The sequence below is a fragment of the Lithobates pipiens genome, unplaced genomic scaffold (genome assembly GCF_037356315.1).
Source record: "Lithobates pipiens isolate NorthernLeopardFrog02 unplaced genomic scaffold, aLitPip1_a1.2 Scaffold_28, whole genome shotgun sequence".
Taxonomy (NCBI): domain Eukaryota; kingdom Metazoa; phylum Chordata; class Amphibia; order Anura; family Ranidae; genus Lithobates; species Lithobates pipiens.
The window spans coordinates 81,782,606-81,843,553 of NW_027507789.1; the positions used below are offsets into that span (position 1 = coordinate 81,782,606).

Here is a 60,948-nt window from a genome sequence, read left to right on the forward strand (position 1 = left end):
ACCCGCGCCTTCTCCTGCTCTAGCTTGACCCATAGCTTCAGTTCCCCATGCCGGTGTCTTATCACATATGGTCCCCCATCGGATAGTGTCCGCTGTGTACTGCGCATGCGCAGTACACAGCAACACAGATTCCGAAAATTGCCGAGCATGAACGGCGCCTGCGCACTGAGTCCAGGTTCTATCCCCACTATCCAAGTGGACATAGAGTAAGAATATAAAAGAGCCGAGCGCAGCGAGGCCGAGCCCGAAGCGTGGCGAGCGAAGCTCGCCTGCGAGGGGCCCTCTAATATTCACAACCCTATGTCCGCTTGGATGGTGGGGCTACCACCTCCACTCACCGCGCAGGCGCCGTTCAGCTTCGGAGATTTTCCGAAGCTTCGTCTGCTCCGGACACTATATCATGGCCGGACAGTATATGGCAGAACACCGGCACCAGTCAACCACCGGTGTCATGTGCGTTGCTGTGTAATATAGAGCAGGGTCCGGGCAGCCAATACCTCCCCGCAATTTCGGTCGCAATAGCATTGCCCTACCAATACGCATATGTTTCCCGCGCCAGAGGAACTTGATAAAGATTGAGCGAACCGCATGAAAGAAAGTCTGGGGTATTTTGATAGGTAAGGCTTGTAGTAGATAGAGAAGTCGTGGCATCGCGTTCATCTTCAACACATTACAGCGTCCGAACCATGACAGAGCTAGTGGGTCCCATCTTTTAAGGTCCGCTGTAAGCCCATAGGCTTCTTTTTATGTTGTTGGCTTTGACCTGTTTTTTTTGCTTGTTTCTCAAGGCGACCATCTTGGCGTTTGTCAAGAGGGTTGGGCGTGTCTTGAAGAGAACGCTTACGGCCACATCAACCTGAAAGCACCCAATGTCGTCTGATTTCAGAGGCTAAGCAGCGTCAGGCCTGGTTAGTACCTGGATGGGAGACTCCCTGGGAAGACCAGGTGCCATAGAAGGATCTGGTCTGGTTAGTGTCTTTTTTTTTTTTTTATTCTTTATTTACGGATTGCAGGTAATACAGAGACAAACTGTAAAAGACATAGATCCCTCAGTTTTCCAGGTTAACAAAAATACATAGTTAATACTTCGTGGGGGACTGGGGGAAACCTAACAACTTATGTCAGCAGCAGCCCCAGCCGTGGCTAGGCCACCACATTATCCCACTCTAATGATCTGGCACCCTAGTGTCTACTTATAAACCAGGGCAGTCCGCGGGGCGATCCCCCTCAAGGCCCAGACTGAGGGGCCTCTAACATCGGTCACCTTCATTCTATTGGTCAAAGAGCTCAGCCGGGACCACCCCGAGGGCCGCCAACCCCTGGCTGGGAAATCGAGGGAACAAAACGAAAAGATCCTTGCGATCACCATGTATTTTAATTATACTTGGGAGTTAGGGGGTAGGGAAAGAGGGGGGAGCAAATGGGCAGGAGAAGGGGATGGGGTAGAAAGAATGAAAGTTATAGGGGGCTAACAGTGCTACGAGGCAGACGGGGGAGAGAGTGAACCAGGGTGGTATACGAGAAGGGAGAGAAAGAAAGAGGACTCCGATGGGTTCCCACGGCCGGACCCTTCCCTCTATACACGTGCCAGAGCCTACAGATAGGATCTGTATGCGTTGGAAAACCTGAACAGGCTCCAAGACAACCAACAAGCAGTGTGCTCTTCCTCCCGGTCGCCTAACGCTGATGTGAGCTGTTCCATACGGTAGATGTCGCAAACTCTTGCAAACCAGTGAGACACCAGTGGAGCGGCCTGCTGTTTCCACATGCTAGGTATACATGCCCTGGCCCCACTCAGAAGATGTTTTAAGAGAGATTTATGGTACTTCTTGCTCGAGAGTGGGGTCAGATTGAGGAAGATCGTAGCTGGGTTGTTCTGGAGATCAATAGCCGTGAGGTCATAAATGATATTGAGAACCTGTCTCCAGAAATGGGCCAGTTGAGGGCATTCCCAGAAGATACGTAGTAACGTGCCGGCTTGTTCACCGCATCGCCAGCACAAAGGGCTGTGACCGGGAAACATAGCCGCCAGGACAGTGGGGGTCCTGTACCATCGGGTCAAAATTTTATAAGCTATTTCCTGGTATTTACTACATAGGGATGACTTGTGCGCAAAAAGAAGCGCGCGGTCCTTCTGGTCTGGCGAGAGCCGGACATGCAGGTCTCGCTCCCATTTTTCCACGAACACCAGGTTACCCTGGGAGAGTTGGTCCAGTAGGATGCGATATGACAGGGAAAGAGACCTTCGGGTCGGTCCCTCTCCTGAGAATACCTCCTCAAACGATGTTAGGGGTCTGCGGAATTCGCCACTGTTTGGCAAAGATTTTAAGAAGTGGGAGAGTTGGGAAAGCTTCCACTGTCCCAGGGCCGTGGTTGCTAACGCCTCGTACATAGTGGAGACCGCTGTCCACGTCCTAGGGCCAAGAAAAGAAGAGGCCCGCACAAGGTCCCAGTCAGGGTCGAGGCGGAAAGACTTTTCCGTCATGCCGGGTTCAAAGCGTGGGTGTCCAATAATAGGAGTCATGGGCGAAGGGAAACTGGGCACGCCCGTCAGGGTAAAATATCTGTCTAGCTCTTGTAACGTTGGCTCAATGTGTGGGTGTGCCCGCGTCGCTCCCGACCAGCCCGGTCCACTCCAGGGCAAACCCTCAAGTGGAAATGGTACGGATTCATGCTCCAGACGAACCCACAGCTTATCCTTCAGGTGTCTGCACCAGTCAACTACTCTGTTCATGTGCACCGCCGTATAGTACCATGCCGGATCTGGGAGGCCAATCCCTCCCTTGTCTTTTGGTCTGAGCAGTAATGTTCGGCTGAGTCTTGGAGGCCTGCCCTGCCATACGTATCGAATAAAGATGGAGCGCATGGCTTTAAAAAATGATTGGGGGATTTTTATCGGTAAGGCTTGTAATAGGTACAAGAGTCTGGGCATTACATTCATTTTGAGCACATTGCATCTCCCAAACCAAGAGGTCGCCAACTTTGACCACCTCTCTAGATCTACGGCAAATTTTTTTAGAAGCGGCTGGAAATTCAATTGGAAAATCAGATGTGGGTCCGGGGGAACCTTGGTACCCAGATATTGTATAGCCCCAGTTGCCCAACGAAAGGGAAAATTAGTGCTTAGACTCGTCTGGGCATTGGTAGACAGGGAGACGTTGAGTGCTTCCGATTTCTGTAAGTTAATTTTAAAATTTGACAGGGTGCCATATCGTCTTATTTCCGCTAACAGATTCGGCAATGTAATGTGAGGCTCTGAGACATAGAACAAGAGGTCATCTGCAAAGGCTGCGACCTTATGGTGGTGTGAGGGGGTGTCCAGTCCCTTGATGTCTATGTTCTGCCTGATGTGGTGCAGCAAGGGTTCAAGCGATAGGACAAACAAAAGGGGGGACAACGGGCATCCCTGCCTCGTTCCATTGCCAATAGTGAAACGCGACGAGGCAAACCCATTGACCCTAACCATCGCCGTCGGTGACGAGTAAAGAGCTGTAACCCATGAAAGCATGGGGGGGGTACACCCAGGCTTCGCAGGGTGGCTAGCAAAAAAGGCCAGCTCACCCTGTCAAACGCTTTTTCTGTGTCCACAGAGAGCAACATAATCGGTAGTTTAAGGCGTCTGGCGCGTTCTATAACATTGATTGTCCTGGTAGTGTTGTCTCGGGCTTCCCTGTTACGAATAAACCCCACCTGATCCAGAGGTATCAGGCGTTGGAGAATGGGCACCAACCGCTCCGCCAGTATCTTAGTGAAGAGCTTAAGGTCGCTGTTTAATAAGGAGATGGGCCTGTAGTTCGCACAGAGAAGCGGATCCTTCTCCGGCTTGGGTATGACCGAGATGCTTGCCTGCAACAGCTCCGGTGGAAAGGTCTGGCCCTCCAATAGGGCGTTAAAAGCTGACACAAACGGCGTGGACAACAGGGAGAGGAAGGCCTTATAATAAGGGACCGTAAACCCATCTGGGCCTGGTGCCTTGCCCTTGGGTGAGTCTCTTAACGCTGCCGACAATTCCTCCGGGGAGATAGGTTGCGAGAGAAGCTCTATCTCTTCCTGTGTAAGCGACGGGAGGTTTGCCGAAGCTAGGTACTCATCAATGGCTGCTGTGCCGGCCTGGAGGGCATCTCCTGAGTCCCGGGGGTGCAAGTTATAAAGGGCTTCATAGAAAGATCGGAAACACTCCGCTATCTCCCGTGAATCATGAAGCTTGGCACCCGAAGGGGAGGTTATGGTTGGAATGAAGGACGCGTTGCGTTGGGCACGCAGGGAGTTCGCTAGGGACCTACTACACTTGTCTCCATATTCATAATACGTCCTGCGGACCCACATGAGTCTGGTTCTAGCCTGAAAGAGAGAGAAATCTCTGATTTGTTCTCTAAGATCTCTCACCTCCAGCGCAGCAGTCGGCTGGGATTTGTGTCGTTGTTCACACGCATGCAACTTGGCAATACGTTTGGAGAGAGCCTCAGTTTTGGCCACTTTGAGTCTATGACCATGTTTAATAAGAATGCCCCTAATGTAGCATTTATGAGCCGCCCATAACATGAGGGGGTTGGAAACAGAATCACGGTTATGATCAAAGTAACTTTCTAATTCCCTAAGCAGGTCTGCGTGGGTCTCAGGGTCCTTCAGGAGAGACTCGTTTAGTCTCCACCAGGACTGACCACGCGACTCCTGTTGTAGCTTCAGCATAAAAGAAATCGGGGCATGGTCAGACAGGGCTATGTGGCCTATCTGAGTGTCTGTGACCGCCGGGATAGCATTGTGGGTCGACTAAAAACATATCTATATGTGAGTAAGAACCATGAGCGGTGGAAAAGAACGTATAGTCCCTATCCTGTGGGTGAAGCGTACGCCACACATCGATCAGTCGGTGGGAGTGTAGCAGGTCTCTTATGTGTGAACGCGTTCTCGCAGAAATCGCAGAGGTGCCCGATGATGAGTCTCTGCGGGGGTCCAAGGTGAGGTTAAAGTCCCCCCCAACGATCAAAGTACCCTCCGAGAATGCAGCCAGGGCATCCAAGCATGCTTCTAAGGCCGGCAGCTGGTCCACATTCGGCATGTATAGGTTGGCAAGAGTAAAAGTTTGCGAGTGGAGAGTTCCCTTAATGAAGAGATATCTCCCTTCACTATCGGCTTGGACAGCTAACAGGCGCCACGGCAAGTTTTTAGCAAGAAGAACACACACTCCTCTCGATTTGGAAGTAGGGGACGTGCTGTGGTGGGCCAGGGGGAAGTGCTTACTATAAAGCCGTGGTATTTGGTCTGTCCTGAAATGGGTCTCCTGGAGGAAAACTATTTGGGGCTTCATCCGCCACAATTCTGTTAGGCAGCTGGACCTTTTTTCAGGTACATTCAGCCCTTTCACATTCCAGGAAACCAGCTTCAGGGCCATGACGGCAGTGGTACCCGGCCGGCGGTCCCCACCAGAGTCAGTAGTAGATATAGAGTTCAAGCACAGAGGAAGAGGAGGAGAAAAAGGAAAAGCAGTAACGAAGCGGAGAAGGTCCGGAGTTAGTAGGGAGGAGGAGGGTAGGAGGGGTGGGGATAGATCGGGGAATTGCTAAAGCTCCTATCGGAGAGAACCTGCCGGTTAGGGCAGAGGGGCCTAGTGGGGGAAGAGGTAAGGCACTGCAGAGGGAGGAACTCGTCGGTGCAGTACCCCTCCAGCATCCCATGGTCCATGCAGTCGCAATCGGGCGTGCACGGAGCTTCTTTGGCATCTTAACTACGACATCAAACGCATTATAGAACATCACTGCAGCAGGTATCGGGCAGTTAACAACAGTAGAACAGTGCATAATTAGACCAACATATTAAACTTTTCAACACAGAGTATAGATAAATTTATACCACCCAGGCACCCGCCCCTCCCCCCCCCCCCAAAAAAATGGAAAAAGGGGGGGGGGGAGAGGGGGAGGGAGCGGGAACGCCGCCCAGGGGCACCCGGGGGGCACCACCAGGCAGTCCAAAAACACAAAGAGCGCCGAGACTAGGGCACCTGTAGATAAACAGTAACGAGAATGGTGAACAGTACCGCCAATGACTCAGGGCTTCGTCCAGGAAGCGCAGTGTCCAACTCTGTTCTTCCAATGTCCTTCCTCTCCCCTAGCGGGGGCACTGGGAACAATGGCCCGTGGCATGGTAAACAACACAAAGCTGGATACTCCAGCCGTCTATGTTGGTAGAGAAAAAGAAAACAAAAAAAAAAGGGTATAACACAGGAATAACGGAAAATTACTGTACTCTCTCAGGGTTCACGATCTTGGGGGGCCTGCGATCTCTGACGTTGGGATCGACGGTGGCGTCTCACTCTCTGTGGCCTGGTTGAGGGGTTGTTCGTCGGGGCCACTGCTCCCTGGGGGACAACAGGAGCCAACCAGTCGGGGACCTGAACCGAGGGCAGGCCCAAAGCCTCCAGAAAGGACGGGACCTCCGAAGGGTGTCGTAGCGCAAGGGGCCTCCCATTTTTGCGCACTATAAGGTGAAACGGATGGCCCCACTTGTATGGAATCCTCCGTTCAGTTAGGTGTTCCAGAAGGGGTCGCAGACAGCGTCTCATCTGGAAGGTCTTGCGGGATACATCTGGCAGAAGGGTGACTTGGGCCCCGTCAAAATCAATGCTGCCTTTGCGCCACGATGCTTGCAGGACATCCTCCCTAACTGAGTAATTGTGGAGACAGCATAAAACGTCACGTGGCCGGTTCTCTGTGGGGCTCCTGGGGCCCAGGGTCCTGTGGACTCTATCAATGGCTATTACTGTGTCAGCAGCGCAGTCCAGACAGGCGTTAAATATAGCTGTAACTGTGGCTTTGAGGTCTGCCTGGCCAGTGGCTTCGGGCAAGTCTCTGATCCTGATGTTGCATCTGCGGTTGCGATTCTCAAGGTCATCCACTAGGAGTTGCAACTGTGCCACTCTGTCAGCAAGGGTATCATGTGCGGCTTGCAGGCCAGAAACATCAGTGGTCAGGGAGGTCACATCCGATGCCAGGGTGGTCACCCGCTCGTTCGTAGCCGACACGTCACGTTTGACCCCTGCGATTTCATGTCGCAAGGTCGTTTCAATCCTGGCTGCCATACAGCTAAAGTCTGCTTTAGTGGGAAGGTTTTGGAGTAAAGCTAGGATGGCCTTGTCCCCCAATAATGCTGGTGCTGGTGGCAGCGGTGGGTCCCCCTGTGTGTCTGAGGCGAGAGCAGCCTGGCCATTCGGTCCTGGGATGAGGCTTCCACTGCGGGAGGGTCTCTGGGACAGTTGGGAGTTGTGAGGGAACCAGGGTGGCAGGCCGCTATGGTCCGGGCTGTCAAGCGAGGCCATGGACAGTGAGCGGGGGAGACACGGGGACAAGTCACTAGGCGGGGAGAACGGGGGCATGTCGTGTCCCTGCATAGCAGTCTGCTCACCTTCTCTCTGTGCCGCGTGTCCTGGAGCGCCGGAGGCCGCGGGCGCCATCTTGGCTGGATCCGGCGTGGAGGCCGGAGGCTGCAGCGGGACCAAGTACCTGTCCATGGCAGCAGCGGCGGACCCCGCTCGGCTTGCTGTGTTCCGCCGAAGCGCGGAGATGTCGGCGATGCCGAAATATGCGACCAAACTGTGGTAAAGGGGTGCGGAGGGGTCACGGACCGGGAGCTCCGGAAAAGAGCGTCCTCACTCCTTCATGCCTAGGCCACGCCCCCCCTGGTTAGTGTCTTGATTGGGAGATCGCCTGGGAATACTGGATGCCGTAGGCTTCTTTTTATGTTGTTGGCTTTGACCTGTTTTTTTTAGCTTGTTTCCCAAGGTGACCATCTTGGCCTTTGTCAAGAGGCTTCAGAGTGCCCAAAGAGAGTGCCTACGGCCAAATCCCCTATATAGTATCTTATATATAATAACTAAAAATATTATTTATTATTATAGATATAGATATATAGTATAGTGATTTGGCCGTAGGCACTCTCTTTGGGCACTCTGAAGCCTCTTGACAAAGGCCAAGATGGTCACCTTGGGAAACAAGCTAAAAAAAACAGGTCAAAGCCAACAACATAAAAAGAAGCCTACGGCATCCAGTATTCCCAGGCGATCTCCCAATCAAGACACTAACCAGACCAGATCCTTCTATGGCACCTGGTCTTCCCAAGGAGTCTCCCATCCAGGTACTAACCAGGCCTGACGCTGCTTAGCCTCTGAAATCAGACGAGATCGGGTGCTTTCAGGTTGATGTGGCCGTAAGCGTTCTCTTCAAGACACGCCCAACCCTCTTGACAAACGCCAAGATGCTCACCTTGAGAAACAAGCAAAAAAAAACAGGTCAAAGCCAACAACATAAAAAGAAGCCTATGGGCTTACAGCGGACCTTAAAAGATGGGACCCACTAGCTCTGTCATGGTTCGGACGCTGTAATGTGTTGAAGATGAACGCGATGCCACGACTTCTGTATCTACTACAAGCCTTACCTATCAAAATACCCCAGACTTTCTTTCATGCGGTTCACTCAATCTTTATCAAGTTCCTCTGGTGCGGAAAACATATGCGTATTGGTAGGGCAATGCTATTGCGACCGAAATTGCGGGGAGGTATTGGCTTCCCGGACCCTGCTCTATATTACACAGCGATGCACATGACACCGGTGGTTGACTGGTGCCGGTGTTCTGCCATATACTGTCCGGCCATGATATAGTGTCCGCGCCGTACTGCGCATGCGCAGTACGGAGCAGACGAAGCTTCGGAAAATCTCCGAAGCTGAACGGCGCCTGCGCGGTGAGTGGAGGTGGTAGCCCCACCATCCAAGCGGACATAGGGTTGTGAATATTAGAGGGCCCCTCGCAGGCGAGCTTCGCTCGCCACGCTTCGGGCTCGGCCTCGCTGCGCTCGGCTCTTTTATATTCTTACTCTGTGTCCACTTGGATAGTGGGGATAGAACCTGGACTCGACATCTACAGTATGGAACAGCTCACATCAGCGTTAGGCGACAGGGAGGAAGAGCACACTGCTCGTTGGTTGTCTTGGAGCCTGTTCAGGTTTTCCGACGCATACAGATCCTATCTGTAGGCTCTGGCACGTGTATAGAGGGAAGGGTCCGGCCGTGGGAACCCATCGGAGTCCTCTTTCTTTCTCTCCCTTCTCGTATACCACCCTGGTTCACTCTCTCCCCCGTCTGCCTCGTAGCACTGTTAGCCCCCTATAACTTTCATTCTTTCTACCCCCATCCCCTTCTCCTGCCCATTTGCTCCCCCCTCTTTCCCTACCCCCTAACTCCCAAGTATAATTAAAATACATGGTGATCGCAAGGATCTTTTCGTTTTGTTCCCTCGATTTCCCAGCCAGGGGTTGGCGGCCCTCGGGGTGGTCCCGGCTGAGCTCTTTGACCAATAGAATGAAGGTGACCGATGTTAGAGGCCCCTCAGTCTGGGCCTTGAGGGGGATCGCCCCGGGGACTGCCCTGGTTTATAAGTAGACACTGGGGTGCCAGATCATTAGAGTGGGATAATGTGGTGGCCTAGCCACGGCTGGGGCTGCTGCTGACATAGGTTGTTAGGTTTCCCCCGGTCCCCCACGAAGTATTAACTATGTATTTTTGTTAACCTGGAAAACTGAGGGATCTATGTCTTTTACAGTTTGTCTCTGTATTACCTGCAATCCATAAATAAAGAATAAAAAAAAAAAAGACACTAACCAGACCAGATCCTTCTATGGCACCTGGTCTTCCCAGGGAGTCTCCCATCCAGGTACTAACCAGGCCTGACGCTGCTTAGCCTCTGAAATCAGACGACATCGGGTGCTTTCAGGTTGATGTGGCCGTAAGCGTTCTCTTTAAGACACGCCCAACCCTCTTGACAAACGCCAAGATGGTCGCCTTGAGAAACAAGCAAAAAAAACAGGTCAAAGCCAACAACATAAAAAGAAGCCTATGGGCTTACAGCGGACCTTAAAAGATGGGACCCACTAGCTCTGTCATGGTTCGGACGCTGTAATGTGTTGAAGATGAACGCGATGCCACGACTTCTGTATCTACTACAAGCCTTACCTATCAAAATACCCCAGACTTTCTTTCATGCGGTTCGCTCAATCTTTATCAAGTTCCTCTGGTGCGGAAAACATATGCGTATTGGTAGGGCAATGCTATTGCGACCGAAATTGCGGGGAGGTATTGGCTTCCCGGACCCTGCTCTATATAACACAGCGACGCACATGACACCGGTGGTTGACTGGTGCCGGTGTTCTGCCATATACTGTCCGGCCATGATATAGTGTCCGCGCCGTACTGCGCATGCGCAGTACGGAGCAGACGAAGCTTCGGAAAATTTCCGAAGCTGAACGGCGCCTGCGCGGTGAGTGGAGGTGGTAGCCCCACCATCCAAGCGGACATAGGGTTGTGAATATTAGAGGGTCCCTCGCAGGCGAGCTTTGCTCGCCACGCTTCGGGCTCGGCCTCGCTGCGCTCGGCTCTTTTATATTCTTACTCTATGTCCACTTGGATAGTGGGGATAGAACCTGGACTCAGTGCGCAGGCGCCGTTCATGCTCGGCAATTTTCGGAATCTGTGTTGCTGTGTACTGCGCATGCGCAGTACACAGCGGACACTATCCGATGGGGAACCATATGTGATAAGACACCGGCATGGGGAACTGAAGCTATGGGTCAAGCTAGAGCAGGAGATGGCGCGGGTTCCACTGGCTGGTCTGCCTTGGGCGGGGAGGCCATTGGAGCCCTGTGTGACTACTCACCCGTTAATTGGCCCCTCGCTCGCCGAGATGGATAGTTTTTTTCACCTTTCCCACCTGACTAACTTCCCTTCTCCTATAACCCCAATTATTGGACATCCTAGATTCCCTCCGGGCCTGTCTGACCAGGCCTTTACCAGGCAAGCCCCGAAAGGGCTTCTGAGAGCAGCCCTATTTCTTGGACCCACAGGCTTGATTCCCACGGGGACCATACTGCTAGAGCAAGTACCTGTTGCATTGGATAGCTGGAGAGCTAGACAGCTAATCCATATCCTCGGACCACTACCTAACCATTCGTTCTTCTCTAGACAATTCCACCCCTTCGAGGAACTTTGCCTGGATGATGGCCCAATTCGTGGTTCCCTCTCTAGGTCCTACCAAATCCTGACAGACGCACAATCCTCCACGGATCCACCCTTCCTAGCTAAATGGAAAAGGGACTTACAAACTACATTCTCCAAACCACAGAAGGACAGAATACTCTTTTTCGCCCATAAGTCGTCACTCTGCAGTAAATATCAGGAGATCTCATATAAGCTGATCACACGCTGGTATCGTACACCGGTGGTGTTGGCCAAAATATTCCCCGGTCAATCTGACCGCTGCTGTCACTGTGGGCAACAGACTGGCACCATTCTCCACATTTTCTGGGAATGCCCTAAATTACAAACATTCTGGCAGCCTGTCCTGAGACTCATCCACAAGTTCGCAGACATTTCCTTAGCCAATGATCCCGCAGCAGTTCTTCTCAATCTAACTCCTATGTCGAGAAAGCGTTATCATAAGTCCTTACTTAAACATCTCCTCAATGCAGCTAGGGCCTGCATCCCAAGTCAGTGGAAAGAGCAATCTGCTCCAATGGTGACCCAGTGGTTCGCAAGGGTAAATGATATTGAACGAATGGAAGACCTGACTGCCACAATGAGGGATAAAACGGAGGAGCATGGGAACAGATGGTTCTACTGGACCCAGTTTCGCTTTTCGGAAGAATACCTCCGCGAGACATAGTAAGCTCATGGTGATCGTTGGAGATCGCTGTTCCAAACGTTGGACAGCTGATGAGCTGGTGAGCCGAGGGCGTCTCTTGCTCCCTGGGAGGGGACCCCATCCTATCCACTCTACCCACGACACCCCCTTACCCCTTCTTTTCCTTTTCTGCCATTTCCTTCCCCAATCTTCTCTTTCCCCTTCTCCCTCCTTTCAGTTCTACTATTTCCCTTCTTAACTCAAAAAAGGGAAAAGAAAATGATATGTTCCGACCCCATTTGACTACTACACAATACTCTTCCCCTATCTATGGATATCTAAACTCTTCGAGGGTAGCAGGGCTAGTATCAATAATATTTTAAGTGGTAGAGGATCCCAACGAGATGGAGCTTTAATCTCATCTTGATATGACCGCAAAGCTGTACACATGCTATTCTCCTCAGACTTCTTACCATTGGCTCTGATATCCATGCAATATGATCATTTGATTGTAACTATTTGTATCACACATTCTGTGAAGTTGCCTTTACATTGTATGTCGCATACTACTAAATAAAAAATAAAAAAAACAGAAGCCTATGGCACCTGGTATTCCCAGGCGGTCTCCCATCCAGGTACTAACCAGGCCCGACACTGTTTAGCATCCGAGATCAGACGAGATTGGGCGCTTTCAAGGTGATGGGGCCATAGGTGATCTCTTCGGGCACTCTCAACCCTCTTGACAAATGCCAAGATGGTCACCTTGGGAAACAAGTGAAAAAAAAAAACAGGTCAATGTCAACAACATAAAAAGAAGAATACGGCACCTGGTATTCCAACGCCATCTCCCATCCAGGTACTAACTAGGCCCAACCCTTCTTAGCCTCAGAGAAGAGAAGAGATAGGGCTCTTTCAGGGTGATGCTGCTGTAAGCGATCTCTTTGGGCACTCTCAACCCTCTTGACAAATGCCAAGATGGTCACCTTGGGAAACAAGAAAAAAAAAAAACGAATCAACGCCAACAACATAAAAAGAAGCCTACAATAACTGGTATTCCCTGGTGGTCTCCCATCCAGGTACTAACCAGGCCCGACTGTTCTTAGCCTCCAAGATCAGACGAGATTGGGTGCTTTCAGAGTGATGTGGCCATAGGCAAACTCTTCAGGCACTCTCAACCCTCTTGACAAACACCAAGATGGTCACTTTGGGAAACAAGCGAAAAAAAAACAGGTCAACGCCAACAACATAAAAAGAAGCCTACAATAACTGGTAATCCCAGGTGGTCTCCCATCCAGGTACTAACCAGGCCAGACTCTTCTTAGCCTCCAAGATCAGACGAGATTGGGTGCTTTCAGAGTGATGTGGCCATAGGCAATCTCTTCAGGCACTCTCAACCCTCTTGACAAACACCAAGATGGTCACTTTGGGAAATAAGCGGAAAAAAAAACAGGTCAACGCCAACAACATAAAAAGAAGTCTACGACACCTGGTATTCCCAGGCGGTCTCCCATCCAGGTACTAACAAGGCCCGACTCTATTAGCCTCCAACATCAAACGAGATCGGGTGCTTTCAGGGTGATGTGCCCGTAGGCAATCTTTTCAGGCACTTTCAACCCTCTTGACAAACGCCAAGATGGTCACCTTGGGAAACAAGCAAAAAAATATAAATAAGTCGGAAGCTAGAGACAATACGGCCCGAGTCCTCAATTTAATCCATGCGGCGCATTAACAGGGAAGGCCCTTGCTTATGTTGTCAACGGACGCGGAGAAGGACTTTGACAGGGTGGCCTGGCACTTTATGCAGGCCACCCTGGAACATATAGGTCTTGGCCCCAACATGATGAGCTGGGTAATGTCGCTTTACTCCACGCCGTCGGCAGCGGTACGGGTGACCGAGGGGTGCTCGGACTCTTTCCCCATCACTAATGGGACGAGGCAGGGGTGCCCTCTGTCTCCCCTAATTTTAATTCTGACACTGGAACCACTTATGTGTCACGTTCGGAATGACCCGAATATTACTGGCATATCCAAACCCTCGGCACACCACAAAATTGCGGCGTACGCTGACGATCTAATTTTTTCCGTCTCCAATCCACACATTTTGCTTCCCAAAATACTTGCGTCTCTACAGCGACACGGCAGCCTATCAAACTATAAAAACAATTGCGCCAAGTCGGCTGTATTGAATATATCGGTCCCGGATGGTGAGGCCAAGAGGCTCCGGTCCGCTTTTCCATTCTACTGGGCTGAAAAATCTATACGTTAACTGGGCGTTGACATCGCAGCGGATTTAGCGCAATTGTACCTGCTTAATTTTGTCCCTCTCCTGGATAGACTGAAATCTGATTTGGGAAACTGGCATGCTTTAACACTGACCTGGTTCGGGCGCTGTAATGCATTCAAAATGATGGCCCTCCCTCGGATCTTATACATGTTCCAGACATTACCGATCTGGTTACCCCCAATTTTTTTCAGACAACTGCAGGTGCTGCTCCGGGACTTTATTTGAGCGCGCAAACCGCCCAGAGCCCGGTTGCAATTGCTTGCCAGACCAAAGGACAAGGGGGGTCTGGGTCTCCCAGATCTCAGACAATACTACAGAGTGACTCTGCTAGCGAGAGTCGTTGATTGGCATTGTAATGGCCCACACAAGCAGTGGGTGGAGATGGAGATTGAGGATGGATCCATTCCCCTATTGACCTCCCCGTGGCTCCTGTCCTCCCTACCAAAAGACCTCAGAGGTCACCCCGTAGTGGGAGCTACATTGGCTGTTGTGCGGAGGTTGTTCCGCTGCACACACATTGCTCCCCTGCCATCACCAATGACTCCGGTTATAGGTAATCCAGACTTCCCACCGGGATTTACCAACAAGAAACTGCGACAGTTGACAGTGGTGGGGAAACAGCGTCTGGGAGAGGTGTGGCCCACGGGAGGGCTCCCGACCACGCAAACTGACGCCGAGCTTTCTGACCCTCCGCTTGACTTGTTTAGTGCTTATCAACTTCGTCCCTTTCTTCTGGCCATACAAAGGGCCCCCTAAACTCCTAGAGACCTGACACCCTATAAATCCATCTGTCACAAAAGGGAACCTGTGCGACACACCCTCTCCCTCCTGTACAACCTATTGAGTAGTCAGGAGGAGGAGTCGACCCCACCATTTATCCACAAATGGGAGAGGGACTTAGGCATCACATTTACCCCACAACAGATAGGGAAGATCCTGACCTTAGTACATAAAGCTTCCATCGCAAACCAATATCAAGATACAAGATAGTCTCACGCTGGTATAGAGTCCCATACCTTCTGAATAAAATGGATAGATCGATCCCGGATGTTTGTTGGAGGTGAAATTCAGATATGGGGACCATGGGACACCTTTTCTGGGCATGCCCGACCTTGAGGAACTTTTGGGTTCCCAGTAGCGTGCCTTCTACACTTGACCGAACAGCCTGTTCGAAAATACAAAAAAACCCTCACAATGCAACTCCTGAATGCCGCCCGGGCCTGCATTCCCGCACTGTGGAGGCAGCCTCAGCCCCCATCCAAGGTGCTGTGGTATTCCAAAGTCAATCATATTCTCCGGATGGAAGAATTGACCGCCACCCTTCACAACACTGAAGAGGCATTTAGTGTTACATGGAGGCCCTGGAGGTATTTTACTGGTACTCGAGACTACATTCGGGAGGTGAGCACTGCCCCCGTCCCAGAAAACGACTGAACATCTAACGTTTACCTACGTAGGCCATGTCTGCCCTGGGTGGCATTCCCCCCCCCTCCCTTTTTGTCTTTATTTTTCTTTTTTTCCCCGCCGATATCCCCCCACCTCCTCTCTCTCCGTCTTTGCACTCTCTTCTTCCCCCGTCCTCCCTTTTGACTATGCCTTGTCTCCTTACTAGCCTTCGGGACCCAGAAGAACCCCAGGGTTCTGGACATGACCAGCTCATATTTTACTCTAGTTCACGTAGGTCATGATAAGCTGGCTCGCTGTGGTCCCAGTTGTTCTCCATGATTACATTTGTCCGAACGGAGCTGCACTAGTTATACTGTACTACATGTCGGAGGTGGGGTTTCTCTATTTTCTGCATGAAACTGTAGGACTCCCCTCTGAGAACCCAGAAATATTTGGCTGCCTATTTTTTGTTAGCATGTAATTGTGACCCTGGGTCATGCTGTATGGTTGACTGTTATATTTATGTTGTTCTACTTAATAAAAGAATAATAAAAATAAAAAAATAAGTCAATGCCAACAACTTAAAACTAAAGCCTATGGCATCGAGAAATCCCAGGCGGTCTCCCATCCAGGTACTAACCATGTCCCAACCCTGCTTAGCCTCTGAGATCAAATGCACGCTCAACCCTCTTGACAAACGCCAAGATGGCCACTTTCGGAAACAAACAAAAAAAACAAGTCAACGCCAACAACATAAAAAGAAGCCTGCGGCATCTGGAAAACCCAGGAGGTCTCTCATCCAGGTACAAACCAGGCCCAACCCTGCTTAGCCTCTGAGACCAAACGAGATTGGGCGATTTCAGGGTGTTGTGCCCGTAGGCAATTTCTTTGTGCACTCTCAACCCTCTTGACAAATGCCAAGATGGTCACCTTGGGAAACAAGGGAAAAAAAACAGGTCAAAGCCAACAACATAAAAAGAATCCTACGGCATCCGGAATTCCCAGGCGATCTCCCAATCAAGACACTAACCAGGCCAGATCCTTCTATGTCACCTGGTCTTCCCAGGCAGTCTCCCGTCCAGGTACTAACCAGGCCTGATGCTGCTAAGCCTCTGAAATCAGACAAGATCGGGTGCTTTTAGGGTGATGTGGCCGTAAGCGTTCTCTTCAAGACACGCCCAACCCTCTTGACAAACGCCAAGATGGTCGCCTTGAGAAACAAGCGAAAAAAACAGTTCAAAGCCAACAACAAAAAAAGAAGCCTATGGCACCTGGTATTTCCAGGCAGTCTCCCATCCAGGTACTAACCAGGCCCGACACTGTTTAGCCTCTGAGATCAGATGAGATTGGGCGCTTTCAGGGTGATGGGGCCGTAGATGATCTCTTTGGGCACTCTCAACCCTCTTGTTGGGCACCTGGTATTCACAGATGGTCTCCCATACAGGTATTAACCAGGCCGTACACTGCTAGGCCTCCGAGATCAGATGAGATTGTGCGCTTTCAGGGTGATGTGGCCATAGGTGTTCTATTTAGACACTCTCAACCCTCTTGACAAATACCAAGATGGTTATCTTGGGAAACAAGTGAAAAAAAAAAGGTCAACGCCAACAACATAGACCCTGCCGGTCTCCCATCTGACCCAGACCCTGCTTAGCCTCTGAGATCGGGCGCTTTCAGGGTGATGTGACCTCAGGCGAACGCTTTGGGACATACTCAAAACTCTTGACTGATGCTAAAATGGTCACCTTGGGAAACAAGCGAAAGAAAAACAGGTCAAAGCCAACAATATAAAAAGATTCCTACGGCACCTTTAATACTATCTAGGCCGGACCCTGCTTAGCCTCTGAGATCAGATGAGATCGGGCGCTTTCAGGGGGATGTGGCCGTAGGAGATTTCTTTGGGCTCTCTCAGCCCTCTTGACAAATGCCAAGATGATCACCTTGGGAAACAAGCGGAAAAAAAACCCCATGTCAACGCCAACAACATAAAAAGAATCCTACGGCACCTGGTATTCCCAGTTGGTCTCCCATCCAGTTACTAATCAGGCCCGACAATGCTTAGCCTCCGAGATCAGACAAGATCAGGCACTTTCAAGGTGATGGGGCCATAGGCGATCTCTTCGGGAACTCTCAACCATCTTGACAAACGCCAACATGGTCATCTTGGGAAACAAGCGAAAAAAACAAGTCATTGCCAACATTGGAGGCTAAGCAGGGCTGGGCAATCAGTTTCCTTGCCTGAAATAGGCATCTCAGAACTGCCATCTGGCTACTTCCCGAGTTTCCAACTCCTTCAACTAATCCCAGGAGACAATACTTCGCCCCCATCCTGGTGGAGGTTCCAACCACCCGATCAATGGTTCCTGTCACCTCTGTCCAGTAGCGGATCAACTTCGGGCATCTCCAAAACATGTGCATCATGTCTCCCCCCATGTTCCCGCACCGGGGGCAACTTGCGTCCGGCCGTTCGGCCAAACTGAAAAAGTTTACGAGGAGCATAATAGGTTCTATATAATAAGAACAGATGTGACATCCTGTGTGAGGAGAGCCACAATTCACCACAGGCAGGATTCCTGTGGCCAATTATAGCTCAGGGGGGTTTAGTACACACCCCACACTATATAAGGCCGCCAGCACGGCGGCCTTGTATAGTGTGTTGCGGTGGTCAGGGAAAGAGGACGATAGGCAGGGACAGTGTCTTTACTGCTTGGGAACCTAGCACTGTTACAGTGGGTGTTATGTGCCTCCTGCACAGTACACACCTGAAGCTACCCTTTATTACTGGTGTTCAATTTCTGCAATACATGCATCTGCAGTGCAGAAGTTAGAGTCGGTGTTGTGTGCCTCCTGCACAGTATACACCTTATTGCTGGTGTTCTGTTTCTGTAATACAGGAACCTAGCACTGTTACAGTGCTAGGGTGTACAGAGAAGCTGGTATATATAGAAGACTACAGCATACAGAAGAAAGGCTAGTGAATACAGAATACAGGTTTCGTGTATGTAGATAGGCTTGAGTATACAGAGATGCTAGAGTAAACAGTGAGGCTGGGGTACACAGAGAGGCTAGTTTAAAGACAAATACAAAGATGTTAGTGTATATAGAGAGGTTAGTGTATAGAGAGAGTCGAGTGTATACAGAAAGGACAGTGCATATAGAGAAGCTAGTGTATACAGAAAGGGTATACATGAAAGCTGACATTCTATACAGAAGACTGGGTAGTGTATACAGAGAGTCTAGTGGGTACAGAAGACAGGCTGGTGTATTCTAGCTAGATTTTACAGTCTAGTGTATACAGAAGACAGGCTGTGGTATACAGAGAGTTTAGTGTATTCAGAGAGTCTAGTGTATACATAAGACTGGCTAGTTTACACAGTGTTTACAGAGATGCAAGGGTGTACAGAGAAGCTGGTATATATAGAAGACTACAGCATACAGAAGAAAGGCTAGTTAATACACAATACAGAAGACTCGTGTATGTAGATAGGCTTGAGTATACAGAGATGCTAGAGTAAACAGTGAGGCTGGGGTACACAGAGAGGCTAATTTAAAGAGAGATATACAAAGATGTTAGTGTATATAGAGAGGTTAATGTATAGAGAGGGTCGAGAGTATACAGTAAGGACAGTGCATATAGAGAAACTAGTGTATACAGAAGACAGGCTTGGGTATACATCAAATCTGACAGTGTATACAGAAGACTGGGTAGTGCATACAGAGAGTCTATTGGGTAAAGAAGACAGGCTGGTGTATTCTAGCTAGTTTTTACAGTCTAATGTATACAGAAGACAGGCTGTGGTATACTGAGGGTTTAGTGTATTCAGAGAGTCTAGTGTACAGAGATGCAAGGGTGTACAGAGAAGCGAGAAGCTAGTATATATAAGGCTAGTGAATACAGGCTAGTGAATACAGAATACAGACTCGTGTACGCAGATAGGCTTGAGTATACAGAGATGCTAGAGTAAACAATGAGGCTGGGGTACACAGAGAGGCTAATTTAAAGAGAGGCTAGTATATACAAAGATGTTAGTGTATATAGAGAGGTTAGTGTATAGAGAGAGTCGAGTGTATACAGATAGGACAGTGCATATAGAGAGACTAGTGTATACAGAAGACAGGCTTGGGTATACATCCAAGCTGACAGTGTATACAGAAGACTGGGTAGTGTATACAGAGATTCTAGTGGGTACAGAAGACAGGCTGGTGTATTCTAGCTAGTGTTTACAGTCTAGTGTATACAGAAGACAGGCTGTGGTATACAGAGGGTTTAGTGTATTACAGAGATGCAAGGGTGTACAGAGAAGCTAGTATATATAGAAGACTACAGCATACAGAAGAAAGGCTAGTGAATACAGAATAAAGGCTGGCTTCTACGGAGAGGCTACCACTACGGAGATGCAGAACACTATCTAGGGTATATAGAGAGGCTAGATTATACAGAGAGGCTAGTGCATAGAGTGAAGCTATTGTATATAGAAGCCTGGTTAGTGTATACAGAGAAGCTAGTGTGTACAGAAGAAAGGCTAGACAGGTTATAAAGAGAGACAAGTTTTTACAGAAGACAGTTGTAGACTAATGTATACAGAAGACGGGCTAGTGTATTCAGAACATAGGCTAGTGTATATCGAAGACAGGCTATTGTATGCAGAAGACCGGCTAGTGTAAACATGCTGGTGTATATAGAGAAGGCTAGTGAATTTAGAGGGTATGCTAAGTGATAACAGAAGACAATCTGGGCTATACAGAGACATTTCATCATTTCATCTAGCTCACATCTCTAATGGAGTTTGTCTCATTGCCATGTTATGCCTTTTCATTCTTATGCTAAATATAGATCACTACACGATTTTAATCATCCACATCAAGCATGCAATAAAACTATCATACATCAAAATAAACCATGTACTCTTTTGCTCTATTTTGCATATTTGTAACGGGACTGTGAGTATGTGACAGTCCTGACACACCATCCTGACTTATTTTTCTATATTTCTTATTAGAAATGGAGAGTACTATCTCAAAATCCGCTTAAATCTATTCACTTCGATGAGTTCTACCGCTAATTGTACCTTAATGCAAAATGTTCACAAAACCATCCATTTGCTACCAGACATGCTGCACATACTAAGAGTAATGTAAATATCGCTCTCTAACGATGTAAACAGTTTTATTGCTTTTCTGACATTGACCGAGTATCTCTGACATTAACTGAGTATCTCTCTGCACTTGGATCTTATTAATAATAATAATAATAATAATAATAATAGGATTGTGTAATGCAAACATCAACTAGTCTAATATAAGCTTTCTCATTGGTACCGGCATATCCTTTAAATTTAGACTAACGCAACTATTTCTCGGCCATTTTCAAGCTAAGCTTTCAATCTCTTACCTTTGAACAGCGATACTTCCTCCCTACAATATTAAGCCATTTAAATGTCCTATTGGTCGCCTATATTATACAACTCTCTGAAAACCCTATATGTAGAGAATAAAACTAGTCTTACATCTAAATAAAACAGTTTTATTGCTCAACCAAGTATCAGCTGTCATGACAAATAAAGTTTCCACTGTTTGACTCTATTTTCTGTATTACTTCTTTTTCTCCACCTTATCTGTCACAGTTAAAACACAGTGACAAAACATTTCTTTTTACCGCAGCAAAATGTGAGAAAAGCAGTGTAAGCCGTCTTTCTGCCATATGCAACCATCTCTCGCTACCTCTATGCAATAGGATTCTCTTTCCAGTGGAAACGGAAAACAGTCAGTGTAAGCCGTCTTCTTGAGCATCAAAATTAATGGAACGATTTACACGTTGGAATTTGCAAGCTACGTCAATTTACTGTTAAATAGAGTACCTTTGCATTTATCCCTTGACTTTGCTACTATCCCTTGATCCCTTTTGTGTATTCACTATATCTCGACTATACATACTGCCTCAAAATTTTCCTAATTTGTTTTGCTATACTTATAATTATTATTTTATAGAGATTACTATCTCTAAATCATTGTAACAAATTATAATGTCTACAGCTAATTTTACGTTAAAGCAAAAGTCACACAAAACCATCTTTTTAAAACCTTTTACACACTGCACATTAAGATTAATGCAACCATCTCTCGCTACCTCTATGCAATAGGATTCTCTTTCTGACTCTATTTTGTGTATTACTTTTTCTCCACATTAACTGTCACACTGATAACCATTTGTAACACATAACACTTGCAACACATTTTTTAACAGCGGCAAAAAGTGAGAAAAGCAGTGGGACTTGATTGAGAAGTGGTTGCAGTAGCAAAGCATAGCAATACAGTTTGATTACATTAATAACACATAATGCAACTATTTTACATTCATTTTACATTCACATCATGCATACATCCTAATGTAAGCTGTCTATCACTATTAATGTTCATGGTTACTGATACATTATGCCGATGACCAATGGAAACGGAAAACAGTCAGTGTAAGCCGTCTTCGTGCGTAACATATTTAATGGAACGATTTACACGTTGGAATTTTCAAGCTACGTCAATTTACTCTTTAATACCCTTTAGCTGCTTAGCTCACACTTTGCTGTATGTAGCCGCGTTTACATGTAAGTAACCAATGGGGATTGACATTTCATGTCCATCTCACATCTCTAATGCAATTTGTCTCTTTGCCATGTCATACTTTGCCAGTTATTATACTTTCTCATCCGATAGAAACCTAGTCGTTGCTGATATTTCATGATTACAGCAATCATCTCATCTAATTGCTATTCCGACAATTCTGCCTTGGTATTACTTTGCAACGCTCTATTGAACAATGTAAAGGTAAGCTAGATATTTTGTGTATTTCCAGTTAAACTCGACCTGTATATACTGTCTCAATATTATCTTTTCTAATTTTGCTAAATTAGATTATAGAGTTTGCTATGTCTAAATCCAGGTTACCTACTCACCTTTATTACGTATACTGCTAATTTTAGGATAATACAAAACCATCTTATTGCTTCTTTACACGCTGCACATATTAAGAGTAATGCAAAGCTACCGTGAACAGTTTAATTGCTCGTCTCACATTTAGCTGTTATCTCTCTGCTATAGGAAACTGAATTTGTACTAGAACGATCACTCATCTAATATCAGTCCACTCAGTGCTACCGGGATAACTTTTACATTTAGAGTAATGAAATGATTTCTCAGTCATTTTGGAGCTACTGCAACTAACGCTTCCGATCTCATTTCGACTGCAATACTTAATCTCTGCTATTGCAGAATATTTAGCTGCTTAGCTCACACCTTGCTGTACGTAGCCCTGGAGATTGGCATTTCAACTCTAATTCATATTCACATTTCTAATGCAGTTTGTCTTTTTGCCATGCCATCCTCTGTTAGTTATTATGCTTTCTCATCCTTGTGCTCCAATATTGGGGTATATTCACTACATGATTAAAGACACGTAATGAACTTGATTGATAAAAACCTACACACGTTGTTGCTGTTATTTCGTGTATTTCCACTTAAACCCGTTATAGTTATTTTGCTATATTTATTACTAGTAAAAACAGATTACTATCTCTAAATCCTGGTAAACCAGCTCACACTAAACCATCAAATTTCTACCTTACACGCAGCACATATTAACATATTAACATTTAGCCGGTATAGTGAAATAGTAAACGAAATGTGTAGATCACTCATCTAATATCGTCTTTTCAGTGCTGCCGGAACATATTTTAAATTTAGAGTAATGCAACGATTTCTCAGTTTTATGAAGCTACTGCAACTAACGCTTTGAATCTCTTTCCTGATAAATTACGCTCTGCAATATTAAGCCATGTAAATTGTCCTATTGGTCTGCTAACAATGCTATGTATAATAATACAAATCTTTTAAAAGCAATATCGTCTCACTGCAATACTTACACTCTGCATAATATATATGAATAATGCGAATAATGCTAATAAAAAAGTCGTCTAAAACTCGGCTATAAGTAGAGAATAAAACTATCTTACATCAAAATAAACCATGTACTGCCAAACCAATAACGGCCAATTACTTAACGTCTATCAGTCAATGACTTAACAAAATAAACTTAGCACTCTTTTGCTCTATTTTGAATAGTTGTAGTTCTCCACATTAACTGTCACATTGATATCACCACTGACAATACACCACTTTTTAACAGCACCAAAATATGAAAAAAGCACTTTATATGTTTCAAAAGTAGTTGCATTAGCAAAAAATAAAGTCCTGTCTTCTTTACACGCTAGCTTTTCTGTATACATTAATCTCTCTGTGTACACCAGCCACTCAATATAGACTAGCCTCTCTGTCTTCTGTATACAGGTGCCCGTAATCTATATACACTAGCCTGCCTTCTTTTTACAATAGTCTCGGTGTCCCAGCCTCTCTGCATACACTAGCCTCACTGAATTCCCCAGACTGTGTTCTGTATACACAAGCCTATCTTTAAAAAAAAATAGCCGTTCTTCTGCATACTCTAGCCTCTCTGTGTAACACAGTCTCTCTCTGGATTCCCTAGCCTACATCTCTGCATACCCAGGACCTTCCTCTGTATAATCTAGCCTATCTGTATACACTAGCCTGTCTTTTGTACTAATTAGCTTCTCTGTAGCCGGTCTTCTGTATACACGATCCTCAATGTCTACTCTTGGTTGTCTTTTGTATACACTAGCATCTCTTTATACATATACATATACAGCTCTCTGTATACCCAAGCCTCTCTGTATACACTAGTCCACCGGTATACACTAGCAAGTCTGCCTACACTATCCTTTCTTTGTAACTCAACTTCTCTCTCTGTATACCTTAGCTTCCATCTCTGCATACCCAGGACGTTCTTCTCTATAATCTAGCCTATGTGTATACACTAGCCGGTCTTCTGTAGACATTAGCCTCTCTGTATAAACTAACCGGTCTTCTGTATATACTAGTCCGTCTGTATACACTAGCAAGTCTGTGTAACCAAGCCTCTCTCTCTGCATACTAGTGTATACACTAGCCGGTCTTCTGTAGACATAAGCCTCCCTGTATAAACTAGCTGGTCTACTGTATACACTAGTCCGTCTGTATACACTAGCAAGCTTGCATACACTAGCCTCTCTGTGTAACCCAGCCTCCATCTCTGCATACGTTCTTCTCTATAATCTAGCCTATTTGTATACACTAGCCTGTCTTTTGTACACATTAGCCTCTCTGTATAAACTAGCCGGTCCTCTGTATACACTAGTCCATCTGTATACACTAGCAAGTATGCGTACTCTAGCCTCTCTCTCTGTATAACTTAGCCTCCATCTCTGCATACCCAGGACGTTCTTCTGTATAATCTAGCCTATCTGTATAATCTAGCCTATCTGTATACACTAGCCATCCATCTCTGCATACCCAGGACGTTCTTCTGTATAATCTAGCCTATCTGTATAAACTAGCCTGTCTTTTGTACACATTAACCTCTCTGTATAAACTAGCCGGTCCTCTGTATATACTAGTCCGTCTGTATACACTAGCAAGTCTGTGTAACCAAGCCTCTCTCTCTGCATACCCTAGCCTCCATCTCTTGCATAAACCAGGACCTTCTTCTGCATAATCTAGCCTATCTGTATACACTAGCCTGTCTTTTGTACACATTAGCCTCTATGTGTAAACTAGCCGGTCTACTGTATACACTAGTCCATCTGTATACACTAGCAAGTCTGCATACTCCTGCCTCTCTGTGTAACCCAGCCTCGCTCTCTCTCTCTGTATACCCTAGCCTCCATCTCTGCATACCAAGGACGTTCTTCTGTATAATCTAGCCTATCTGTATAAACTAGCCTGTCTTTTGTACACATTAACCTCTCTGTATAAACTAGCCGGTCCTCTGTATACACTAGTCCGTCGGTATACACTAGCATCTCTTTATACATTAGCTCTCTGTATACCCAAGCCTCTCTGTATACACTAGTGCACCGGTATACACTAGCAAGTCTGCCTACACTAGCCTCTCTTTGTAACCCAACTGCTCTCTCTGCATACCCAGGACGTTCTTCTCTATAATCTAGCCTATCTGTATAATCTAGCCTATCTGTATACACTAGCCATCCATCTCTGCATACCCAGGACGTTCTTCTCTATAATCTAGCCTATTTGTATACACTAGCCTGTCTTTTGTACACATTTGCCTCTCTGTATAAACTAACCGGTCTTCTGTATTACACTAGTCCCCCTGTATACACTAGCAAGTATGCATACTCTAGCCTCTCTCTCTGTATACCCTAGCAAGTCTGCATACTCCTGCCTCTCTGTGTAACCCAGCCTCACTCTCTCTCTGTATACCCTAGCCTCCATCTCTGCATACCCAGGACGTTCTTTTGTATAATCTAGCCTATCTGTATAAACTAGCCTGTCTTTTGTACACATTAGCCTCTCTATATAAACTAGCCGGTCTACTGTATACACTAGTCCATCTGTATACACTAGCAAGTCTGCATACTCCTGCCTCTCTGTGTAACACAGTCTCTCTCTCTGTATACCCTAGCCTCCATCTCTGCATAACCATGACGTTCTTCTGTATAATCTAGCCTGTGTTTTGTACACTTTAGCCTCTCTGTATAAACTAGCCGGTCTTCTGCATACACGAGTCTCTCTTTATACCCTTGGATGTCTTTTGTATACACTAGCTGCTCTTTATACATTAGCTCTCTGTATACCCAAGCCTCTCTATACACTAGTCCGTCTGTATACACTAGCAAGTCTGCATACACCAGCCTCTCTGTGTAACCCAGCCTCTCTCTCTGCATACCCAAGATGTTCTTCTCTATAATCTAGCCTATTTGTATACACTAGCCTGTCTTTTGCACACATTAGCCTCCCTATATAAACTAGCCGGTCTTCTGTATACACTAGTCCGTCTGTATACACTAGCAAGTATGCATACTCTAGCCTCTCTCTCTGTATACCCTAGCCTCCATCTCTGCATACCCAGGACGTTCTTCTGTATAATCTAGTTTATCTGTATACACTAGTGTATACAGACAGACTAGTGTATACAGAGGACCGACTAATGTGTACAAAAGACAGGCTAATGTATACAGATAGGCTAGATTATACAGAAGAACGTCCTGGGTATGCAGAGCGCTCAGCTTCAAGGTATGGCCAACGTGAGTAATATGAGGGACACTCCTCACCCCCGCCCCCACCTACCAGATCTGAGTTTCATCCCCTTGCCCTCTCTGCCCCGGTCATCTGGTGGCAGTTTTATGCACTCCCTGGCCCCCACCCATTCATAATCCTTACCGACCTTTCTTTCCGCTGCTCACAGGAACACACTGGATGACTTGTCTAATTAACCAACTTGTACAAGACACAGCTATCCTCCTGTCTGACACCGGTCCCCCTTGGAGGCTTTACCCCTCACTGTTTGGGTGGTCCCTGCCTCTCCCTGGATGCTCCACATATACCACAACGACATTGTCAGAGGGGCACCACTTGACAGGACACAGGGCTTTCATTCCGGTGGCATCTCCCATTGGAGGAAGGGATGATGGCCCCAACCCCTTGGCAGCAGGTTCTTTCATGTACAGACCAGGGCGGCTCATCTTCCCTTCTGGAGTCTTGACCTTAGATGGGGGAGTAGCACTTTGGGGGGTCTGAGTGATACCTAATGCGCTGTACTGGAAGGGCTTGACATTCCCGCATATGTGTCCCCTCCCCCTGGATGTGCCCCTTGTCCCCCCCTCTGGCTCCCACCTACTCTTTGCCGACATTGCCTTCTGCAGCTTTCGGGGACCCTGGATGACTTATTTATTGAGCCTATTGGTACGAGACACTGCTTCCCTCCAGGGTGACTCTGGACCCCCCTGGAGGATTTACCCCTTACTGTTTGGGCGGTCCCAGCCTCCCTCTGGATGCTCTACACAGCCCCCGATGGCGATGCAGGAGAGACACTAATTGGCGGGCCCTAGGACTGCTGCTCGGGTGAAGTCTCCCATTGGATGGAGGGATGGTGGCCCCAGCCCCTTGCCTGCCGGATTTTCCATGCACCGACCAGGGCTGCTCCTCTTTCATCTTGATGTGGTGACCATGGAGGGGAGGAGTTGAAATTTATGGGGTCCGGGTGTTTGCTGGTGGGAGTGCGCTAAAGGACTTGACATTTCTGCATGTTTGTCCCCTCTCCCCTGTTTCCCCCCTCCCTTCCCCCCCTTCCCACCCTTCCCTTCCCTCCTTTCCCTCCCCCTTTCCCCCTTCCACTCCCCCTTTCCCCCCTTCCACTCCCCCTTTCCCCCTTCCCTGCCCCTTTTCCCCCCGGGGCGTGGACAGGGGAGAGGGGGTAAGGAGAGGACAATCTGCCAAAGGGAGAAATGCATTTGTTCGGGGACTGCATGTACTTTAGGGGTATGGGATGGGGGGTGGTGGATCCCATTCTGTGATGCCTTTTCTGTTGTGACGGGCTCCCTCGTGCATGCCTATGTTTAGGGCGAGCCGAGGAGACCCCTCAGTGCTGACAGTTATATGCTCTACCTCTGTTTTGGTTATACTATTGTTTTTTGTTTCTTTGATGTTACTGATTGTCTTTTATTTGCATAGCGGTATCAGACGTGACATTTACCACTGCCGGGACTGGGGGGACTAGGATTCGGGGGCTCCCTCTCCGACCTGTCTACCCAATAACCCAAGTAGGACAGCGCTTTAAACCCAGTGTACATCTGGTAAGCGCTATAGCATAATTGTGCTGTTTTAGTATACCCTTCCTGTACTGTTGAGTGCGGACAACCCTTAATTTCCCTCTCCCCCTGGGGTTGGGGTGCCCGGCCTCTTTTTCCCTTTACCTTTCCTTCCATTTGCCCTTCCTTTCTCCCCCTTAGTTCCCGCCATGCATTACCTACCCAAAACCTACCTTGGTTCAACTTTCTTTGCTTTTCTCTGACGTCCCCCTCCCCCTCCCCGAGGAGCGATGGGAGACTCAGTCAAGGTCACCTCTCTAAACGTTAAGGGACTGAACTCCCCTGAAAAACGGTGGATCCTCCTGGGAAAACTGAACACATCCTGTACTGATGTGGCCTTTATACAAGAAACACATTTTAAAAATACTAGCCTCCCCTTTCTATGGTCGAGATCCTTCCCTAAGGTCTACCACTCTACTAACCCCTCCTCTCCATTCTGATCTCTAGCAGGCTCCCCTGGGTTCTCCAGGATTCTCTGGTGGACCCTGGGGGCCAATATCTTTTTCTTAGGGGCCACATTGGAGAGCGCCTTTTTACATTTGCCACTGTGTACGCTCCCAATGATCACCAAGACACGTTCCTCAGAACTACCCTGCACAGATTATGTGACTTTCGGGAGGGCCAATTGATATTAGGTGGGGACTTTAATGTCCCCTTTCGCCATCGGTTGACACTTCTGCCTCTTGCTCCTCGCTCCCTACCCCTCACCTAGGTCTCTATTCTGGCACCTTAATGAGAGCCTCATCCAGATACCGGAAGTTTTAGCAGATGTGACCAGGGAATTGAACCTTTATTTCCAAGAAAACTAAAGCAGGACTGTGACCCGGGGATAATTTGGGAGGCTCACAAGTCAGTACTCCGCAGGGTACTTATCAGGAACAGCTTGCTAATCTGTTTCGTGAACTTGCCTCTGTGGAAGCGAAACATAAACATACCCCCTTACGGACCTTAGAGATTGAATTGGGGACACTCCATACCCATATTGCTGTCCTTCTCCATTATAAAGCGAAAGCGGCACTCCAGTTCTGTCGTAAACTGACGTAGGAGTCAGAGGACAAATGCAGAAAAATCTTAGCCAGGTCGGTAAAGGAGTTGAAATCTTGCTCTTACATACCACAGTTGATAGATGAGAATGGCCAGAGGGCCTCTACCCCAACCCAAATAGTTGAAGTCTTTGAAAAATGTTACTCTGATCTCTACAACCTGCCCGATTCAGGGTCTGGACAGGACAATATAGACAGATATGTAACCGGTTCTGGTCTACCAACCCTCTCATCGGAATCACGGGAGTACTTGGAGGACCCGATCACACTGGAAGAAGTCCAGACGGCCGTGGGACCTCCGAAGGTGGGTAAGGCTCCGGGCCCTGCCGGATATACCGCACAATACTTTAAGACCTTCCTCCCTATTCTCGGCCCGCGCTTGGTGAATTTATTTAATACTCTGAGCTCAAATGGGGATTTTCCTGAGGATACCCTTAGAGCCCACATCTCGTTGATACCTAAGGAGGGCAAAGACCCGGGCCTATGTGGGAGCTACAGACCCATTTCCCTCCAAAATTCGGTCCTAAAACTATTCTCTAACTCCTCGCCACGTGATTGGCACATCACTTGTAGTCCCTTATACATATTGACCAGTTAGGTTTTATTCCCACCAGGGAAGATAAGGACAACACCACTAAGGTGCTTACCCTGATCCGTAAAGCAAAGTCATCTGGGACCCCTTGTCTTTTCATGAGTACTGATGTCGAGAAGGCTTTTGATCGGGTCAAATGGACATTAATGTTCTCGGTCCTTTGCCATATAGGTCTGAGTGAACGGATGCTGGCATGGATAAGTAAGATATACTCACGTACTTACATTCCACCGGACATCGCGCGTACGTTTATGTTGAACTTCCCCCCACCCCTTGTCACTAAGATCCGCAGTTTGCTTCACGGGTGGCATTCTGGCCTCCATTCCTGGTTCAGCAGATGCAATCTCATTAAAATGAACATACTCCCTAAATTTACTTATCTTTTCCAAGCTCTCCCGATCCAGATTCCAGTCCTGTTTTTTAAGCAAGCTCAATCCTTGCTCACTCAATTTAACTGGGCCCACAAAAATCCCAGACTTAAGCGGTCACAGCTGACATTGTCTAAACAACAGGGAGGGTTGGTTCTCCCTAACTTGCGACGCTACTACCTGGCCTCCCATCTGGGCCGTGTATTGGACTGGAATCGAAACAAACTTTCTAAGCTCACTCCCGAATTCCGCTAAGAAGCGCCATGTAGTGCTATAAGTATTTACCCACAGAATTTATGTCACATCCCACTATAGGGGCTTAGTTGAAAGTCAGTCACCTAATCGCTACCCAAAACACACTCACGTCTTTGACTTCCCCCCTATTCCCTATACGTGGCCATCCAACCTTTGAACTGGGGACCCACTTAGAAATTCCAACCTAGACAATGCGTCTAAATTCGTCATTGATGGAAAATGGCCTTCTTTCTCAATCCTAACAGATCCGACAGGGCTTTTCCAACTGCCTTTTTGGAGAGCGGCGCAACGACATCATTTTCTCCATTCCATCCCCAATCCTCAAACGTTCGCCCGCCCTCAGACGGAGTTTGAGACTCTATGCAGGAGCGAAGGCCCTTTGGCCCACATTCTCTCTCAAACAGATTACCCACACTTAACCTGTCTGTCCAACTGGGAAAAGGACCTTAATTGCTAATTTTCCCCAGCACAGAGACAACGCATTATCACTTTGGCTCTCAAAATGTCGCTGTGCACGAAGATACAGGAGACGAATTTTAAACTTCTCACCAGGTGGTATTTGACACCATCAAAGCTGCAGAAATGTTTCTCCTCTTCCTCGAACATATGCTGGAGGTGTGGAGAAGAAGAGGGCACGTTGCTGCACATTTTTTGGTCCTGCCTCAGCTTGGTGGACTTCTGGACAGAGATCCGATGCATAACACAAAAATTCACAGACTTCTCCATCCAGGAGGAGGCTGCATTCTTTCTCTTGCACCATTCACAGATTCCCATTAAGAAGTACAAAAAAATCTATTTTACGTCATGTGATAAATGCGGCGAAATCCTGCATCCCTCTCTATTGGAAAAAATGTTCCTCCCCTTTCATTACTCACTGACTTAAGAAAATAGAGGACATTAAAAAAAATGGAGGACTTGATCCTCACATCACAAGGTATACAAGAATTTTTTAAACAAACCTGAGACATCTGGAATACCTTTATATTCTCACTGGAAGGATGTCGCCTGCTATCGCCTTAGTGCTCTGAGCTTTCCTTGACTGGCCCCTTGGACAGTGGCTGCCATCGTGTCTCGTCCCCTCTTCTCCTTTTCTGATCTTTCAACCCTTCTCTTTTCTGCCTTCCTCCCCTATCTCTCACCCCCTCCACCCCCTCTCTCTTTTGGAAAGAGTGGAAAATTGGGAATGACGGCCCCACACCCCCCTCTGGATGGATTATGCCGGAGGGACCTGGGGGTTTGTGTGACCCTGGATCTTGGTACAGTACTTTATCCGTGCCTCGAATCATTGTGATTGATGGAAGGCAGACTCACAGTTGCGAATATACCTGTATCAAGTATTGTTCAGCTGCTTTTTGCTCTGTATTTCTCTGTTGCATTATGTACTCGGGGGACCGTCTTCCCCTATTTGGAGAAAAAATTATATTTAAAAAAAAAAAGAAGCCTACGACACCTGGTATTCCCAGGCAGTTTCCCATCCAGGCATTAACCAGGCCTGACCCTGCTTAGCCTCCAAGATCAGACGAGATGGAACAGATTCAGGGCGATGTGGCCGTAGCCGATATCTTCAGGCACTCTCAACTCTCTTGACAAACACCAAGATGGTCACCTTGGAAACAAGCGGAAAAAAATAGGTCAACGGCCACAACATAAAAAGAAGCCTACGGCATCTGGAAATCCCAGGCGGTCTCCCATCCAGGTACTAAATTGGTCCCAACCCTGCTTAGCCTCTGAGATCAGATGAGATTGGGCTCTTTTAGGGTGGTGTGGCTGTAGGAGATTTCTTCAGGCACTCTCAACCTTGACTAACGCCAATATGGTCACCTTGGGAAACAAACAAAAAAATCAAGTCAACGCCAACAACATGAGAAGAAGTCTACAGCACCTAGTATTCCCAGGTGGTCTCCCATCCAGGTATTAACAAGGCCCGACCCTGTTTAGTCTCTGAGATCAGACGAGATCTGGTGCTTTCAGGGTTATGTGGCCATAGGCGAGCTCTTCAAGCACTCTCAACCCTCTTGACAAACACCAAGATGGTCACCTTGGTAAACAAACAAAAAAAAAAAAACAAGTCAACGCCAACAACATAAAAATAAGCCTTCAGCACCTAGTATTCCCAGGTGGTCTCCAATCCAGGTACTAGCAAGGCCCGACCCTGTTTAGCCTCTGAGATCAGAGGAGATCGGGCGCTTTCAGGCTTATGTGCCCATAGGCAATCTCTTTGGGCACTCTCAACTCTCTTGACAAATGCCAAGATGGTCACCTTGGGAAACAAGCGAAAAAAAAACAAAACGAATCAAGGCCAACAACATAAAAAGAAGCCTACAATAACTGGTATTCCCAGGTGGTCTCCCATCCAGGTACTAACCAGGCCTGACTCTTCTTAGCCTCCAAGATCAGACGAGATTGGGTGCTTTCAGAGTGCTCGGACTCTTTCCCCATCACTAATGGGACGAGGCAGGGGTGCCCTCTGTCTCCCCTAATTTTTATTCTGACACTGGAACCACTTATGTGTCATGTTCGGAATGACCCGAATATTACTGGCATATCCAAACCCTCGGCACACCACAAAATTGCGGCGTACGCTGACGATCTAATTTTTTTTGTCTCCAATCCACACATTTCGCTTCCCAATATACTCGTGGCTCTCCGGCGATACGGCAGCCTATCAAACTATAAAATCAATTGCACCATCGGCTGTATTGAATATATCGGTCCCGGATGGTGAGGCCAAGAGGCTATGCTCCGCTTTTCCATTCTACTGAGCTGAAAAATCTATACGTTACCTGGGCGTTGACATCGCAGCGGATTTGGTGCAATTGTACCCGCTTAATTTTCTTCCTCTCCTGAATAGACTGAAATCTGATTTGGGAAACTGGCATGATTTAACACTGACCTGGTTCGGGCGCTGTAATGCATTCAAAATGACGGCCCTCCCGCGGATCTTATACTTGTTCCAGACATTATCGATCCGGTTACCCCCAATCTTTTTCAGACATCTGCAGGTGCTGCTCCGGGACTTTATTTGGGCGCGCAAACCGCCCAGAGCCCGTTTGCAATTGCTTGCCAGACCAAAGGACAAGGGGGGTCTGGGTCTCCCAGATCTGAGACAATACAACAGAGCGACTCTGCTAGCGAGAGTCGTTGATTGGCATTGTAATGGCCACCACAAGCAGTGGGTGGAGATGGAGATTGAGGATGGATCCATTCCCCTATTGACCTCCCCGTGGCTCCTGTCCTCCCTACCAAAAGACCTCAGAGATCACCCCGTAGTGGGAGCTACGTTGGCTGTTGTGCGGAGGTTGTTCCGCTGCACACACATTGCTCCCCTGCCATCACCAATGACTCCGGTTATAGGTAATCCAGACTTCCCACCGGGATTTACCAACAAGAAACTGCGACAGTTGACAGTGGTGGGGAAACAGCGTCTGGGAGAGGTGTGGTCCTCGGGAGGGCTCCCGACCACGCAAACTGTCGCCGAGCTTTCTGACCCTCCGCTTGACTTGTTTAATGCTTATCAACTTCGTCACTTTCTTCTGGCCATACAAAGGGCCCCCTACACTCCTAGAGACCTGACGCCCTATGAATCCATCTGTCACAAAAAGGAACCTGTGCAACACACCCTCTCCCTCCTGTACAACCTATTAAGTAGTCAGGAGGAGGAGTCGACCCCACCATTTATCCACAAATGGGAGATTGCATTTGGCATCACATTTACCCCACAACAGATAGGGAAGATCCTGACATTAGTACATAAAGCTTCCATCGCAAACCAATATCAAGAATCAGGATACAAGATAGTCTCACGCTGGTATAGAGTCCCATACCTTCTGAATAAAATGAATAGATCGATTCCGGATGTTTGTTGGAGGTGCAATTCAGATACGGGGACCATGGGACACATTTTCTGGGCATGCCCGGCCTTGAGGAACTTTTGGGTGGAGGTGACCGGGACAATAAAAACAGCCTGTTCGAAAATACAAAAAAACCCTCACAATGCAACTCCTGAACGCCGCCCGGGCCTGCATTCCCACACTGTGGAGGCAGCCTCAGCCCCCATCCAAGGTGCTGTGGTATTCCAAAGTCAATCATATTCTCCGGATGGAAGAATTGACCGCCACCCTTCACAACACTGAAGAGGCATTTAGTGTTACATGGAGGCCCTGGAGGTATTTTACTGGTACTTGAGACTACATTTGGGAGGTGAGCAGCGCCCCTGTCCCAGAAAACGACTGAACATCTAACGTTTACCTACGTAGGCCATGTCTGCCCTGGGTGGCATTCCCCCCCCTCCCTTTTTGTCTTTTTTTTCTTTTTTTCCCTGCCGCCATCCCCCCCCCTCTTCTCTCTCCGTCTTTGCACTCTCTTCTTCCCCCGTCCTCCCTTTTGACTATGCCTTGTCTCCTTACTAGCCTTTGGGACCCAGAAGAACCCCAGGGTTATGGACACGACCGGCTCATATTTTACTCTGGTTCACGTAGGTCATGATAAGCTGGCTCGCTGTGGTCCCAGTTGTTCTCCATGATTACATTTGTCCGAACGGAGCTGCATTAGTTATACTGTACTACATGTCGGAGGTGGGGTTTCTCTCTTTTCTGCATGAAACTCTAGGACTCCCCTCTGAGAACCCAGAGTTATTTGGCTGCCTATTTTTTGTTACCATGTAATTGTGACTCTGGGTCATGCTGTATGGTTGACTGTTATATTTATGTTGTTCTACTTATACTTAATAAAAGAATAAAACAAAAAAAAAAAAATAAGTCAATGCCAACAACTTAAAAAAAAAGCCTATGGCATCGAGAAATCCCAGGCGGTCTCCCATCCCGGTACTAACCAGGTCCCAACCCTGCTTAGCCTCTGAGACAGGGCTGGTGCAAGGATCGTTGACACCCTAGGCGAAAACCTAATTTTGCCACCCCCCCCGGCTGCGCCCATGACTCCACCTTACCCTGCCCTTGCTACACATGACCTATCTGACCCCTACACTGACCCCCTGACACATAAACTAATCCACCTGACTCCTACTTCCTGCACTACTCACATCACATTGACCCCTACACTGACCCACCTGATAATTACACCGACCCACCTGGCACCTACACCAACCCACCTGGCACCTACACTGCCAATTACACTGACCATCACGCTGACACCTACACTGACCATCACGCTGACACCTACACTGACCATCACGCTGACACCTACCCTGAAAACACATACCCTGAAAACACATACCCTGAAAACACATACCCTGACACATAAAATGGCACTGACGCATACACTGACGCATACACTGACATGACACATACACTGACACGACACATACACTGACACATTACACTGACACGACACATACACTGACACGACACATCACACTGGCATGACACATACAGTGGCATGACACATACACTGACACATCACACTGGCATGACACATACACAGACACATCACACTGGCATGACACATACACAGTCACATCACACTGACATGACACATACACTGACATGACACATACACAGACACATCACACTGACATGACACATACACTGACACATCACACTGACATGACACATACACTGACACATTACACTGACATGACACATACACTGACATGACACATACACAGACACATCACACTGGCATGACACATACACAGACACATCACAATGACATGACACATACACAGACACATCACACTGACATGACACATACACAGACACATTACACTGACATGACACATACACTGACACATTACACTGACATGACACATACACTGACACGACACATACACTGACACATCACACTGGCATGACACATACACTGACACATTACACTGACATGACACATACACTGACACATTACACTGACATGACACATACACAGACACATCACACTGACATGACACATACACAGACACATCACACTGACATGACACATACACAGACACATCACACTGACATGACACATACACAGACACATCACACTGGCATGACACATACACAGACACATCACACTGACATGACACATACACAGACACTTCACACTGACATGACACATACACAGACACACCACACTGGCATGACACTGACACACATCACACTGACCTACCTGACTCCTACTTCCTGCATTACTCACACACAAACCCCCTCCATACAGCTCAATGGATCAATCCTCCTCCTTACCTCTGCTCTTTGATGCTGCCTTCAGCGACCATCATCCCACCGGGCCTCTCCGACTCCTCCGCACTGCCAGCGCCATCCATCCGCTCCGCCGGGGCCACACCAGCGCCGTCCACCCTCTCCGCCGGGGCCACACCAGCGCCATCCATCCGCTCCGCCTCCATCATATCCCCGCCGGGACCAGGCCAGCGCCGTCAACCCCGCTCCATGATGTCCCCGCCGGGCAGGAGGTCAGCTGACCGACCTCTCGAAGCTCCCATCTCCGCCGAGCCCCGCCCCTCCGCTGCACTCACACAGACACACAGCGCAGCTCCAGAGGGACAGGCTGGAGCAAAGGAGTCCCGGAGCGGCGCTGTGAGATGAGTACGGTGGGGCGCTCAGCGGGAAACATGGGGGATTGGTGGCGCCGGTGGAACACCACAGGGGGGGCGAGAGAGCAGAAGAGGAGCTCACACTGGGCAGAGGCCGTAGTTGCGCCCTAGGTGGTAGTGCGCCCTAGGCGGCTGCCTACTTCGCCTAGTGGTAGCGCCGGCCCTGCTCTGAGATCAAATGAGATTTGGCTCTTTCAGGGTGATGCAGCCATAGTAGATTTTTTCAGGCACGCTCAACCCTCTTGACAAATGCCAAGATGGTCACCTTAGGAAACAAACAAAAAAAACAAGTCAACACCAACAACATAAAAAGAAGCCTACCGCACCTAGTATTTCCAGGCGGTCTCCCATCCAGGTATTAACAAGGCGCGACCCTTTCTAGCCTCTGAGATCAGCAGAGATTGGGCGCTTTCAGGGGGATGTGCCCATAGGCAATCTCTTTGGGCACTCTCATCCCTCTTGAAAAATGCCAAGATAGTCACCCTGGGAAACAAGCGAAAAAAAACAGGTCAACGCCAACAACATAAAAAGAAGAATACGGCACCTGGTATTCCAAGGCCGTCTCCCATTCAAGTACTAACTAGGCCCAACCCTTCTTAGCCTCTGAGATCAGAAGAGATAGGGTGCTTTCAGGGTGATGTGGCTGTAAGCGATCTCTTTAGGCACTCTCAACCCTCTTGACAAATGCCAAGATGATCCCTTTGGGAAACAAGCGAAAAAAACAGGTCAACACCAACAACATAAAAAGAAGCCTGCGGCATCTGGAAAACCCAGGCGGTCTCCCATCCAGGTACAAACCAGGCCCAACCCTGCTTAGCCTCTGAGACCAAACGAGATTGGGCGCTTTCAGGGTGTTGTGCCCATAGGCAATTTCTTTGTGCACTCTCAACCCTCTTGACACATGCCAAGATGGTCACCTTGGGAAACAAGGGAAAAAAAACAGGTCAACGCGACAACATAATGAGAAGCCTACGGCACCTGGTATTCCCAAGCTTTCTCCCATCCAGGTACTAACCAGGCCCATCGCTGCTTAGCCTCCGAGATCAGATGAGATTAGGCTCTTTCAGGGTGATTTGGCTGTAGGCACTCTCTTTGGGCACTCTGAAGCCTCTTGACAAAGGCCAAGATGGTCACCTTGGGAAACAAGCTAAAAAAAACAGGTCAAAGCCAACAACATAAAAAGAAGCCTATGGCATCCAGTATTCCCAGGCGATCTCCCAATCAAGACACTAACCAGACCAGATCCTTCTATGGCACCTGGTCTTCCCAGGCAGTCTCCCATCCAGGTACTAACCAGGCCTGACGCTGCTTAGCCTCTGAAATCAGACGAGATCGGGTGCTTTCAGGTTGATGTGGCCGTAAGCGTTCTCTTCAAGACACGCCTAACCCTCTTGACAAACGCCAAGATGGTCGCCTTGAGAACAACAGACAAAGCCAACAACATAAAAGGAAGCCTATGGGCTTACAGCGGACCTTAAAAGATGGGACCCACTAGCTCTGTCATGTTTTGGACGCTGTAATGTGTTGAAGATGAACGCGTTGCCACGACTTCTGTATCTACTACAAGCCTTACCTATCAAAATACCCCAGACTTTCTTTCATTCGGTTCGCTCAATCTTTATCAAGTTCCTCTGGCGCGGAAAACATATGCGTATTGGTAGGGCAATGCTATTGCGACCGAAATTGCGGGGAGGTATTGGCTTCCCGGACCCTGCTCTATATTACACAGCGAGGCACATGACACCGGTGGTTGACTGGTGCCGGTGTTCTGCCATATACTGTCCGGCCATGATATAGTGTCCGCTGTGTACTCCGAAGCTGAACGGCTCCTGCGCGGTGAGTGGAGGTGGTAGCCCCACCATCCAAGCGGACATAGGGTTGTGAATATTAGCCACTTCCCGACCAGCGCACGACGATGTACGTCGACAGCATGGCACGGGCAGGCATATTGGCGTACATGTACGTCCAATATTCGTTGCCGCCGTGCCATCGGGAGCGCGCCGCCGGCGGCGCACTCCCGCGCTGGTCGGGACCCCCGTGAGTCCGGTCGCGGGACCCGCGGACTCGATCGCCGCGGGCATCCCCGCGATCGTCTCACGGAGCCGCGGAAGTGAGGAAATGCTGTATAAACAACATTTTCTCATTCTGCCTAGCAACTAGTGACGCTGATCTCTGCTCCATGTGATTGGAGCAGAGATCAGTGTACACTAAATGAAAGCCCAACCCCCCCACAGTTAGTAACACTCCCCTAGGAACACTTAACCCCTACACTGCCACCCACTGGTTAACCCTTTCACTGCCAGTGTCATTTACACAGGAATCACTGCATTTATATAGCAGTGATTACTGTATAAATGACAATGGTCCCAAAAATGTGTCAAAAATGTCCGATGGGTCCCCGACAATGTCGCAGTCACAATAAAAATCGCAGATCGCCGCCATTACTAGAAAAAATAAAATAATTAAAAATTATTAATAAAAATGCTATAAAACTATCCCTATTTTGTAAACGCTATAACTTTTGCGCAAACCAATCAATAATCGCTTATTGCGATTTTTTTTACCAAAAATATGTAGACGAATACGTATTGGCCTAAATTGAGGGAAAAAAATGTTTTTTTATATATTTTTGGGGGATATTTATTATAACAAAAGGTAAAAAAATAATGCGTTTTTTTCAAAATTGTCGCTCTATTTTTGTTTATAGCGCAAAAAATAAAAACCGCAGGGGTGATCAAATACCACCAAAAGAAAGCTCTATTTGTGGGAAAAAAAGGACGTTAATTTTGTTTGAGAGCCACGTCGCACGACCGCGCAATTGTCAGTTAAAGCGACGCAGTGCCGAATCGCAAAAAGTGGTCTGGTCTTTGACCAGCAAATTGGTCCGGTCTGAAAGTGGTTAGAGGGCCCCTCGCAGGCGAGCTTCGCTCGCCACGCTTCGGGCTTGGCTTCGCTGCGCTCGGCTCTTTTATATTCTTACTCTATGTCCACTTGGATAGTGAGGATAGAACCTGTACTCAGTGCGCAGGTGCCGTTCATGCTCGCAATTTTTGGAATCTGTGTTGCTGTGTACTGCGCATGCGCAGTACACAGCGGACACTATCCGATGGGGGACCATATGTGATAAGACACCGGCATGGGGAACTGAAGCTATGGGTCAAGCTAGAGCAGGAGATGGCGCGGGTTCCACTGGCTGGTCTGCCTTGGGCGGGGAGGCCATTGGAGCCCTGTGTGACTACTCACCCATTAATTGGCCCCTCGCTCGCCGAGATGGATAGTTTTTTTTACCTTTCCCACCTGACTAACTTCCCTTCTCCTATGACCCCAATTATTGGACATCCTAGATTCCCTCCGGGCCTGTCTGACCAGGCCTTTACCAGGCAAGCCCCGAAAGGGCTTCTGAGAGCAGCCCTATTTCTTGGACCCACGGGCTTGATTCCCATGGGAACCATACTGCTAACGCAAGTACCTGTTGCATTGGATAGCTGGAGAGCTAGACAGCTAATCCATTTCCTCGGATCACTACCTAACCATTCGTTCTTCTCTAGACAATTCCACCCCTTCAAGGAACTTTGCCTGGATGATGGCCCAATTCATGGTTCCCTCTCTAGGTCCTACCTAGTCCTGACAGATGCACAATCCTCCACGGATCCACCCTTCCTAGCTAAATGGAAAAGGGACTTACAAACTACATTCTCCAAACCACAGAAGGACAGAATACTCTTTTTCGCCCATAAGTTGTCACTCTGCAGTAAATATCAGGAGATCTCATATAAGCTGATCACATGCTGGTATCGTACACCGGTGGTGTTGGCCAAAATATTCCCCGGTCAATCTGACCGCTGCTGTCGCTGTGGGCAACAGGCTGGCACCATTCTCCACATTTTCTGGGAATGCCCTAAATTACAAACATTCGGGCAGCCTGTCCTGAGACTCATCCACAAGTTCACAGACATTTCCTTAGCCAATGATCCCGCAGCAGTTCTTCTCAATCTAACTCCTATGTCGATAAAGCGTTATCATAAGTCCTTACTTAAACATCTCCTCAAGGCAGCTAGGGCCTGCATCCCAAGTCAGTGGAAAGAGCAATCTGCTCCAATGGTGACCCAGTGGTTCGCAAGGGTTAATGATATTGAACGAATGGAAGACCTGACTGCCACAATGAGGGATAAAACGGAGGAGCATGGGAACAGATGGTTCTACTGGACCCAGTTTCGCTTTTCGGAAGAATACCTCCGCGAGACATAGTAAGCTCATGGTGATCGTTGGAGATCGCTGTTACAAACGTTGGACAGCTGATGAGCTGGTGAGCCGAGGGCGTCTCTTGCTCCCTGGGAGGGGACCCCATCCTATCCACTCTACCCACGACACCCCCTTACCCCTTCTTTTCCTTTTCTGCCATTTCCTTCCCCAATCTTCTCTTTCCCCTTCTCCCTCCTTTCAGTTCTACTATTTCCCTTCTTAACTCAAAAAAGGGAAAAGAAAATGGTATGTTCCGACCCCATTTGACTACTACACAATACTCTTCCTCTATCTATGGATATCTAAACTCTTCGAAGGTAGCAGGGCTAGTATCAATAATATTTTAAGTGGTAGAGGATCCCAACGAGATGGAGCTTTAATCTCATCTTGATATGACCGCAAAGCTGTACACGTGCTATTCTCCTCGGACTTCTTACCATTGGCTCTGATATCCATGCAATATGATCGTTTGTTTGTAACTATTTGTATCACACATTCTGTGAAGTTGCCTTTGCATTGTATGTCGCATACTACTAAATAAAAAAAAAAAAAAAAAAAAAAAAGCCTATGGCATCTGGTATTTCCAGGCGGTCTCCCATCCAGGTACTAACCAGGCCCGACACTGTTTAGCATCCGAGATCAGACGAGATTGGGCGCTTTCAGGGTGATGGGGCCGTAGGTGATCTCTTTGGGTACTCTCAACCCTCTTGACAAACGCCAAGATGGTCACCTTGGGAAACAAGTGAAAAAAAAACCAGGTCAAGGCCAACAACATAAAAAGAAGCCTACAGCACCTAGTATTCCCAGGTGGTTTCCAATCCAGGTACTAGCAAGGCCCAACCCTGTTTAGCTTCTGAGATCAGAGGAGATCGGGCGCTTTCAGGGTTATGTGCCCATAGGCAATCTCTTTGGGCATTCTCAACCCTCTTGACAAATGCCAAGATAGTCACCTTGAGATACAAGCGAAAAAAAACAGGTCAATGTCAACAACATAAAAAGAAGAATACGGCACCTGGTATTCCAACGCCATCTCCCATCCAGGTACTAACTAGGCCCAACCCTTCTTAGCCTCAGAGAAGAGAAGAGATAGGGCTCTTTCAGGGTGATGCTGCTGTAAGCGATCTCTTTGGGCACTCTCATCCCTCTTGACAAATGCCAAGATGGTCACCTTGGGAAACAAGCAAAAAAAAAAAAACGAATCAACGCCAACAACATAAAAAGAAGCCTACAATAACTGGTATTCCCAGGTGGTCTCCCATCCAGGTACTAACCAGGCCCGACTCTTCTTAGCCTCCAAGGTCAGACGAGATTGGGTGCTTTCAGAGTGATGTGGCCACAGGCAATCTCTTCAGGCACTCTCAACCCTCTTGACAAACACCAAGATGGTCACTTTGGGAAACAAGCGGAAAAAAAACAGGTCAACGCCAACAACATAAAAAGAAGTCTACGACACCTGGTATTCCCAGGCGGTCTCCCCTCCAGGTACTAACAAGGCCTGACTCTTCTTAGCTTCCAACATCAAACGTGATCGGGTGCTTTCAGGGTGATGTGCCTGTAGGCAATCTCTTCAGGCACTTTCAACCCTCTTGACAAACGCCAAGATGGTCACCTTGGGAAACAAGCAAAAAAATAAAAATAAGTCGGAAGCTAGAGACAATACGGCCCGAGTCCTCAATTTAATCCATGCGGCGCATGTACAGGGAAGGCCCTTGCTTATGTTGTCAACGGACGTGGAGAAGGCCTTTGACAGGGTGGCCTGGCACTTTATGCAGGCCACCCTGAAACATATAGGTCCAATATATATATATATATCCAATGCAACAGGTACTTGCTCTAGCAGTATGGTCCCCATGGGAATCAAGCCCGTGGGTCCAAGAAATAGGGCTTCTCTCAGAAGCCCTTTCGGGGCTTGCCTGGTAAAGGCCTGGTCAGACAGGCCCGGAGGGAATCTAGGATGTCCAATAATTGGGGTCATAGGAGAAGGGAAGTTAGTCAGGTGGGAAAGGTGAAAAAAACTATCCATCTCGGCGAGCGAGGGGCCAATTAACGGGTGAGTAGTCACACAGGGCTCCAATGGCCTCCCCGCCCAAGGCAGACCAGCCAGTGGAACCCGCACCATCTCCTGCTCTAGCTTGACCCATAGCTTCAGTTCCCCATGCCGGTGTCTTATCACATATGGTCCCCCATCGGATAGTGTCCGCTGTGTACTGCGCATGCGCAGCGAGGCCAAGCCCGAAGCGTGGCGAGCGAAGCTCGCCTGCGAGGGGCCCTCTAATATTCACAACCCTATGTCCACTTGGATGGTGGGGCTACCACCTCCACTCACCGCGCATGAAAATCTCCGAAGCTTCGTCTGCTCCGTACTGCGCATGCGCAGTACGGCGCAGACACTATATCATGGCCGGACAGTATATGGCAGAACACCGGCACCAGTCAACACCGGTGTCATGTGCGTCGCTGTGTAATAAAGAGCAGGGTCCGGGAAGCCAATACCTCCCCGCAATTTCGGTCGCAATAGCATTGCCCTACCAATACGCATATGTTTTCCACGCCAGAGGAACTTGATAAAGATTGAGCGAACCGCATGAAAGAAAGTCTGGGGTATTTTGATAGGTAAGGCTTGTAGTAGATACAGAAGTCGTGGCAACGCGTTCATCTTCAACACATTACAGCGTCCGAACCATGACAGAGCTAGTGGGTCCCATCTTTTAGGGTCCACTGTAAGCCCATAGGCTTCTTTTTATGTTGTTGGCTTTGACCTGTTTTTTTTGCTTGTTTCTCAAGGCGACCATCTTGCCGTTTGTCAAGAGGGTTGGGCGTGTCTTGAAGAGAACGCTTACGGCCACATCAACCTGAAAGCACCCGATCTCGTCTGATTTCAGAGGCTAAGCAGCGTCAGGCCTGGTTAGTACCTGGATGGGAGACTGCCTGGGAAGACCAGGTGCCATAGAAGGATCTGGTCTGGTTAGTGTCTTGATTGGGAGATCGCCTGGGAATACTGGATGCCGTAGGCTTCTTTTTATGTTGTTGGCTTTGACCTGTTTTTTTTAGCTTGTTTCCCAAGGTGACCATCTTGGCCTTTGTCAAGAGGCTTCAGAGTGCCCAAAGAGAGTGCCTACGGCCAAATCACCCTGAAAGAGCCCAATCTCATCTGATCTCGAAGGCTAAGCAGCGATGGGCCTGGTTAGTTCCTGGATGGGAGACAGCTTGGGAATACCAGGTGCCATAGGCTTCTCATTATGTTGTCGGCGTTGACCTGTTTTATTTTCCCTTGTTTCCCAAGGTGACCATCTTGGCATGTGTCAAGAGGGTTGAGAGTGCACAAAGAAATTGCCTACGAGCACAACAACCTGAAAGCGCCCAATCTCGCTTGGTCTCAGAGGCTAAGCAGGGTTGGGCCTGGTTTGTACCTGGATGGGAGACCGCCTGGGTTTTCCAGATGCCACAGGCTTCTTTTTATGTTGTTGGTGTTGACCTGTTTTTTTCACTTGTTTCCCAAAGTGATCATCTTGCCATTTGTCAAGAGGGTTGAGAGTGCCTAAAGAGATCGCTTACAGCCACATCACCCTGAAAGCACCCTATCTCTTCTGATCTCAGAGGCTAAGAAGGGTTGGGCCTAGTTAGTACTTGAATGGGAGACGGCCTTGGAATACCAGGTGCCGTATTCTTCTTTTTATGTTGTTGGCGTTGACCTGTTTTTTTTCGCTTGTTTCCCAGGGTTTTGGCATTTTTCAAGAGGGATGAGAGTGCCCAAAGAGATTGCCTATGGACACATCACCCTGAAAGCGCCCAATCTCCGCTGATCTCAGAGGCTAGAAAGGGACGCGCCTTGTTAATACCTGGATGGGAGACCGCGTGGAAATACTAGGTGCGGTAGGCTTCTTTTTATGTTGTTGGCATTGACTTGTTTTTTTTGTTTGTTTCCCAAGGTGACCATCTTGGCGTTTGTCAAGAGGGTTGAGCGTGCCTGAAAAAATCTACTATGGCTGCATCACCCTGAAAGAGCCAAATCTCATTTGATCTCAGAGGCTAAGCAGGTTTGGGACCTGGTTAGTACGTGGATGGGAGACCGCCTGAGATTTCTCGATGCCATAGGCTTTTTTTTTAAGTTGTTGGCATTGACTTATTTTTTATTTTTTGTTTTATTCTTTTACTAAGTATAAGTAGAACAACACAAATGCAACAGTCAACCATACAGCATGACCCAGGGTCACAATTACATGGTAACAAAAAATAGGCAGCCAAATAACTCTGGGTTCTCAGAGGGGAGTCCTAGAGTTTCATGCAGAAAAGAGAGAAACCCCACCTCCGACATGTAGTACAGTATAACTAATGCAGCTCCGTTCGGACAAATGTAATCATGGAGAACAACTGGGACCACAGCGAGCCAGCTTATCATGACCTACGTGAACCAGAGTAAAATATGAGCCGGTCGTGTCCAGAACCCTGGGGTTCTTCTGGGTCCCAAAGGCTAGTAAGGAGACAAGGCATAGTCAAAAGGGAGGACGGGGGAAGAAGAGAGTGCAAAGACGGAGAGAGAGGAGGGGGGGGATGGCGGCTGGGAAAAATAGAAAAATAAAGACAAAAAATGAGGGGGGGGGGGAATGCCACCCAGGGCAGACATGGCCTACGTAGGTAAACGTTAAATGTTCAGTCGTTTTCTGGGACAGGGGCGCTGCTCACCTCCCGAATGTAGTCTCAAGTACCAGTAAAATACCTCCAGGGCCTCCATGTAACACTAAATGCCTCTTCAGTGTTGTGAAGGGTGGCGGTCAATTCTTCCATCCGGAGAATATGATTGACTTTGGAATACCACAGCACCTTGGATGGGGGCTGAGGCTGCCTCCACAGTGTGGGAAAGCAGACCCGGGCGGCGTTCAGGAGTTGCATCGTGAGGGTTTTTTTGTATTTTCGAACAGGCTGTTCGGTCAAGTGTAGAAGGCACGCTGCTGGGTTGTCTGCGATATCTACATTTCTGAGAGTTTTTATCGTCCCGGTCACCTCCACCCAAAAGTTCCTCAAGGCCGGGCATGCCCAGAAAATGTGTCCCATGGTCCCCGTATCTGAATTGCACCTCCAACAAACATCTGGGATCGATCTATTCATTTTATTCAGAAGGTATGGGACTCTATACCAGCGTGAGACTATCTTGTATCCTGATTCTTGATATTGGTTTGCGATGGAAGCTTTATGTACTAATGTCAGGATCTTCCCTATCTGTTGTGGGGTAAATGTGTTGCCAAATGCAATCTCCCATTTGTGGATAAATGGTGGGGTCGACTCTTCCTCCTGACTAATTAATATGTTGTACAGGAGGGAGAGGGTGTGTCGCACAGGTTCCTTTTTGTGACAGATGACTCATAGGGCGTCAGGTCTCTAGGAGTGTAGGGGGCCCTTTGTATGGCCAGAAGAAAGTGACGAAGTTGATAAGCATTAAACAATTCAAGCGGAGGGTCAGAAAGCTCGGCGACAGTTTGCGTGGTCGGGAGCCCTCCCCGAGGGCCACACCTCTCCCAGACGCTGTTTCCCCACCACTGTCAACTGTCGCAGTTTATTGTTGGTAAATCCCGGTGGGAAGTCTGGATTACCTATAACCGGAGTCATTGGTGACGGCAGGGGAGCAATGTGTGTGCAGCGGAACAACCTCCGCACAACAGCCAACGTAGCTCCCACTACGGGGTGATCTCTGAGGTCTTTTGGTAGGGAGGACAGGAGCCACGGGGAGGTCAATAGGGGAATGGATCCATCCTCAATCTCCATCTCCACCCACTGCTTGTGTGGGCCATTACAATGCCAATCAACGACTCTCGCTAGCAGAGTCGCTCTGTTGTATTGTCTCAGATCTGGGAGACCCAGACCCCCCTTGTCCTTTGGTCTGGCAAGCAATTGCAAACGGGCTCTGGGCGGTTTGCATGCCCAAATAAAGTCCCGGAGCAGCAGCTGCAGTTGTCTGAAAAAAATTGGGGGTAACCGGATCGGTAATGTCTGAAACAAGTATAAGATCCGCGGGAGGGCCGTCATTTTGAATGCATTACAGCGCCCGAACCGGGTCAGTGTTAAAGCATGCCAGTTTCCCAAATCAGATTTCAGTCTATTCAGGAGAGGGACAAAATTAAGCGGGTACAATTGCGCCAAATCCGCTGCGATGTCAACGCCCAGGTAACGTATAGATTTTTCAGCTCAGTAGAATGGAAAAGCGGAGCGTAGCCTCCTGGCCTCACCATCCGGGACCGATATATTCAATACAGCCGACGGTGCAATTGATTTTATAGTTTGATAGGCTGCCGTATCGCCGGAGAGCCGCGAGTATATTGGGAAGCGAAATGTGTGGATTGGAGACGAAAAAAATTAGATCGTCAGCGCATGCCGCAATTTTGTGGTGTGCCGAGGGTTTGGATATGCCAGTAATATTCGGGTCATTCCGAACGTGACACATAAGTGGTTCCAGTGTCAGAATAAAAATTAGGGGAGACAGAGTACACCCCTGCCTCGTCCCATTAGTGATGGGGAAAGAGTCCGAGCACTCTGAAAGCACCCAATCTCATCTGATCTTGGAGGCTAAGAAGAGTCAGGCCTGGTTAGTACCTGGATGGGAGACCACCTGGGAATACCAGTTATTGTAGGCTTCTTTTTATGTTGTTGGCCTTGATTCGTTTTGTTTTTTTTTCGCTTGTTTCCCAAGGTGACCATCTTGGCATTTGTCAAGAGGGTTGAGAGTGCCCAAAGAGTTCGCTTACAGCAGCATCACCCTGAAAGAGCCCTATCTCTTCGCATCTCTGAGGCTAAGAAGGGTTGGGCCTAGTTAGTCCCTGGATGGGAGATGGCTTTGGAATACCAGGTGCCGTAGTCTTCTTTTTATGTTGTTGACATTGACCTGTTTTTTTTTCGCTTGTTTCCCAAGGTGACTATCTTGGCATTTGTCAAGAGGGTTGAGAGTGCCCAAAGAGATTGCCTATGGGCACATAAGCCTGAAAGCGCCCGATCTCCTCTGATCTCAGAGGCTAAACAGGGTCGGGCCTTGCTAGTACCTGGATTGGAGACCACCTGGGAATACTAGGTGCTGAAGGCTTATTTTTATGTTGTTGGCGTTGACTTGTTTTTTTTTTTTTGTTTGTTTACCAAGGTGACCATCTTGGTGTTTGTCAAGAGGGTTGAGAGTGCTTGAAGAGCTCGCCTATGGCCACATAACCCTGAAAGCAACAGATCTCATCTGATCTCAGAGACTAAACAGGGTCGGGCCTTGTTAATACCTGGATGGGAGACCACCTGGGAATACTAGGTGCTGTAGACTTCTTCTCATGTTGTTGGCGTTGACTTGATTTTTTTGTTTGTTTCCCAAGGTGACCATATTGGCGTTAGTCAAGGTTGAGAGTGCCTGAAGAAATCTCCTACGGCCACACCACCCTAAAAGAGCCCAATCTCATCTGATCTCAGAGGCTAAGCAGGGTTGGGACCAGTTTAGTACCTGGATGGGAGACCGCCTGGGATTTCCAGATGCCGTAGGCATCTTTTTATGTTGTGGCCATTGACCTATTTTTTTCCGCTTGTTTCCAAGGTGACCATCTTGGTGTTTGTCAAGAGAGTTGAGAGTGCCTGAAGATATCGGCTACGGCCACATCACCCTGAATCTGTTCCATCTCGTCTGATCTTGGAGGCTAAGCAGACCAGCAGGCCTGGTTAATGCCTGTATGGGAAACCGCCTGGGAATACCAGGTGTCGTAGGCTTCTTTTTTTTTTTCAAATATAATTTTTTCTCCAAATAGGGGAAGACGGTCCCCCGAGTACATAATGCAACAGAGAAATACAGAGCAAAAAGCAGCTGAACAATACTTGATACAGGTATATTCGCAACTGTGAGTCTGCCTTCCATCAATCACAATGATTCGAGGCACGGATAAAGTACTGTACCAAGATCCAGGGTCACACAAACCCCCAGGTCCCTCCGGCATAATCCATCCAGAGGGGGGTGTGGGGCCGTCATTCCCAATTTTCCACTATTTCCAAAAGAGAGAGGGGGTGGAGGGGGTGAGAGATAGGGGAGGTAGGCAGAAAAGAGAAGGGTTGAAAGATCAGAAAAGGAGAAGAGGGGACGAGACACGATGGCAGCCACTGTCCAAGGGGCCAGTCAAGGAAAGCTCAGAGCACTAAGGCGATAGCAGGCGACATCCTTCCAGCAAGAATATAAAGGTATTCCAGATGTCTCAGGTTTTTTTAAAAAATTCTTGTATACCTTGTGATGTGAGGATCAAGTCCTCCATTTTTTTTAATGTCCTCTATTTTCCTAAGCCAGTGGGTAATGAAAGGGGGGGAACATATTTTCCAATAGAGAGGGATGCAGGATTTCGCCGCATTTATCACATGCCGTAAAATAGATTTTTTTGTACTTCTTAAAGGGGAGGGCCACCCTGAAAAACAAAAAAATGTTAAAAATTACAAAAAATCTAAAAAAAAAAAAAATGAAAAAAAATTTTTTTTTTTTACTTACCAGAAATGCCTGTTGCTAGGCACTTTCTCCTAATCTTCCTCTTCCTCCTCCGCGGAGATCTTCTGTCTTCTGTCTTCGTCGCGGCGTCTTCTGGGTAATGAGTCGCGCTGTGTTCTGGGAACTGTGTGTTCCAGAACACAGCGCGTCCCATTCAGAAAGCGCTGTGGGACTCGCGCATGCGCAGTAGCTGCGGGACTCGCGCATGCGCAGTAGGAAACGGGCAGTGAAGCCATAAGGCTCCGCTGCCTGTTTCCCTTACAAGGGATGGCGGCGCCGGGACCCGAGAGCCGAGGGACGGGTCGGCCTCGGGCGGCCGACATCGCGGGCGCCCTGGACAGGTGAGTGTGTTTATTAAGTCAGCAGCTGCAGTGTTTGCAGCTGCTGACTTTTTTTTTTTTTTTTTTTTTTTTTTTATAACCGGCCCTCCACTTTAATGGGAATCTGTGAATGGTGCAAGAGAAAGAATGCAGCCTCTTCCTGGATGGAGAAGTCTGTGAATTTTTGTGTTATGCATCGGATCTCTGTCCAGAAGTCCACCAAGCTGAGGCAGGACCAAAAAATGTGCAGCAACGTGCCCTCTTCTTCTCCACACCTCCAGCATATGTTCGAGGAAGAGGAGAAACATTTCTGCAGCTTTGATGGTGTCAAATACCACCTGGTGAGAAGTTTAAAATTCGTCTCCTGTATCTTCGTGCACAGCGACATTTTGAGAGCCAAAGTGATAATGCGTTGTCTCTGTGCTGGGGAAAATTAGCAATTAAGGTCCTTTTCCCAGTTGGACAGACAGGTTAAGTGTGGGTAATCTGTTTGAGAGAGAATGTGGGCCAAAGGGCCTTCGCTCCTGCATAGAGTCTCAAACTCCGACTGAGGGCGGGCGAACGTTTGAGGATTGGGGATGGAATGGAGAAAATGATGTAGTTGCGCCGCTCTCCAAAAAGGCAGTTGGAAAAGCCCTGTCGGATCTGTTAGGGTTGAGAAAGAAGGCCATTTTCCATCAATGACGAATTTAGACGCATTGTCTAGGTTGGAATTTCTAAGTGGGTCCCCAGTTCAAAGGTTGGATGGCCACGTATAGGGAATAGGGGGGAAGTCAAAGACGTGAGTGTGTTTTGGGTAGCGATCAGGTGACTGACTTTCAACTAAGCCCCTATAGTGGGATGTGACATAAATTCTGTGGGGGAATACTTATAGCACCACATGGCGCTTCTTAGCGGAATTCGGGAGTGAGCTTAGAAAGTTTGTTTCGATTCCAGTCCAATACATGCCCCAGATGGGAGGCCAGGTAGTAGCGTCGCAAGTTAGGGAGAACAAACCCTCCCTGTTGTTTAGACAATGTCAGCTGTGACCGCTTAAGTCTGGGATTTTTGTGGGCCCAGTTAAATTGAGTGAGCAAGGATTGAGCTTGCTTAAAAAACAGGACTGGAATCTGGATCGGGAGAGCTTGGAAAAGATAAGTAAATTTAGGGAGTATGTTCATTTTAATGAGATTGCATCTGCTGAACCAGGAATGGAGGCCAGAATGCCACCCGTGAAGCAAACTGCGGATCTTAGTGACAAGGGGTGGGGGGAAGTTCAACATAAACGTACGCGCGATGTCCGGTGGAATGTAAGTACGTGAGTATATCTTACTTATCCATGCCAGCATCCGTTCACTCAGACCTATATGGCGAAGGACCGAGAACATTAATGTCCATTTGACCCGATCAAAAGCCTTCTCGGCATCAGTACTCATGAAAAGACAAGGGGTCCCAGATGACTTTGCTTTACGGATCAGGGTAAGCACCTTAGTGGTGTTGTCCCTATCTTCCCTGGTGGGAATAAAACCTAACTGGTCAATATGTATAAGGGACTACAAGTGATGTGCCAATCACGTGGCGAGGAGTTAGAGAATAGTTTTAGGACCGAATTTTGGAGGGAAATGGGTCTGTAGCTCCCACATAGGCCTGGGTCCTTGCCCTCCTTAGTTATCAACGAGATGTGGGCTCTAAGGGTATCCTCAGGAAAATAAATTCACCAAGCGCAGGCCGAGAATAGGGAGGAAGGTCTTAAAGTATTGTGCGGTATATCCGTCAGGGCCCGGAGCCTTACCCACCTTCGGAGGTCCCACGGCCGTCTGGACTTCTTCCAGTGTGATCGGGTCCTCCAAGTACTCCCGTGATTCCGATGAGAGGGTTGGTAGACCAGAACCGGTTACATATCTGTCTATATTGTCCTGTCCAGACCCTGAATCGGGCAGGTTGTAGAGATCAGAGTAACATTTTTCAAAGACTTCGACTATTTGGGTTGGGGTAGAGGCCCTCTGGCCATTCTCATCTATCAACTGTGGTATGTAAGAGCCAAATTTCAACTCCTTTACCGACCTGGCTAAGATTTTTCTGCATGTGTCCTCTGATTCCTACGTCAGTTTACGACAAAACTGGAGTGCCGCTTTCGCTTTATAATGGAGTAGGACAGCAATATGGGTATGGAGTGTCCCCAATTCAATCTCTAAGGTCCGTAAGGGGGTATGTTTATGTTTCGCTTACACAGAGGCAAGTTCATGAAACAGATTAGCAAGCTGTTCCTTCCGTGTTCGTTTGATGCGCGCCCCGTGCCTGATAAGTACCCTGCGGAGTACTGACTTGTGAGCCTCCCAAATTATCCCCAGGTCACAGTCCTGCTTTAGTTTTCTTGGAAATAAAGGTCCAATTCCCTGGTCACATCTGGTAAAACTTCCGGTATCTGGAGGAGGCTCTCATTAAGGTGCCAGAATAGAGACCTAGGTGAGGGGTAGGGAGCGAGGAGCAAGAGGCAGAAGTGTCAACCGATGGCGAAAGGGGACATTAAAGTCCCCACCTAATATCAATTGGCCCTCCCGAAAGTCACATAATCTGTGCAGGGTAGTTCTGAGGAACATGTCTTGGTGATCATTGGGAGCGTACACAGTGGCAAATGTAAAAAGGCGCTCTCCAATGTGGCCCCTAAGAAAAAGATATTGGCCCCCAGGGTCCACCAGAGAATCCTGGAGAACCCAGGGGAGCCTGCTAGAGATCAGAATGGAGAGGAGGGGTTAGTAGAGTGGTAGACCTTAGGGAAGGATCTCGACCATAGAAAGGGGAGGCTAGTATTTTTAAAATGTGTTTCTTGTATAAAGGCCACATCAGTACAGGATGTGTTCAGTTCTCACAGGAGGATCCACCATTTTTCAGGGGAGTTCAGTCCCTTAACGTTTAGAGAGGTGACCTTGACTGAGTCTGCCATCGCTCCTCGGGGAGGGGGAGGGGGACATCAGAGAAAAGCAAAGAAAGTTGAACCAAGGTAGGTTTTGGGTAGGTAATGCATGGCGGGAACTAAGGGGGAGAAAGGAAGGGCAAATGGAAGGAAAGGTAAAGGGAAAAAGAGGCCGGGCACCTCAACCCCAGGGGGAGAGGGAAATTAAGGGTTGTCCGCACTCAACAGTACAGGAAGGGTATACTAAAACAGCACAATTATGCTATAGCGCTTACCAGATGTACACTGGGTTTAAAGCGCTGTCCTACTTGGGTTATTGGGTAGACAGGTCGGAGAGGGAGCCCCCGAATCCTAGTCCCCCCAGTCCCGGCAGTGGTAAATGTCACGTCTGATACCGGTATGCAAATAAAAGACAATCAGTAACATGAAAGAAACAAAAAACAATAGTATAACCAAAACAGAGGTAGAGCATATAACTGTCAGCACTGAGGGGTCTCCTCGGCTCGCCCTAAACATAGGCATGCACGAGGGAGCCCGTCACAACAGAAAAGGCATCACAGAATGGGATCCACCACCCCCCGTCCCATACCCCTAAAGTACATGCAGTCCCCGGACAAATGCATTTCTCCCTTTGGCAGATTGTCCTCTCCTTACCCCCCTCTCCCCCGTCCACGGCCCGGGGGGAAAAGGGGCAGGGAAGGGGGGAAAGGGGGAGTGGAAGGGGGAAAGGGGGAGGGAAAGGAGGGAAGGGAAGGGTGGGAAGGGGGGGAAGGGAGGGGGGAAACAGGGGAGAGGGGACAAACATGCAGAAATGTCAAGTCCTTTAGCGCACTCCCACCAGCAAACACCCGGACCCCATAAATTTCAACTCCTCCCCTCCATGGTCACCACATCAAGATGAAAGAGGAGCAGCCCTGGTCGGTGCATGGAAAATCCGGCAGGCAAGGGGCTGGGGCCACCATCCCTCCATCCAACGGGAGACTTCACCCGAGCAGCAGTCCTGGGGCCCGCCAATTAGTGTCTCTCCTGCATCGCCATCGGGGGCTGTGTAGAGCATCCAGAGGGAGGCTGGGACCGCCCAAACAGTAAGGGGTAAATCCTCCAGGGGGTCCAGAGTCACCCTGGAGGGAAGCAGTGTCTCGTACCAATAGGCTCAATAAATAAGTCATCCAGGGTCCCCGAAAGCTGCAGAAGGCAATGTCAGCAAAGAGTAGGTGGGAGTCAGAGGGGGGGACAAGGGGCGCATCCAGGGGGAGGGGACACATATGCGGGAATGTCAAGCCCTTCCAGTACAGCGCATTAGGTATCACTCAGACCCCCCAAAGTGCAACTCCCCCATCTAAGGTCAAGACTCCAGAAGGGAAGATGAGCCGCCCTGGTCTGTACATGAAAGAACCTGCTGCCAAGGGGTTGGGGCCATCATCCCTTCCTCCAATGGGAGATGCCACCGGAATGAAAGCCCCGTGTCCTGTCAAGTGGTGCCCCTCTGACAATGTCGTTGTGGTATATGTGGAGCATCCAGGGAGAGGCAGGGACCACCCAAACAGTGAGGGGTAAAGCCTCCAAGGGGGACCGGTGTCAGACAGGAGGATAGCGGTGTCTTGTACAAGTTGGTTAATTAGACAAGTCATTCAGTGTGTTCCTGTGAGCAGCGGAAAGAAAGATCGGTAAGGATTATGAATGGGTGGGGGCCAGGGAGTGCATAAAACTGCCACCAGATGACCGGGGCAGAGAGGGCAAGGGGATGAAACTCAGATCTGGTAGGTGGGGGCGGGGGTGAGGAGTGTCCCTCATATTACTCACGTTGGCCATACCTTGAAGCTGAGCGCTCTGCATACCCAGGACGTTCTTCTGTATAATCTAGCCTATCTGTATACATTAGCCTGTCTTTTGTACACATTAGTCGGTCCGCTGTATACACTAGTCTGTCTGTATACACTAGTGTATACAGATAAGCTAGATTATACAGAAGAACGTCCTGGGTATGCAGAGATGGAGGCTAGAGTGTATACAGACGGACTAGTGTATACAGAAGACCGGCTAGTTTATATAGGGAGGCTAATGTGTGCAAAAGACAGGCTAGTGTATACAAATAGGCTAGATTATAGAGAAGAACATCTTGGGTATGCAGAGAGAGAGGCTGGGTTACACAGAGAGGCTGGTGTATGCAGACTTGCTAGTGTATACAGACGGACTAGTGTATAGAGAGGCTTGGGTATACAGAGAGCTAATGTATAAAGAGCAGCTAGTGAATACAAAAGACATCCAAGGGTATACAGATAGACTCGTGTATGCAGAAGACCGGCTAGTTTATACAGAGAGGCTAAAGTGTACAAAACACAGGCTAGATTATACAGAAGAACGTCCTGGGTATGCAGAGATGGAGGCTAGGGTATACAGAGAGAGAGACTGTGATACACAGAGAGGAAGGAGTATGCAGACTTGCTACTGTATACAGATGGACTAGTGTATACAGTAGACCGGCTAGTTTATACAGAGAGGCTAATGTGTACAAAAGACAGCCTAGTGTATACAGATAGGCTAGATTATACATAAGAAGGTCCTAGTTATGCAAGAGATGGAGGCTAGGGTATGCAGAGAGAGAGGCTTGGTTACACAGACTTGCTAATGTATACAGACGGACTAGTGTATACAGAGTACCGGCTAGTTTATACAGAGAGGTTAATGTGTACAAAAGACAGGCTAGTTTATACAGATAGGCTAGATTATACAGAAGAACGTCCTGGGTATGCAGAGATGGAAGCTAGGGTATACAGAGAGAGAGAGCGAGGCTGGGTTACACAGAGAGGAAGGAGTATGCAGACTTGCTAGTGTATACAGATGGACTAGTGTATACAGTAGACCGGCTAGTTTACACAGAGAGGCTAATCTGTACAAAAGACAGGCTAGTGTATACAGATAGGCTAATTTATACAGAAGAAGGTCCTGGTTTATGCAAGAGATGGAGGCTAGGGTATGCAGAGAGAGAGGCTTGGTTACACAGACTTGCTAGTGTATACAGACGGACTAGTGTATACAGAGGACCGGCTAGTTTATACAGAGAGTCTAATGTGTACAAAAGAAAGGCAATTGTATACAGATAGGCTAGATTATACAGAAGAACGTCCTGGGTATGCAGAGATGGAGGCGAGGGTATACAGAGAGAGAGAGGCTAGAGTATGCATACAGGCTAGTGTATACAGTTAGGCTAGATTATACAGAAGAAGGTCCTGGTTTATGCAAGAGATGGAGGCTAGGGTATGCAGAGAGAGAGGCTTGGTTACACAGACTTGCTAGTGTATACAGGCGGACTAGTGTATACAGAAGACCGGTTAGTTTATACAGAGAGGCAAATGTGTACAAAAGATAGGCTAGTGTATACAGATTATTATACATAGCATTGTTAGCAGACCAATAGGACAATTTACATGGCTTAATATTGCAGAGCGTAATTTATCAGGAAAGAGATCCAAAGCGTTAGTTGCAGTAGCTTCATAAAACTGAGAAATCGTTGCATTACTCTAAATTTAAAATATGTTCCGGTTGCACTGAAAAGACGATATTAGATGAGTGATCTACACATTTCGTTTACTATTTCACTATACCGGCTAAATGTTAATATGTTAATATGTGCTGCGTGTAAGGTAGAAATTAGATGGTTTAGTGTGAGCTGGTTTACCAGGATTTAGAGATAGTAATCTGTTTATACTAGTATATAAATATAGCAAAATAATTATAACGGGTTTAAGTGGAAATACACGAAATAACAGCAACAACGTGTGTAGGTTTTTATCAATCAAGTTCATTACGTGTCTTTAATCATGTAGTGATATTGGAGCACAAGGATGAGCAAGCATAATAACTAACAGAGGATGACATGGCAAAAAGACAAACTGCATTAGAAATGTGAATATGAATTAGAGTTGAAATGCCAATCTCCAGGGCTACGTACAGCAAAGTGTGAGCTAAGCAGCTAAATATTCTGCAATAGCAGAGATTAAGTATTGCAGTCGAAATGAGATCGGAAGCGTTAGTTGCAGTAGCTCCAAAATGACTGAGAAATCATTTCATTACTCTAAATGTAAAAGTTATCCCGGTAGCACTGAGTGCTACTGATATTAGATGAGTGATCGTTCTAGTACAAATTCAGTTTCCTATAGCAGAGAGATACCAGCTAAATGTGAGACGAGCAATTAAACTGTTCACGGTAGCTTTGCATTACTCTTAATATGTGCAGCGTGTAAAGAAGCAATAAGATGGTTTTGTATTATCCTAAAATTAGCAGTATACGTAATAAAGGTGAGTAGGTAACCTGGATTTAGACATAGCAAACTCTATAATCTAATTTAGCAAAATTAGAAAGGATAATATTGAGACAGTATATACAGGTCGAGTTTAACTGGAAATACACAAAATATCTAGCTTACCTTTACATTGTTCAATAGAGCGTTGCAAAGTAATACCAAGGCAGAATGTAGGAATAGCAATTAGATGAGATGATTGCTGTACTCATGAAATATCAGCAACGACTAGGTTTCTATCGGATGAGAAAGTATAATAACTGGCAAAGTATGACATGGCAAAGAGACAAATTGCATTAGAGATGTGAGATGGACATGAAATGTCAATCCCCATTGGTTACTTACATGTAAACGCGGCTACATACAGCAAAGTGTGAGCTAAGCAGCTAAAGGGTATTTAAGAGTAAATTGACGTAGCTTGAAAATTCCAACGTGTAAATCGTTCCATTAAATATGTTACGCACGAAGACGGCTTACACTGACTGTTTTCCGTTTCCATTGGTCATCGGCATAATGTTTCAGTAACCATGAACATTAATAGTGATAGACAGCTTACATTAGGATGTATGCATGATGTGAATGTAAAATGAATGTAAAATAGTTGCATTATGTGTTATTAATGTAATCAAACTGTATTGCTATGCTTTGCTACTGCAACCACTTCTCAATCAAGTCCCACTGCTTTTCTGACTTTTTGCCGCTGTTAAAAAATGTGTTGCAAGTGTTATGTGTTACAAATGGTTATCAGTGTGACAGTTAATGTGGAGAAAAAGTAATACACAAAATAGAGTCAGAAAGAGAATCCTATTGCATAGAGGTAGCGAGAGATGGTTGCATTAATCTTAATGTGCAGTGTGTAAAAGGTTTTAAAAAGATGGTTTTGTGTGACTTTTGATTTAACGTAAAATTAGCTGTAGACATTATAATTTGTTACAATGATTTAGAGATAGTAATCTCTATAAAATAATAATAATAAGTATAGCAAAAAAAATTAGGAAAATTTTGAGGCAGTATGTATAGGTCGAGATATAGTGAATACACAAAAGGGATCAAGGGATAGTAGCAAAGTCAAGGGATAAATGCAAAGGTACTCTATTTAACAGTAAATTGACGTAGCTTGCAAATTCCAACGTATAAATCGGGATCAAGGGATAGTAGCAAAGTCAAGGGATAAATGCAAAGGTACTCTATTTAACAGTAAATTGACGTAGCTTGCAAATTCCAACGTGTAAATCGTTCCATTAATTTTGATGCTCAAGAAGACGGCTTACACTGACTGTTTTCCGTTTCCACTGGAAAGAGAATCCTATTGCATAGAGGTAGCGAAAAAGAAGTAATACAGAAAATAGAGTCAAACAGTGGAAACTTTATTTGTCATGACAGCTGATACTTGGTTGAGCAATAAAACTGTTTTATTTAGATGTAAGACTAGTTTTATTCTCTACATATAGGGTTTTCAGAGAGTTGTATAATATAGGCGACCAATAGGACATTTAAATGGCTTAATATTGTAGGGAGGAAGTATCGCTGTTCAAAGGTAAGAGATTGAAAGCTTAGCTTGAAAATGGCCGAGAAATAGTTGCGTTAGTCTAAATTTAAAGGATATGCCGGTACCAATGAGAAAGCTTATATTAGACTAGTTGATGTTTGCATTACACAATCCTATTATTATTATTATTATTATTAAGATCCAAGTGCAGAGAGATACTCAGTTAATGTCAGAGATACTCGGTCAATGTCAGAAAAGCAATAAAACTGTTTATATCGTTAGAGAGCGATATTTACATTACTCTTAGTATGTGCAGCATGTCTGGTAGCAAATGGATGGTTTTGTGAACATTTTGCATTAAGGTACAATTAGCGGTAGAACTCATCGAAGTGAATAGATTTAAGCGGATTTTGAGATAGTACTCTCCATTTCTAATAAGAAATATAGAAAAATAAGTCAGGATGGTGTGTCAGGACTGTCACATACTCACAGTCCCGTTACAAATATGCAAAATAGAGCAAAAGAGTACATGGTTTATTTTGATGTATGATAGTTTTATTGCATGCTTGATGTGGATGATTAAAATCGTGTAGTGATCTATATTTAGCATAAGAATGAAAAGGCATAACATGGCAATGAGACAAACTCCATTAGAGATGTGAGCTAGATGAAATGATGAAATGTCTCTGTATAGCCCAGATTGTCTTCTGTTATCACTTAGCATACCCTCTAAATTCACTAGCCTTCTCTATATACACCAGCATGTTTACACTAGCCGGTCTTCTGCATACAATAGCCTGTCTTCGATATACACTAGCCTATGTTCTGAATACACTAGCCCGTCTTCTGTATACATTAGTCTCTCTGTATAAACTAGCATCTCTGTATACCCCAAACTGTCTTCTGTAAAAACTTGTCTCTCTTTATAACCTGTCTAGCCTTTCTTCTGTACACACTAGCTTCTCTGTATACACTAACCAGGCTTCTATATACAATAGCTTCACTCTATGCACTAGCCTCTCTGTATAATCTAGCCTCTCTATATACCCTAGATAGTGTTCTGCATCTCCGTAGTGGTAGCCTCTCCGTAGAAGCCAGCCTTTATTCTGTATTCACTAGCCTTTCTTCTGTATGCTGTAGTCTTCTATATATACTAGCTTCTCTGTACACCCTTGCATCTCTGTAATACACTAAACCCTCTGTATACCACAGCCTGTCTTCTGTATACACTAGACTGTAAACACTAGCTAGAATACACCAGCCTGTCTTCTGTACCCACTAGAATCTCTGTATACACTACCCAGTCTTCTGTATACACTGTCAGCTTGGATGTATACCCAAGCCTGTCTTCTGTATACACTAGTCTCTCTATATGCACTGTCCTATCTGTATACACTCGACTCTCTCTATACACTAACCTCTCTATATACACTAACATCTTTGTATATACTAGCCTCTCTTTAAATTAGCCTCTCTGTGTACCCCAGCCTCATTGTTTACTCTAGCATCTCTGTATACTCAAGCCTATCTGCGTACACGAGTTTGTATTCTGTATTCACTAGCCTGTATTCACTAGCCTTATATATACTAGCTTCTCGCTTCTCTGTACACCCTTGCATCTCTGTACACTAGACTCTCTGAATACACTAAACCCTCAGTATACCACAGCCTGTCTTCTGTATACATTAGACTGTAAAAACTAGCTAGAATACACCAGCCTGTCTTCTTTACCCAATAGACTCTCTGTATGCACTACCCAGTCTTCTGTATACACTGTCAGATTTGATGTATACCCAAGCCTGTCTTCTGTATACACTAGTTTCTCTATATGCACTGTCCTTACTGTATACTCTCGACCCTCTCTATACATTAACCTCTCTATATACACTAACATCTTTGTATATCTCTCTTTAAATTAGCCTCTCTGTGTACCCCAGCCTCACTGTTTACTCTAGCATCTCTGTATACTCAAGCCTATCTACATACACGAGTCTTCTGTATTGTGTATTAACTAGCCTTTCTTCTGTATGCTGTAGTCTTCTATATATACCAGCTTCTCTGTACACCCTTGCATCTCTGTAAACACTGTGTAAACTAGCCAGTCTTATGTATACACTAGACTCTCTGAATACACTAAACTCTCTGTATACCACAGCCTGTCTTCTGTATACACTAGACTGTAAAATCTAGCTAGAATACACCAGCCTGTCTTCTGTACCCACTAGACTCTCTGTATACACTACCCAGTCTTCTGTATAGAATGTCAGCTTTCATGTATACCCTTTCTGTATACACTAGCTTCTCTATATGCACTGTCCTTTCTGTATACACTCGACTCTCTCTATACACTAACCTCTCTATATACACTAACA

At 47.2% G+C, this 60,948-nt stretch overlaps 13 pseudogenes; 3 read left to right on the forward strand and 10 right to left on the reverse strand.

Moving 5' to 3' along the window:
- Nucleotides 1-12,255: 12,255 nt before the first annotated feature.
- On the reverse strand, nt 12,256-12,374 carry LOC143937264 (5S ribosomal RNA; annotated as a pseudogene).
- Nucleotides 12,375-12,696: 322 nt separating this feature from the next.
- On the reverse strand, nt 12,697-12,815 carry LOC143937612 (5S ribosomal RNA; annotated as a pseudogene).
- Nucleotides 12,816-12,915: 100 nt separating this feature from the next.
- Nucleotides 12,916-13,034, reverse strand: LOC143936557 (5S ribosomal RNA; annotated as a pseudogene).
- Nucleotides 13,035-16,590: 3,556 nt separating this feature from the next.
- On the reverse strand, nt 16,591-16,709 carry LOC143936958 (5S ribosomal RNA; annotated as a pseudogene).
- A 616-nt stretch (nt 16,710-17,325) lies between these two features.
- Nucleotides 17,326-17,444, reverse strand: LOC143936818 (5S ribosomal RNA; annotated as a pseudogene).
- A 14,728-nt stretch (nt 17,445-32,172) lies between these two features.
- Nucleotides 32,173-32,291, reverse strand: LOC143936477 (5S ribosomal RNA; annotated as a pseudogene).
- A 5,524-nt stretch (nt 32,292-37,815) lies between these two features.
- On the reverse strand, nt 37,816-37,934 carry LOC143937101 (5S ribosomal RNA; annotated as a pseudogene).
- A 3,719-nt stretch (nt 37,935-41,653) lies between these two features.
- On the reverse strand, nt 41,654-41,772 carry LOC143936653 (5S ribosomal RNA; annotated as a pseudogene).
- A 101-nt stretch (nt 41,773-41,873) lies between these two features.
- Nucleotides 41,874-41,992, reverse strand: LOC143936605 (5S ribosomal RNA; annotated as a pseudogene).
- Nucleotides 41,993-42,313: 321 nt separating this feature from the next.
- LOC143937342 (5S ribosomal RNA) lies at nt 42,314-42,432 on the reverse strand (annotated as a pseudogene).
- Nucleotides 42,433-44,204: 1,772 nt separating this feature from the next.
- On the forward strand, nt 44,205-44,323 carry LOC143936888 (5S ribosomal RNA; annotated as a pseudogene).
- A 3,940-nt stretch (nt 44,324-48,263) lies between these two features.
- LOC143936781 (5S ribosomal RNA) lies at nt 48,264-48,382 on the forward strand (annotated as a pseudogene).
- Nucleotides 48,383-48,477: 95 nt separating this feature from the next.
- On the forward strand, nt 48,478-48,597 carry LOC143937078 (5S ribosomal RNA; annotated as a pseudogene).
- The last annotated feature ends 12,351 nt before the right edge of the window (nt 48,598-60,948 follow it).